This window comes from Triticum aestivum, chromosome 4A (assembly GCF_018294505.1).
Source record: "Triticum aestivum cultivar Chinese Spring chromosome 4A, IWGSC CS RefSeq v2.1, whole genome shotgun sequence".
Taxonomy (NCBI): domain Eukaryota; kingdom Viridiplantae; phylum Streptophyta; class Magnoliopsida; order Poales; family Poaceae; genus Triticum; species Triticum aestivum.
The window spans coordinates 596,442,892-596,499,997 of NC_057803.1; the positions used below are offsets into that span (position 1 = coordinate 596,442,892).

The following is a 57,106-nucleotide window of genomic DNA, read 5'->3' on the forward strand; positions in this document are numbered from 1 at the left end:
CGCTGGCTGGTGGGTTGTAGACACCGGAGAAGCAGCCGCCTGGGTGGGGACGGCCATGTTGTGGGCGGCGCCGCCTTCATGCTCCTGGGATGACGGCTTCTCGCTCGACGGTGGCGGCGGTGGTGCGTCGTCTGCGAGAACCGATCCAGAGCACATATCAGTATGTACACAAGGCTGATCAACATATGGACATGGATAAACAGAGCGAGATGCAGGCGAGAGGGAGAGAGGTTCGTACGCGCTGGCTGCTTGCGGCGAGGTGCGGCGGACGGTGGCGGGGGCGGGGGGTTGCTGACGACGGCGGCGGGGGGAGCGGGTCCTACATCCAAAATCCACAGTAATTAACAACAGCAGCCAAAGTTAATCACCAGCCGATTCATCCGTATTTTTCATCAAAAGTAAACAAAACTGGAAAATAAAGAACAATGTGACGACGTACTTGCGCAACAAAAAAAGAAACAGTGGCAGGCGAGATGATATGAGCGAAACAAATACAGGGAAACGGTGGCAGGCAAAGCTGCGAGATAGGCAGCTTATTTGCTGCTGCTCTGCCAATAGGCGACCCAACCTTTTTTCACCAAAGAGGATTGCTACGCAAACCGCATGCAAAAAAAGCAGTGCCCCAGAGGATCAATTTGAGGCAAAAAGAAGCAGAGGCGATGCACTGCAGAGCCAAAAGCACGGCCAGCTCTTGCCAATCAAAACAAACAGCAAGCGTTCTCAGTTTTGACCAAGCAAGACGTACTCCACAGAACACAAACAAGGCAGCAGATAAAGCAGATACAGCAGATGGGCAAACGGAGCGGGTTAACCAATGCCTTGAAACCTTCCTTCGCTACTTCGTCAACGCTTGCCCTACCAAGTGGTAGGCATGGCTAGCCCTCGCTGAGTTTTGGTACAACACATCACCACACTCGGCGGTGGGGGCGACTCCGTTTGAAGTTCTCTACGAACACGCTCCCCGTTTCTTCAGCATTGTCGACCCGGTGGCGTGCGCGTCACCGGACCTTGAGGAGTGGCTACAAGACAGGGCTCAAATGGAGGCGCTGATCCGCCAACATCTTCTGCGGGCACGACAACAAATGAAGGAGTCTGCTCATGAGCGTCGCTCCGACCGCGTCTTCGCCGTCAATGACTGGGTGTTCCTGAAGCTACAACCGTATGTGCGGCGTTCAGTGACCAGCCGCACCAACCAGAAGTTGGCCTTCAAGTACTTTGGGCCTTATAAGATACTACAGCGCGTGGGAGCCGTGGCCTACAAGCTTCAGCTGCCGGACTCCAGCACCGTGCATCTGGTATTCCACGTCTCCCAACTTCGTCAAGCTCTACCACTTATTAAGCATGCCCTCGAGCAACTTCCAGCAGCAGCGGCGGCAAGCCCAGTCCCAGAGGACATCCTGGAGCACCGAGTCGTTCAGCGCGGAGGCACCAGTGCATCACAGGTCCGTGTGCGTTGGACAGACCAACCACTGGAGCTGGCAACATGGGAAAACGTCACTGAGCTCCAACACCACTTCCCGGATGCACCAGCTTGGGGATAAGCTGTGTCTGGAGGGGGAGGGGATGTTACAGTCCCTGCCACCCTTGCCCCACCTGCAGCTACCACTACGGGCCAGGCTGTTTCTTCAGCGGACGGACGGGAACGACCAAGACGTGAAGCAAAGCCCAACAGCAAGTTTCCGGCCCACACTTGGGTGACAGCGTGTAGGGTTAAGTAGGACATGAGCCCTCTTCTCTCCCGATGGAGAAAGTAAGAGCAACTCCAATGGGGCGACCCATTTCGTCCGCCGCCGTCCGTTTTTCGTTCACAGGCGACCCATTCTCGGCCCATTTTTTAGCCTGATTTGCGTCGGCGCGGACACGCGACGGACGCGCGCGCGCTCGCCTACTCCTGTCCCCGGGCCCGCTCGTCTGTGGCACATTGGCCTTCCCTCCCCCTGGCCAACAAGCAATCCTCGCCCCCGCCTCCTCCGTCACCGACGCAGCCGCCCATTTTGCCGGCGACTCTTCCAGTTGTCGCCGCCTCCACATCCGCCCAGCAACGCCGCCCCTGCCCCCAGTCGTCCGCCGCCGCCGTTTTGCCGCCGGGGAGCAAGCTGGTTCCCGCCGCCACTTCCCCCACCGCCCAGCCACCGCGACCAAGAAGACGCCTCGACGCCCCCGCCTCATACGACCGGCACGCTCGTCAGACGCCGTTACACTCGTCGGACTCCGGCAGGGCAGCTAGCTGGTCTGTGCGTGCCGCGTCTCCCCTCGCCGGCCGTCTCCTTCGACGCCCGCAAGCTGTTCGACAGTTTGCCAAGGTACGAAAATGGACTCCGCCAACGAGTTCTTTTTCCACAATTTCATTTGCGACTCCGACGATTCGTCGTCCGACGACGAGGAGGAGATATTGGCTGCCGTGTTGGTCCATCACCACCTCAACAACCAGCGGCCGTTGTTCTGTGGCTCCATTCCGGGCCACCTTCCGGCGTTGAATCGTAACCGGGAGAGCGGGCATTTTCTTCTCTGGAAGGACTACTTTGATACAACAAACCCGTTGTTCAAACATCACAAATTCCGCCGCCGGTTCCGTATGAGTAGGCATGTTTTCAACCGTATTAGAGAGGGAGTGGTCGGCTATGATGACTACTTCAAGTGCAAACAGGATGCCGTCGGCAAGATTGGTTTCTCCTCTTATCAGAAATGCACTGCCGCCATCCGAATGCTTGCATATGGAGTGCCCGGTGATCTCATTGACGAGTACGTCCGTATGAGCGAGTCTACATGCCTAGAGTCCTTGTATAAGTCCTGCAAGGCTGTGATTGCTGTGTTTGGCCCTGAGTACTTGAGAGAGCCGACAGCTGAAGATACAGCCCGTTTGTTGGCGATGAATGCTAGCAGGGGCTTCCCGGGGATGCTTGGCAACATAGACTACATGCACTGGGAGTGGAAGAACTACCCTTCTGCTTGGCAAGGACAGTATAAGGGACATGTCAGGGCTTGCACTGTCATACTAGAGGTCGCGGCGTCTCAAGATCTCTGGATCTGGCACTCTTTCTTTGGCATGGCTGGATCACATAATGATATCAACGTGCTTCAGCGCTCGCCGGTGCTTGCTAGGCTTGCCGAAGGCAACAGCCCACCGGTAAACTTTACTGTCAACGGCCACAACTACAACAAAGGGTACTATTTGGGTGATGGTATCTATCCTCAGTGGACCACTATTGTAAAGACAATACCCAACCCTGTCGGAGAGAAAAGGAAAAGATTTGCCCAAGAGCAAGAGAGTGCTAGAAAGGATGTCGAGCGTGCCTTTGGTGTTTTGCAATCTCGATGGGGCATCGTTTGGTATCCTGCTAATACTTGGAGCACACAGAAACTATGGGAGGTGATGACTGCTTGTGTGATCATGCACAATATGATCGTAGAAGACGAGCGCCCAGAACGTCTGTACGATCAAGACTTTCAGTTTCAGGGTGAGAATGTTGTGCCTGAGCATGGAGTAGCGGCAACATTTGAGCAGTTCACTCAGTTTCATGAAGACATACGTGATTGGGAACTCACGTGCAACTGCAAAATGATTTGGTTGAGCATATGTGGACTCATGTTGGCAACCAATAGATGTATCTTTTTTTATTCGTTTGCAAAACTATGTGAAACATTTCTATTTTTATTTGGCCTGTAAACTATACTATTTATTTGGGTGGACTATTTTGTTTGTTAAATTTTCATTTCACAATATGTTGAATGCAATGCAAAATTGGGCGGCCAGCCGGCCACGCCTGCACATATGGATCAGCGCGTTGGGCGCGCTGCCGACCCTTATAAAAAACAGGGCGGACGCCGGGCGGGCGGCCGACCCAAACGGATAAAAAGCGGACGAAATCGCCGTCCCTTTGGGTCGGCCCGTTGGAGTTGCTCTAATAGGCTGGCGGCGGCACTCTTCTCTCCCGATCCCCTTTCTTTCTCCTTAGAACCCTAGACCGATCGAGACTTGTATCCACAAATTCCTCTGTGTGCTGTTAAGATTCGAGTGGGAGCATAACACTACCTGAGGACATAGCTGGTATGCACCGGGACGGAGGGCGCTGCCCAGTTGTCTGATTCGGCGTCAGTTCAGGGCGTGGCCGAGGCGGCCGGCGGCGAGGTCTAGCACAAGCCGCACATGTGCGTCTGCCACAATTTCCGCCGTGTTCAGCGCAGCGGCAAGCCAGTGGGATAGCCCAGCGACGCCTGCAGCCTATTGTTGCCCGCACGGCCGTGGAGAGGATGAGATGAAAAAGTAGGTAAGAATTTTCTGTCATGAGAATTGGACTAGAATAGGTCGTGGTGGAGCGTACCTGCGGCTGACGTGTCGGCCCGGGCGGTAAGGTAACACCGCACACACAACGTGTAGAAATGCAAAACTGTACGCCACCACCAGTCATGGGCAGGGCCCAGTTAACAGAGAACACATGCCTGCTTGGCCTTTCTACCATCACTCGGCAACTTGTGCGAGCTAGCCCACACATCAGAGACACGAGCTGGTAGATGTCCTCAGCGTGCGTCTATCTAGCCGGGCATAACAATATTGAAGGAGATGCTAAATGTCAGCTTTAGTGCAAAGATCAACAGAACTGAACAAAGGGAATGCATATTATTATTTTCTTAATCAAGTGAAGAAACCAAAAATAATGGCTACCACTGCTACAATGGTCTCTACGGAATTCTCTCCCCAAATCCAATGCCGATGCACACATTCAGTTTCGATCAAACAAGATGGGAAATGGTAAAAGGAGAAGGAAAAATTGCGGAAGCACAGGTACCATCTGGATCTCATACCAGAGGTGGGAGCAGGCAGACCAACGCTATACACCACCAGTTCGTGTCTCTTGCCGATGCCGACGATGGCTAGTTGTCCTGGCCACGCAGGGCCGGCGGGGACGACAGCTTCGTCGACGGTGTTCGCAGGCCATCGGAGAGGTCTGGCTGGCGTCATGGTCGCCGGAGGCGCCGCAGCTCTCGGGCTTGCGGTATTCCCGCGGCCGAACATTTCCTTGGGCAGCAGGACCTTGGAGACGGCGAAGATCGCCACGGGATTTTGGTTGAACACCGTGCAGGTGATGGACGCTTGTACGACGCCGGTGTCGATCGCGACGGAGCCGTTGAAGCGCGTGATATTGAGCGTGGAGCTGCCGGCCTCATTGCGCTTGGTGGCGAGCGTCGGCTAGACGGGGTTCACGATGAACTGAGGGACCCGAGCGGGTGGTAGGAGTGCAGCACCATGGCCTTACAGTTGGAGGGGAGGGACTGGAGGCGGTCGGTGGCGGGGAGGGCCGCGAGCGCGTCGTCGGTGGGGACGAAGATGGTGATGCCGGCGCCCTGCTCTTCGGCCTCGAAGTCGTCCGCCACGCCAGAGGCCTCGAGCATGGAGGCGGCCACGTTGAACCCGCACGCGTCGGTGATGTTGACCACGGGGGACGGGCGGCTCTCGGAGCCGGACGCGGTGATGTCGAAGCCGGAGGGCACGATGAGGCAGCCCATGGCGAGCACACTGGTATTGTACGGCTCCCTGGTGACGGCGCCGAGCTCGGTGGCGTTCGACCCGGGAGTCGACAGCGCGGGGGAACGGACGAAGATGGCGGAGCCTGCGGCCATGAGGTTGCCGACGCCGAGGTCGAAGGGCGCGCGGCTGGTGGTCTGGAAGAGCGTGGTCACGAGCCTCCTCGAGGCGGGGACGCGGGCGAGGTCGGAATGGGAGAGGTACTCGAGGAGGACGTGGTAGCCACGAGCACGGCCGTCGCATCGACTCCGGCGGCGTCTTTTGGTTCTTGAAGCCCTGCACCTGCGCTGCGCTTTCCTGGTGGAGTAGCAGCAAAATAATTCAGAGGCTTTAATTTAAAGCTAATGCACTTCATGTTTCAGTTTGAAATAACCCCCAGGTCCTGCTGGAGCTCTGTCAGGCAAATAAAACAGAAAACATTTTTATATTCGATTGCTCATCTGTTTATTTTTATTTTTTTGAGAATATTGATTGCTCATCTAACCGCTGTAGTTGGCTTAGGGCATTGCTAACTGATCCCTACTCCCTTACGGATTGTGATTGTTGGTGATCGGTAATGATTGTTGATAGTATTTGCTTTGATATTGTAGTGCGAAGATGAACACGGCCGAGTCCCTCGCATCGTTGGAGTCCTGGGCCGTCATTGGCCTTGATGAGCTCAACTATGACTTGCTTTGGGATCATTCGGCCACCCAAGACATGGAGGAGGAGGCCGAAGAGGTGGTGGCCGAGGAGAAGGAGGTTGTGGAGGTGACCGAAGCAAGCACCATGGTCTCAAGGTGCCGCACCCAAAACTACAACCAAAAGGAGGGCATTACGCTTTGCGACGCTTGGTGCGCCATCTCCATGGGTGCAACGATCGGAAGGGATCAAACCAAGACCATGTTTTGGGAGAGGATTACCAACCACTACAACAACTCCGTGGATGTGCGATCAACCCGTACCCAAGGTTCTCTTGGGCATCATTGGGCACCATTCATTACCAATGCAACCGATTGCGTCGACCAAGTGAATCATGCTCCACCGAGTGGTGTGCAAGTGGCGGAGTATGGCCCCTACATAGAAGAGCTATTCAAGCATCGGAACACCAAGTTCGGCCACAAGCCCGTCACTTTGCATCATTGCTACAAAGAGCTAAGCAAGAACGAGAAGTGGATCCAAATAATTGCGGAGGCCACTCCAAAGAGGTAAAGGTTGAGCATATCCATTGAGGAGGATGACGAAGTTGACGAAGATGTCAACAATAGACCGGAAGAAAACAAAGTTTGCAAAAGAAAGAAAGAAGAGAAATGCATTCGGTGGCACTTAAATTTTAGAGGATCGGTTAGAAATACCATTAATCAAGGACGTGTCTAGCGGGCGGCTGTGTGCCCACTAGCACTCCCGGGCGGACGAACTTTTTAGGAAATTTTCTATCCCCTTCTCTCGGATTAGAAAACACCATAGCGTGTTGTTTCTTTGTGGTGTCTGTAGCCTTCTTTCTCACCAGACGCCACTTTCCCCACCGCACAGCCGCCCGCGACCAAGAAACCGCCTCGCCGCCCCTGCCACATCCGACTGGCACGCTCGTCGGACGCCGTCACACTCGTCGGACGCCGGCAGGGCAGCTAGCTGGTCTGTGGGCGCCACGACTCCCCTCGCCGGCCGTCTCCTTCGTCGATGCCCGCAAGCTGTTCGACAGTTTGCCAGGGTATGAAATGGACTCCGCCGACGAGTTCTTTTTTCAAAATTTCCTTTGCGACTCTGACGATTCGTCGCCCGACGACGACGAGGAGATATTGGCTGTCGTGTTGGTCCATCACCACCTCAACAGCCAGCGGCCGTTGTTCTGTGGCTCCATTCCGGACCACCTTCCGGCATTGAATCGCAACCGAGAGAGCGGGCATTTCCTTCTCTGGAAGGACTACTTTGATACAACAAACCCGTTGTTCAAACATTAGAAATTCCGCCGCCGGTTCCGTATGAGTAGGCATGTTTTCAACCGTATTAGAGAGGGAGTAGTCGGCTATGATGACTACTTCGAGTGCAAAGAGGATACCGTCGGCAAGATTGGTTTCTCCTCTTATCAGAAATGCACTGCCGCCATCCAAATGCTTGCATATGGAGTGCCCGGTGATCTCATTAACGAGTACGTCCATATGAGCGAGTCTACATGCCTACAGTCCCTGCATAAGTTCTGCAAGGCTGTTATTGCTGTGTTTGGCCCTGAGTACTTGAGAGAGCCGACAGCTGAAGATACAACCCGTTTGTTGGCGATGAATGCTAGCAGGGGCGTCCCGGTGATGCTTGGCAGCATAGACTGCATGCACTGGGAGTGGAAGAACTGCCCTTCTGCTTGGCAAGGGCGGTATAAGGGACATGTCAAGGCTTGCACTGTCATACTAGAGGTCGTGGCGTCTCAAGATCTCTGGATCTGACACTCTTTCTTTGGCATGGCTGGATCACACAATGATATCAATGTGCTTCAGCGCTCGCCGGTGTTTGCTAGGCTTGCCGAAGGCAACAGCCCATCGGTGAACTTTACTGTCAGCGGCCACAACTATGACAAAGGGTACTATCTGGGTGACGGTATCTATCCTCAGTGGACCACTATTGTCAAGACAATATTCAACCCTGTCGGAGAGAGAAGGAAAAGATTTGCCCAAGAGCAAGAGAGTGCTAGAAAGGATGTCAAGCGTGCCTTTGGTGTTTTGCAATCTTGATGGGGCATCGTTCGGTATCCTGCTAATACCTGGAGCACGCAGAAACTATGGGAGGTGATGACTGCTTGTGTGATCATGCACAATATGATTGTAGAAGACGAGCGCCCGGAACGTCTGCACGATCAAGGCTTTTAGTTTCAGGGTGAGAATATTGTGCCTAAGCATGGAGTAGCGGCAACATTTGAGCAGTTCACTCAATTTCATGAAGACATGCGTGATTATGAAACTCACGTGCAACTGCAAAATGATTTGGTTGAGCATATGTGGGCTCATGTTGGCAACCAATAGATGTATCTTCTTTTATTCGTTTGCAAAAGTATGTGAAACATTTTTATTTGTATTTGGCTGTAAAACTATACTATTTATTTGGGCTGCCAGACTAAACATCTTCATTTGATAAAATATGTTGAATGCAAATCAATGTATAATTAGGCGGCCAGCCGGCCACGCCGGCACATATGGGTTGGCGCGTTGGGAGCACTGCCGACCCAAATGCAGTGGCGGAGCTAGCCCATCCATGGAGCCTGGGCAAAATACAAAGGGATGTGCTTCATGAGCATTTGGCTACAAAAACTAGTGATTAACTATCAAGCTCTTACTATAAGCTAATGGAAGTATTTGGGCAGAGCCCGGGCAGCTGCCCAGGGTTGCCAGGACGTGGCTCCGCCACTGCCCAAATGCAAAACTGGGCGGACGCCAGGCGGGCGGCCGACACAAACGAACAAAAAGCGGACAAATGCGTCGTCGTTTGGGTCGGCCCATTGGAATTGCTCTAATGTTCGATCAAATAGATGGATCAAACAGACAGATTATTACCATACCATGGTTACATTACAAATATTGTGCGATGCACAGCAAATATTTTTGAAAGCCACGTCTCCCCTTACAAACCAAACAGGCATGCTATGCTAAGCATATCGAGTACACGTTCTTTTTTTTAAGATAGGGGTTTACCCCCCGCCCCATTTTAATTGATGAGGCAAACAGAACACACACACAGCCAGATCCGGGCAACAGCCCTTACAAACTTAAAAACCCATCCTGCTCAAGAAGCAGCACACACCAGATTCAGAAGTTCAACCACTCAACTACTAGAAAGTCTTGTCCTTTTTTCATTACATTGCCCCTACTGAAATAGCAAAACAAACTACTACTCGACAGATTCAGCAAGGGGGAGATTCAGTCCCAGGCGATGCGAAGTAGCTCCCCACGACGTGTGTCCAGCATGAGGGTGAATTGCTTTCGGAGCGTCCTTGTCCTTTGAGTGGCGTCGCAGAGAAACGGAAAAGTGTTGTTTCCAAATAGTGCCTCAACCATGGTAAATGAACCTCACTAAAACCCACACTATTATCTGCATTGCTCCAAAAAAGATACCAAAGTAGCCCGGCACCTGCAGAAAAGAGAATTCAGACTTGGTTTCACACCCAATCACAAAATGAGAATGTAGTGAGTAAAACTTACTATGAAGTATAGGTTGTCAGCCAAGTGACCATACGCCGTCCAGGAGACGCCGTTGAGGAACAAAGCCACGGCCACCAGCAGAGACATGTTCCCTACGTTGTTCTCCCGCCACACGGAGATCTGATTGGGGCAGTACATTAGAAAACTGTGACACATAAGCTATCAAAACGGACTACAAAGATTAGGATCGGGAATAACTACCACTTCGCGGAACGGCCCAAAGTACATAACGATGCTGATGACATCCCCAATGATGCCAAAGACAAGCTGTGGATCCGGTGCAACTGAAAAAACAGGAGGAGCTACTATGGCAGAAGCTCCAGCGATCGCCGCCAGGCAAATAGCAATACTCATTCGGCCCCGGGGTTCGGAGAAGCAAAAGAACAATCCAAGGTACAGAAGCTGAAACACGCATGTAAGTACAGATTAATTCGGTGTACATCAGGAAATCTACTGGTTTTTTTAGGAACTGAAATCTACGGTTGATTTGTTTGCCGTGTTTGTTGCTATTTAATACTACAGATTATAGCCTTTGCATAGACCATTTGACCCTATTGCGCGTGTGACAGTTGATAAAAGTGGCATGAAGGTGGCAATTAAATATGTTTCAAAAATAAACAGGACATATGTGTTTTGCCGATGGACAGGATAAAACAAAGGAAGATGGTGTGATTCACCTCAAATCCAATGCCAACAGCGTTGAGAATCACAAATGGGGGTGTGGGAGGATCGGCTAGCTCATACATCATCCAAACGACGCAGCTAGCAAGTGTAACCACAAACATATCCACCTTGGACTGCCCCACTTGCCGCGCCACCCATATGCCCCAAACAGTTGGACTGCATGGCATGGAACAGAATCAGAATCAGACGACTTAAGTAGAAATCGAGAGGGCAAAAATTACTTTAAAAAAGCCATAAGCCTAGTCGGGATCTTACCCCTGTGAAAAGTAGAGAACTGCTGTAAAAACATAGCCAAGAATCAGAAAAGCATTCTTGGCACGATCCTGCTGAGGAGGAGGGGACGGCTGCGGGGCAGGAGCATCGCCTGCGAAGCCAATCGATTCAAAGGACAGATCAGCCATAGCACAGTGGATGCCTGCCACTACAGAGTAAAAACTTTTGCTATGCGTCCGGCATCGAATAGCAAGCAGGACTGTAACTAAATCGCTACTTACAAAGGAACTGCATGGATTTTTTTTCGTCTAATACTAGCAAATAAGACATCTGCATCATCTAGCCGAGGACCAAAAAACAATTGAACATGATTCTAGTACAGTTGATCTTCTAGCCAAGGACCAAAAATGCTACTGTACGCAATAACTAGCAAAATTAATGTTCGAGATTTGATAGAGTGCAGAAGAGAGAGAGGGGGTGGGGGGCGTACCCGCTGGCTGGTGGGTTGTAGACACCGGAGAAGCAGCCGCCTGGGTGGGGACGGCCATGTTGTGGGCGGCGCCGCCTTCATGCTCCTGGGACGATGGCTTCTCGCTCGACGGCGGCGGCGGTGGTGCGTCGTCTGCGAGAACCGATCCAGAGCACATATCAGTATGTAAACAAGGCTGATCAACATATGGACATGGATAAACAGAGCGAGATGCAGGCGAGAGGGAGAGAGGTTCGTACGCGCTGGCTGCTTGCGGCGAGGTGCGGCGGATGGTGGCGGGGGCGGGGGGCTGCTGACGACGGCGGGGGGGGGAGCGGGTCCTGCATCCAAAATCCACAGTAATTAACAACAGCAGCCAAAGTTAATCACCAGCCGATTCATCCGTATTTTTCATCAAAAGTAAACAAAACTGGAAAATAAAGAACAATGTGACGACATACTTGCGCAACAAAAAAAGAAACAGTGGCAGGCGAGATGATATGAGCGAAACAAATACAGGGAAACGGTGGCAGGCAAAGCTGCGAGACAGCCAGCTTATCTGCTGCTGCTCTGCCAATAGGCGACCCAACCTTTTTTCACCAAAGAGGATTGCTACGCAAACCGCATTTAAAAAAAAGCAGTGCCCCAGAGGATCAATTTGAGGCAAAAAGAAGTAGAGGCGATGCACTGCAGAGCCAAAAGCACGGCCAGCTCTTGCCGATCAAAACAAACAGCGAGCGTTCTCAGTTTTGACCAAGCAAGACGTACTGCACAGAACACAAACAAGGCAGCAGATACAGCAGAAAGCAAAGCTGCGTTGCGGCTTGGTAGCAGGAAACGTTCTCTCGACGATGATCATCTCAAAACAAAACAAGAAGGCGTGGACACGGCTACTGCTACTGCACGATAAACCCGGTCAAAAGGAAGCTAGGCAAGTACCATAGTCGAACGACAGTAGATAAGATAACTCAAGCAACAGTGACCGCAAAGGCCTCTGCATCTGCGTACGTACGCCGCTAGATCCATCCCCTTATTCTGATACAGTAATCATGCATGCATGAACCCAACACTACATAACGAAGGATGGTTCTACGCCGGATCCAGCAGAAGGAGAGACAAAACTGTGCAGTAACTAGCGGAAGCAAGCGCAGATCTAAAATCCATGAAACAATCGCGCGTTCTGCATGCGTTCTACGATGACGAAATACTCAAAGTAGACCCTAAATCGCTTTGTATAACTCAAGCTACAGAGCGATAAGCAGCTAGCTAGGCGGTGCGCACGCGCAGGTCGCTCGCCATGGGAGACGGCGACCGCACGCCGTACCGGCAGATGCAGAGCGTAAGCAAACCCACCCAAATCAATACCGTGCTATCGGGCGCAGTTCAGTTCAACTTGCGCAACCAAACCACAAGAAATCTATCCGTATAATAAACGACGAGGACCAGAGACCAGTCACCGCCGTAACGAAGCTATGCCACGCGGGGCGACGGGAACCCGCGCGCGGCGGACGAAGAAACTACGCTGTGTGCGGCGGTTCCTCGCCACGAGGAACGGCGGCAACCCGCCGACGCCGAAGAACAAGCAAAGACGTACGGGCGCGCGCCGCCTGGTTGCTCGCCACGGGAACGGCCAGAACCCGGCGCCGCGGGCCGTACAGGCAGATCTAGCAGAACAGCAAGGAATCCGCCCCAAACCGGAGCACTAGCGACCCGAGAAGCCATGGAAAACTAGTAAACACGCAAGCGAGCGAGCACATAATCGGAACCTAGAGAGAGAGGGAGGCAGGGAAGGAGGCGGCGTGCGGTGCGTACCTTCGCAGGCGGCGGAGGAGAGGTGGGCGACGCCGGGAAGGAAGCCGCCGCAGGAGCTGTAGGTCTTGAGGAGATGGGTGACGTCGAGGCCCGCCGTGACGAGCTGCGGCTCCGCGGCGACGCGGCAGAGGCATGGGACGCCGAGGTCGACGACGAGGAGGACGGGCTCGCAGCACTGCGCGGTGGCCATGCCGGGCGCGCAGAAGAGCGCGACCTGCGCCGCGAGCAGCGTGGGCTCGCACGGCGCCCCCGGCTGCGGCCCGACGGCGGCGACGACCGCCGGGAGCAGCGCCGCGAGCAGCAGCAGGCGGGGGGATCTCCCCATCGGCGGGGAGGGGCCGAGTGGTCTCTCTCTCCTTCTCTAGGGTTTCTGGCCCGGTGGTGGTGGAGTGGTGCGGTGGACTGGTGGAATGGAAGACGGAGGGGAGTAGGTGGGTGGCGAGTTATATAGCGGGGGGGAGTCGTGTACACTCATCCATGCGCGACGAGCTCGCCGCTCGCTCGATCCTGGCCGTCAGTTCGGGTGGGGAGTGGCCAGCTGTCCGCGCGGACGGCCCAGATGCGGCCGCGGGGGGTGTGAGGGCGGCACGTGAGCTGGCTGGATGGGTGGGGTCCGGGTGGGGTGGCCTCTCTCGTGGGTTGCTCCTCTGGCGCGCGACGTAACCGCCTCACCTCGGGGGTAGAGAAAGTTTTTTTCTGTTTTCGTTCGATTTTGAAATTCAAAATGAAATGCAGTGCAGTGCATCGTCGTCGGGCGAGGCGGAGGCTGGGGAGAGAAAATATCTGCGCGCCAATTTTCGTGCTTCGTGCTGATCTGATCAGACGGCTCTGGGAGCTTGTGGAGGGTTCTGGAAGGCGCCAGAAGTCACCAGACCGGCGTCGGGTTCCCGCGGGGAGCGATTTCGGCGTTGGATTCCCGCGAAAACTACATGGCGTGCTGCCACAGCGAGGCCCGTGTACCGGAAGCAGCCCATGGACTGACCTTCTTTTTCACGCAGAGCGGCCCATGTAGCCCTTGTAAACATTCGCCACGACTTCGGCTGGCCCAGTCCGGGTTCTTTCTTTGCTTTTTCTGTTTCGTTTTTTTTCTGCAGGTTTCTCTATTTTGTTTTGTTTTGTTTCGCTTTGCTTTTCGTTTTTTGGGTTTCTCATTTGTTTTGCTTTGTTTTGTTTTTTTCCTGGAAAAGTCTTCGTGTTTCCAAAAACAATGTTTGGAACTCCAAAAGGGGTCCATCGTTTATTATAAAACCGTTCATCGTATGTTATAAAATGTTCGATACGTGTTTTTAAAATGGTCGTTGTGTATTACAAAAATGCTCATTGTGTATTATAAATATGTTCAGTATACATTTATGAAAATTCAGCGTATGTTACACCAATTTTCACCATATATGAAAAAAATTCAGTATATGAAAAGTGTTCAGCGTATATTGGAAAAATGTTCATGTGCTAAAAAATGTCTGCGGATTTCAAAACTTATGTAGTGGAACTTCAATTTGACCAAGCCATGTATTTAGGTTGAGCAGCAAGTGCAGGCGTAGAGCAATTTCCCATCAAATCAACTTCATAGCACCATGAGCTCCCCTTTAGTTCATATTCCACAACAACTACAAATTATTAGTGGCATCAACAAAAGTCCAATCACAAAACCTGATATTGAGAACAAAGGAAGCCAGTAATAAGAAAATATGTAGGGAGAGGACGACATTGAAGATGCAGTTTATGATGTTCAATTGCCTGAACCTGATTTTCAGCATTGGATTCCCACGAAAACTATGTACCGTGTCGCCCGTCTCTCTCAATAAAACAACGTAGTGTATTACTAAAAAGACGTAGTACAATACATTTGTTCTCTTCATCAATCAGTCAACAAAAATAAAAGCGTATGTTGTTCTTGTTTTTTTTTTGGGGGGGGGGGGGGATTGTATATTGTTCTCAAAAAATAAAAGTGTGTGCTCATTTCTTTCCTATTTTTAAACACAATATTGTTCGATTTTAAGTTCCTACAATCTTCATGCCAGTCAATTCGGCCATAGCTTGCCAACAATGATTTCTTCTTCTTTCTCTTATTCGATTTAATTGTAGAATTGATACACGAACTTCTCTCCTATGTTCACTTTAGTCAACCATCTCACAGACGCAACAAATAATTCCAAATTTTTCAAAATGTTAAAATATGATGATTATTATTACTGATCCCATGGTCTCACTTAAGGGCAGATTCTATTCAAGTCTCCCCAACATATCATCTTCGGTTGCTTCCATGAGGTCACCAATGCTTCCAGACATGCTATGATCATTCGTCAAGATGGAGCTATGAGTACGACAACAACCTTGATGACGCAACTTTGACTTTGGTTCATGAACAAGAACAAGACCTCGATGGCTCCATTTTAGATCATGACATGGGAAGCCCCTGATCAATACACAATTTTAATTTCACAACATGTTTTGAGCAGCCACATTGAGAAAAATAGCACCACGACATGTTCCAAACAAGAGTTGTCAAAGAATGTGATGTTTGAATCATCATTGATGGTGGGATTTGCAACAATCTAATTAGAATGGAGTTGATGGAGAATCTTGCTGTCGACACCGGGCCTCATCCCCACCCGGACTATATCCATCATCCTTCAGAAATCAACTAGACCAACCCACAACCTCGTCTTCATCTCTAGCGTGAACATGCTCCACCCCTTCCATTTCTATCCGTCCTCTTTTCTTTCCTATTTTTAAACACAATATTGTTTGATTTTAAGTTCATTTTGAGCGGTTCCGTCACGTATCGGTAACCAATCCATCGTTCATGCATGCAATCAGATTCGTGCCGCTATGAATATTCTATTCTCACTTTTTTGCTATACTGGAGATATACTTTGTCAAATACGGCTAGTAGCCCCACCTTTGTTAGTGACAGCCAACTCTCTCCCTTCTCTCACACATAAATCCAACCTTTTATTTCACCTTAGCTAAATTAAACCGTCCATATCATTTAAACTAAAAGTTCATTTTTGAAATAATTCATATATTTGAATTCCTAACGCTAAGAACTTTAGAACTAGACCAATCTTGCATACATTTCAAACACGTTCAAATTTCAATGTTTCACATTTCATATATGAAACAAACCCATTTCACTAGAAAATTATGAAAAACTCATATTTCAATAGAAATATGTGAACCAACCTATTTCACAGAAACCTTTCTTACCCAAATATGAAACTGAAATGGGTTTAGAGAAAGTGGTGCTCCCTTTCGGGTGGGGAGTGGCCAGCTGCGCGCGCGGACGGCCCAGATGCGGCCGCGGGGGTGCGACCGCGGCACGTGAGGGCGGGCGGGTGGGTGGCCTCTCTCGTGCTCGGGATTAGAGAAAGGCGAAGAGAAAGTTTTTTTTGTTTTTGAAATTATTTGAAATGAAATCGTGCTGCTATGGTGTTGTGTCGTCGAGCGAGGCGGAGGCTAGGGAAAACATCGCCGTGCTTCAATTTTCGTGTTGATTTGATCCGATGGCTCCGTATGCCCCGTGGAAGCACATAGAACGTTTTGGAAGGCGCCAGAAGGTACCAGGACGACGCGAGGATTACCCCACAGTGAGTGATTTCGACATTGCATTCCCGCGAAAACTACGTGCCGCGTCGGACGCGGCTCGATCTCTCCTCCGGCCCATGTCTAACATTCTTTTTGCATGAGCGAGCCAGGCTCATGTGCTGGTAGCCCGAATGGCAACTAGGCCTGTTAGAGCATCTACATCCGGACACCTCAAATCTGTCTCATACGTCCAGACGGGCCGCTCGGTCACTGTTCAGTCACGTTTTGGAATACGATTCCACTTAAAGGGGCCGGGCCAAGCTGTCGGTCGCACTTACCCCTCTGCCGTGTCCATGACACGCGGGGCCCACCTAGCCTCTCTCTCTCCTCCTGTCTTCTTCTACCTCCGACAACGATGCAGGGGAGGCGCCGGCCACCGGCCTAGCCGTCGCCGCGCCGCTCCAGGGGGGCCGCTGGCGAGCGAGGAGGCCTAGCCGCCCCTCACCGCGCCTAGGGGTGGCCGAGGGGGAGCCCGAGATGGCCCATGGCCCTGGCGCCGATGGGGCTGTGGCGGCCAAAGCTTTCGAAGAGGAGGGCAGCGCCAGCAGGACTCCTCCGCCGGAACTGAGAACGGCGGAGGCTCGCGGTATCCAGGGTAGGGTATCGGAAGCAGAAGTGTGGGAGGGGGAGGGTTGCGGGGCTGGAATCGCCGAGGGGGCCGAGCGGCGGTTATCGGCCATTGGAGAGGGAACGAGGGGCTCCGAGGCTTGGGGAAGGGGTCTGGGAGGGCGGTGGCTTGCGGGAGAGATTGAGGGCGCGCTCAAATAGCCACTGGGAAGGCTCTGGAGCGAGCTAGGTGGTGGCCGAAACTCCAAGAGCCACGGCGACGTGTCGGTGCGCCGGCGAGGGCGCAAGCGAGGACAGGGACTAGGGGACGGGAGCTGGAGGTAACTCAGCGACGTTGGCGACCTTGTGGCACGCCGTGGCGAGCTTGGCGGCCGGGGAGGGGCCTCCCGAGGGGTCCAGTGGCCAGAGCACCGCGTCTGCATGCAACACCCGTGCTCTACGCGTGGTCACCGCCGGAATGTGGCGTTGCAACGCGCTCTGGTCGTCCAAACCATATCTGGGAGGTAGGGTAAAGGTCACAGAAGTGAGGCATGAGATTTCATAGAGATAAGGAAGCAAGCACTGCACTGATTGGAGACGACATTGGTTATAGGTGCTGAGCTTTTGCTTGGTGTGATCACACACTAAGACGATTATCTATGCAAAATATCAGATCAAATGGAACGGTTTAACTAGCACTTTCTGTACAAAGTGCCAATCTGGCTAGAAAATAGAAATGGAAGATGCACTCGCGTGAATGATGTGATCGGGCTGAAATTTGGTAGAGGATTTTCATTTGGGCATACGAAGGCACTGTAAAAATTTCATACCATTTGGACGCACAAAAATAGTACTTCCTTCACAGTGGTCCTCCCTGGACAAAAAATTAGGAAAATCATTGAGGCAAATTTGCTACATGAAATGGGACCAGATTTGGTAGACGGATGTTATATTGGTGGAAGCATGTCCTAGTAAACTTCCAGAAATTATGTAGCAATATAAAATATAGTTGCTTCGCAATCTAAAAATATGACCAGAATCAAAGATTGGATGATGTGCTCACATGGATCATTGGATGAAGCTCAAATTTTTAGGAGAGTGAAGATGTGAGTATACTGATAATATGGAAAAATTTCAACTCATTTTGATATGTCTGGCTAGTACTTTCTTCACAAAGCTCCCCTCTGGTCAAAAACTTTGTAAATTTGCTGAGAAAGATTGACTAGACAAATGAAGGTGAATTTTGTCATATGGAAATGATTTGGGTATGAAAGAGTGCTCGAAAAGTTTGAGATCAATTAAGAAGATATAAATGACATTTCCTTCACAAAGTGACATTCATGATTGAATAGGAAAATGAATATTCCTGAATTATTTCTGAACTAGGCAAGGAAGAGTTTGGACATATCTTTGATCGATATGACCCAAAGGATTTATGAGAATTTTGTGGGAATTAATGGCAAGGCAGAAATATAGGTTGCTTCACATCCTAGGGCAAACATGGTTATTCCTTTAATAGAAAAATGGATATTCCCAATAAATCAAAATTGGGGTTTGGCTAAGATGTAAATGACATGGTCTTGGGAAGAATTTGAGAATGACAAGCCATTTGAGACAGGAAGAAGAGATGATCTTCCTATGCTTCAGGACCACACAGCCACAGAAAAGGAAATCCAAAAGAAAAAAGAAAGGGCGAAAAATCGGAGTGTTACATCCAGTCAGATTTGGAGAGCGGTTGTGGAGGGGTGTGATGTAATTAAGCAGGGCTTAATACACCATATCCTCAACTCACGTTTGGTGTGATAACCTGATCCTAAGGGGTGTTATGATGCGGCCCTTCAGGTGATCCGGCTTGCCTGCTCCCTTTCCGTGCTCCCATCCGTGCTCCCACCTCATCCAACGGGTGTCTTTTTTTTTTTTCTTTCTAATCTAATCATCTCCCCCCCTGATTTTAAGGGGTGGGGCCGGGCCTTATGCGGGAGCACGTATGGGCACACGGGAGGGGAGCAGGCAAGTCTCGTCCCCCTTCAGGTGCCAATCAGCTTACCCACTAGTCCCCACTATCTTATTTCTCTTAACATGCAAGCTATCCACCTCATCAACCTGCCACATCAGCAATTATTCTTGCTTTTAATCATTTTTTAGACAACCTTTTAACCAGTATATGTTAACGTTTACACATGTGGTCGCGGCGTCCCTCTACTTCCGTACTTAAATGACCCACCGAAGCCCAATGGTCTTGTGATTCACAAACAGAACAAAGAATCTGGTCTCACTAAAAAGCCCAACAGTCTCTCTCTCTCTCTCTCTCTCTCTCTCTCTCTCTCTCTCTCTCTCTCTCTCTCTCTCTCTCTCTCTCTCTCTCTCTCTCTAAATAAATAAAGGACCATCGGGGCGGCTATATAGAAAAAAGCGATCTCTCTGCGTAGCACGACCGCCGGTCTTAGGCGCATCTGCCGATTGTAGTTCCGTTCCCGGTGCAGACCACTCTGGTGCCCTGTACTCCTGTAGTGTCGTCGACATGGCGGCGGTGGTGCTGTTTTCCCTCTCTCTGTTCCATTCAGCGGGAATCACTGTGGCACCCTGTAGCATCGTTCAGTTGGCGGCTTTCGTCCTCCTTTCTCTATTCAGGCGAAGCAACTCCAACGTTGGTTGGGAACTGGTGGATCCCGTGTCGGCTTCCTTTCGGACTGGGAGAAAAACAGCTGGGTGGAGACAGCGGCCAGGTATTTCAACACATGATGGTCATGCCTCTGCTACTCATCCTTCTACCTTCAGATTTTCCATTTTTTTCTTAACCCACCAGCTAATTTGATTACAGTCATATTCGTATAGTTGGATTTGATAGTGATTAAGGCATGCTGATTTGATTTGGTTACGTTAGCAGGGAGCCATGCCCCATGGGTGGGATTGAGTAACGGCATGCTGATAAACGTAGATCAATCCGTCCTCGGTGGATTTGATAGTTGTAGCACGCCCGCGGTATGAGTAGCAGCGAGCTCCAGTGCTGATGGATATCTGAAGCGCCATCGCAAGCAACCAGAAGGTGCCCCTTTTCTTATGGCGGTCAGCTACCCTCAGTTATTTGTTGCACCTCCTCTGCACTCAATTATCCCTACTTACAACATTGATGTGATTTACATTCAAATTTTGGTGCCTATTATGCTATTGTTATTACGTGATTTTTGGGGAGAATTGATTTCAGTTTTAGATGTTGCTGAGTACTATTATTGGCAGCTCTATTTTTTGTCCTTCAATATTTTTGCTGGGGTATTTTTGGATCAGGTTCTGGTTGTTCATGACTTTTTCAATCAGGCTCTGTTTGCATGTAATAGTTTTGTAACATTTTCATTTCGGTTTCCATGTTATTACAAGTATATGATATATATTCTTACGCCCTGTATACTTCTATGTAGATTTCCTTTTGTTCGGTACAACCTGAATCAACAACTGAGGAAAGAATTCTACATAAAGGATCGAGAAACATTGATTTGTCATTCATTGGTATGTTTGCATTTACTACTGTTAAATTTATTTTTGTAGGATCACCAAAGTCTTTATCTTTACCACATATTTGTTCTTCCCTTATAGGAATCAGGAATAAATGGTTGTTATGCTGAGATGATTTTTGCTGATAGTTTGAGAAAGAGACACACTTCTTGCTGACGTTTGTTTCCGTCTAGCAGCTCTCTTAGTAAGAGGAACGATGAGAGGGACGACGAGAATAATTTCCATACAAGATTTTAGTGTGCGTGCTCATGAAAAACAAATCGTGCTTTTCCCATACATGTTGACTACTTTATTGCTCTAACATTAGAACACTTCTTTGTGTTACTAGGATGTGTTAAATTAATCGTAGTTTCTGTTTTGTGTGCAGCCACATTTTGATCTATGTACAGTATGTCCATTTGTTGATACCACTTCTTTTCCGACGAAGGACTGTTTATCCATGTATTTAATACAAAATGTAATGGATTGTGATATCTAATTATCTATGGCAGTTTACTTTTTGTATTGTCATGTGGTAAAATGTTTTACTACTAACCATGATTTTAAGAAATATCAATATTTGTGCTTCAAGTTTTGCCTAAACATAGGTTTCCTCAAGAATGTTTTGTTATTTGAACATATATTTGAAGAAATATTATTTTATGATATTGCTATTTTTTAGCATATATTCCCGCAGCAACGCGCAGGGTGTCGTCTAGTTCATCATAACACATCGACTAGATGGGATCCTGAGCGGCTCACTAAAGTCTTCCTGCATATTGATGTCCTGGCCATTCTTAGCATTCCTCTTTGCACGAGGGAGGTGAAGATAGTTGGGTGTGGGGCTTTGAAAAAGCGGCTGCTTCACGGTCGGGTCGGCATACAAGATGATGATTGCAACGAAAATGATGAGACGCGAAGCTTGGTTAGATGTTCATGTGGATCTTCAAGCATCCATGGATATTCATCATCATGGAAATTGTTATGAAACAAACCAATTCCAGGTAAAATACGCATGTTCCTGTGGAGATTAGCTAAGCATTCGATACCAACCGAGAACATTAGGGCGCACAAAAAAATGTAAACGACTAGAGCCTGCGCCGGGTGTGGAGCTGCGGATTCCTAGAGACATGTGTTGCTTGAATACACAATGACAAGGTGTGTATGGGATCTTGTGGATGGTGAACTGGCATAGCACCTTTGCAAAACTATGGAACCAAGCGCCAAAATAGTGGTTATTCTCGATGATGGGACACGCTATCACATGATGCGTTTTTCAAGCTATCGGTGACGTTGTGGGCAGTATGATCACATGTTCACAGTCCTGCAGCTACTCATGAATTCATAAAAGAGGTTCATATCGGAGCTCGATATAACTACGTAGAAAGTTGTCTAAGCACCAACTAAAGCAAAGGGCGATTGTAGCAAGACCCAGGGCACCGCTGCAGGGCTTTACAAAAATACATGTCGATGCTAGCATAGCAAGGTCGGGACCGAGAGGACCGGGCGCAACAGTTTGTCATGATGATGCATGTTTATACCTCGGTATATCTTCCCTAGTTGTTCAAGGGGTCACTGATGTTGTCACTCTTGAAGAAAATGGCATGCCAGGAAGAAACATTGTCTCTAGCTAAGGATGTGCTGCTCCAAAATTTCATAATTGCATCAGACTAAAAACAAATTGTGAGGGATATTAATAGCGGTATAACCAGTAGTTATGGTTGCATCATTCGTGAGATCAACTAAAGGGCAACGTTGTTCAACTGTAACTTCATTTATGAAGGTCGTGCATCAAATATTGATGCAGATAGGTTTACCTAAAATTTCAAGTTCTCTTAATCATGGCAGCATATGCGGTTGATTGATCTCCATGATCCAATCTGTGCCCCACTTCGTGTGGAATATGATTCATAAAATTTAGCTTTACCCTAAAAATAGAGAGAATTCCTTATTTGGCCCTTTCTTCAAATATGGTTCCCTATTTGGCCCTAGAAAACAAAATCTTCCTTATTTGGACCTTCGCTTAAATTTTGTTCCCTATTTGACACTTTCATACATTTTTCCATCCAGTAGTGTTAACTGGCACATGCAAAGACAATTTTGCCCTTGACAATAGTTTGTCAACAAAAATGGAAAGAGAGGTAGCGCCGCTCCTGTGTTGCTGGAGGCAGCCATGGGCTCGTGTACGCTGCTGCCATGAGCTCGTGTACACCAGCGGTGCTGGGCTCTACGTCACAGCGCTCGGGCTCCGCGATGTTTGTGAAGGCTTTGGAGTTTTAGCAGTTAGTATAGGGACGGCATACTGGACAGAGAGCAATTAAAATCCTGCATGGACACGCGTAATGTATACAGAATCGAATACAGCTAGGAGATCCCTGTGATCTGATTGCACACGTGTTTTCATGCATGTCTCATGCACATTGTTCTTTTTTTTCTGACCCGAAAGAGAAATAAAAATGTCACTTCGAACAGTTCGACTTACAAGTTACATCGACCAGTACAGCCACCAGATCTTCGCCATGCTCATGCTCGTCGACACGCTCAGGCAGTACATCGCCACGGCCAGAGCCGCCCACGAGTTGCCGTGACGATGTAACGATGATTTAATCGTGTACACATGGGTAGTAACTATTCTTTTTTCTACAACGAGTACTATTTTTTATATATATAGTACTATTTTTTAATTATTGAACTACAACAAAATATATCACTTTTTTTGGGCGAACAAAAAATATCACATTACCTCTGCGTTTGCATGTAAATAGTCAGGTCACATTCTACACAAGGGGTAAAACGGTCTTTCTAGGTCAAACTTAACACCGTTACTTGTCAAAACTAACGGAAATGGCACATAGGGAACAAAATAAAGTTTGAGTGTCAAAAAAGAAAAAAGGATGTTTTTTAGGCCAAAAAAGGAATCAAAATTTAAGAAAGGACCAACTAAGGAATTCTCTCCTAAAAATATGCTGTTTCACACAAAGTGACATTTTATTTGAGTCCGCATAAAGTGACATAGCTGTGTCTGGTGTTGCTTCGTTTCAACTTCACATTATCATTGCAGGAAACACCATTTACATTTTAAGCTCTTGTTTTTTTTTACTTTATTTAGTTATTTAGTAGACATATTTAAATCCTTTTTACTAGCATTTTTAGTTTATCGTTTACCCAAGACAGTAATAGTATTCGTAGAAGCTCACACAATACTTCACACAACTATGGAACCAAGCAAGCGCCTTGTGTGGAGCTGCGGATTCCTGAAGACATGTGTTACTTGAATGCACAATGGCAAAGTGCATATGGGCTCTTGTGGGTGGTGAAGTGGAAGAGCACCTTTGCAAAAGTATGGAACCAAGCTCCAAACATTGGCAATTCTCGATGATGTGACACGCTATCACATCAGGCGTTTGTCAAGCTATCGGTGGCGTTGTGGGCAAGGAGAACAATGATACATGAGGAGGTCTATCATGGTCCTGCGGCTACTCATGAATACATAAAGAGGTTCATATCAGAGCTCGGTATAACTGCATAGAAAGTTGTGAAAGCACCAACTAAAGCAAGGGTGGTAGTAGCAAGACCAAGGGCACCGCTGTAGAGTTTTGCAAAAATACATGTCGATGCTAACATATCAAGGTCGGGACTGAGAGGGTCGACCGCAGCAGTTTGCCGTGATGATGCGGGTTTATATCTCGGTAGCTCTTCCCTAGTTGTTCAAGGGGTCACTAATGTTGTCACGCTTGAAGCAATGGCATGCCAGGAAGAAGCATCGTCTCTGGCTAAGGATGTGTTGCTCCAAAATTTCATAATTGCATCGGTCTAAAAACTAATTGTGAGGGATATTGATAGAGGTATAACCAATAGTTATGGCACGGCACATGGTTAATAGGGTCATGCACGGCACGTGGCGCCTAGGGCCGTGCCTGTGTCCGGAGGCTTGGCACACGCCGGCATGGCACGACTCATTTTTTTATAAGCCAATAGACCGAATAATATGTGGGTTGATGGCTAAATGTGCCGATAGGCCGGCCCATTTAATTGTAGTGCCGTGACTGGGCCAGGGAGGCCAGCACACGTGCCGGCCCGGGTAGTTAGTGTGCCTAGCCGGGTCGGGCCGGGCCGGGCGGTGCCAGTCCGGCCCATTTGGTCAGGTTTGTGTCCGGGCGACGAAACCGAAGCTCGGCTTTGGAAATCTGGGGAAGCCGACGAACAATCCGAGGAGCTCCGCCTCCTCTTCTTCTCCCCCACCCCCCGCTGGCGACGGCGACGGAGGCGAGGGTGAAAATTTCCCACCAACCGGAGCGCGTGCCTGCCGATGGAGGTCTCAGCCAGGCTCCGCCCGCCGCCCTCGACGACAGCGCCTCTCCACCGCGGCGGAGGGCCCCTGCGACGGCTGCTCCCTTCGGCCCGGCCCGCGTCCCGCGCGGTCTCCGCCAAGGTGCGGCGCCCTCTCCATACCCTCGGTGCTTCCCTCCTCCCCTATCTTGTGGGTTGCGGGGGACGTTAAGCGTGTAGGCCCCAAGCTCCCCTCCCGGTTGCTGCTTCGGGAGGCAGCTGCTTGTGGAGGTGGCTGGAATTCTGACGATTTGGTGCATTCTGTCGAGCTTCTGCTCCCTAATTTTTCACTGATTTCTTAGTGGAAAGGAGGGTGAGGAAGGTAGGCAGGGCTTGTATGTTCCATAGGTTTAGCACTTAGCTAGTAGGGGTATACTCTAAGGAAGGGGGCGATTCTGAATTTGTAGCCTGTGATAATGAGGCCAAGTTACAGAAGTGAGCACGACTGCACGAGTAAGCTTTTACAGTGACCATGGTCGAATTCGAATAGGCTAGGAGTTAGTGCATTCCATCATATGCGCTGCACTTTCCGGAATGGTTAAAATGCCAAGAAAGAACTGCTGCCTTACGTGCTGGCCCTGGTTGCCAAGAAAAATTGGTGCCTATGCAGTTTGCGCCCCTACGAAATGATCTTTGTATGTGTGTGGACAGGATAGAACGAGAATCAATCGAAGCTGTTTTGATACCAAGTTATGAGCATGAGCTATGTGTCTGGTGCTTATTCAAATAACTATGTTTGTTTGTCAATTGGTCGAGCATTGTCAAATCATATTGACGAAAGCAGGAGCAAGCGTCTGTTCCCTTTAATGATAGAATCTTATGCACATATGCACTACTATGAAATATCAGGGCTATTCTGGTCAGAGTGATAAGTAGGTTGTAGCATTGAAAACAGGACAATGTGGGTGAGTTAGTAACAGAGATAGATCTGGAATTATACAGGTGGAAATGGAATCACGTCTGCTTTTGGGTGTGAGGCAAAAACTAGAATGCCTTGTGAGCGTGGCCCATTTCCACCTAGCCAATTTCCTGTTTACGGAAGTTTCTCTTATAGACAAACAAGTGTATCCAGGATGTAAGTATCATTCAGTGGCAACCAACATTAGTTGTTGGTGCGTAAGTATATATAGGACGCAACCTTCTCTTTGAAGGATCTAATATATTATCCGCGGTTTGGAAGTCAATGTGTTGTTATTATGCCAGACTAATCTGTACCCATTTTGTCGTCCTGTACGGTACCGAATACTGCTTAACTTCTTGTCTTCTCCCTACCCAGACCTTGTTACCTGTAATAGTGAGCATTGAAAACACTGGGAGAGCAACAACAACAGCATCCTTTTCTAGATAATTCCACCCAGCTCTGTTGGTTAAATATTCATAGTGAGTGTCCTCCATTCCAGCATCAGTCTATTAACAATCTACTTACTGGAGCCAGGAAGTTGGATTAATAGCTCTCAGCCTCTTACTTCCATATGGGGGTTGATTTTCCTCTTACTTCATTCGTCTCGGTCCTGTTGCATGATGTGGCCTGACTAGCTAAGTGTGTTGATTTCCCACTTACTTCATTCGTCTCTGTTCTGTTGCATGATATGACCTGACTAGCTAAGTGACATCCATTTGATAGTAGCAGTTCATTTGATAGTTGCATTCCTCTTACTTCACTCGTCTTGGTTCTGTTGCATGACGTGGCCTCACTAGCTAAGTGTGTTGATTTTCCTCTACTTCATGCGTATCTGTTCTGTTGCGTGATGTGGCCTGACTAGCTAGTGTGTTGATTTTCCTCTTCATTTGTCCCTGTTCTGTTGTGTGATGCAGCCTGACTAGCTAAGTGACATCCATTTGATAGTAGCAGTTCATGTTAAGATATTTACAAATTTTGTAGCCAATGCAGATCAGGGCAAGTGCAATTAATGACCTGCAAAGAAGCAGGAGTAGCTTGGAAGCACTGTTCTGCTACGACAAAGCTGTTCCAGAGGAGAATATTGGGAAACCAGCTGGTCTAGATTTGGAAAAGAAGGAGGTTGGGAAGAACCCCCCATGCGTGCGCTGCGAAACTAAAGGTGCTGTGCTGTGCGCAACCTGCGCTGGTTCAGGCTTGTACGTCGACTCTATAATGGAGAGCCAAGGAATCATCGTAAAAGTCAGATGCCTAGGTAAACAAGCTTGACATCCATCTCTGATTTCTGCAGTGACCTGTGTGCCGCTATATGGATGATACATGGTTTGTTGCGCGATTGCTGTAGGCTGTGGAGGAACTGGAAGCATTATGTGCTCCACGTGCGGAGGTCGCGGGCACACCTGAATTGTTTGTTGATGTTTTTCACAAACAAGACAATGAAATTCAAGTGTGGAGTAGCATCCTCTTGGTGTGCGTCCATCATCGGCTGGGAACCATCATCTCAGCAGTAATCTGTATGCATTTTTACTGACGATTCATAGTTGAACGATGGTCGGGGTTTCTGACAAGCAAAGATATTCAGAGCATACTGCGAACAATTTCACTGTACTAAAGTTTGATGCTGAGTCGGGTATTGTACCTTGAGTCTACTTGTGGTGAGTCGTGCGACATTGTTTTGCTTTTGTATCAAAAATTGTTTCAGTTGTGACACTTCACTGATCCCAACTGTTTGACATGCGTGCTCGTTGATGCATATGCTGTCTCTTTTTTTTTTGCTGAATCAGATAAAGCGCTTTATGCAACAGTGAAACAAGAGCAGCAGACACACATCACCTGCTTGCTAAGCTGTAGCATCAAGCAAAAACTTTGTGCAAATATGGGTACATTGCCATTGTCTAGGATGAATGATCGCAATTCGACGAGATTCACAAATTAGAATCAACCTCAAGAACCCGACCAAATTGACAAGTTAGAATCTCAAGAACCCAAAGATCACCTGAATAACAGAGAAACCACTCATATGCAAGCAGACATTTGAAAAATCCGCGAATTCGCGGATTCAAAGACAGGCATATCAAAATTTGAAAAGTTCGAATAGCGGATCGAATCGCGCGCATGGTCCTAAATAATACCTACCCTATTATACACTCATGACTCATCAATCAATCAAGAAAGAAAAAGAGCAAAACCCCACCCAATATACTTCCCTTGAGGCTTGGGCCAACCTCTGCTGCAAATCCACATGGACATGGATTTTCTTCCCCCCACACCCCGGCCGAAAACCAAGCAAGGAATAATACTTCACTTTGCTGGGGGTTTGCGTCGCCGTCGCCGACGCCGGGAGAAACACCAGTCGATGGAGAAAAACATCACTTGTCCGCCAAGCCAAGCCATGTCCGATCCTTCTTCCAAGAATCTATTCTTCCCCTCCTCCTCTTCCTCTCATGGCTCCTGACTATATATGCATCTCCACGGCAAAAGGCGACCGGCATCACTCTCCACCACCACCACCATCACCGCAAGCATCCGTTCGTTCATCGGGTTTGTTGTTTGGGAGGTCGAGAAGGAGGTGCCGGCAGCAGCCATGGACCGGGCCATCAACCGCACCTACGAGGAGTACACCCCCGTCGTCGAGTGGAGCCACTCCGCCGACGCCAGCTTCGTCAAGATCATCGTCCCAGGCATGCATGCAACTCACATCGTATGGTTAGTCGAGCAAACAATGGCGGGTGTGTGATGGGTGATGGGTTCTTGGCTGCTGCAGGGTTCAAGAGGGAGGAGATCAGGGTGCTGGTGGACAACCACGGCCACCTGCGCACGCGCGGCGAGCGGCCGGTGGAGGGCGGCAGGTGGAGCCGCTTCCAGAAGGACCTGCAGCTCCCCTCCGACTGCAACGTCGACGGCATCCGCGCCAAGTTCGAGAACGAGGCGCTCACCATCACGCTCCCCAAGAAGCACCCTTCGCCCCCGCAGCAGCAGGCCGCGCCGGTGGCCCCGGTGATGCCGATGCCGGCGCCCGCGCCGGCGACCCCCAAGCCCGAGCCCAGGAGGCCCTACGCGGCGCCGTCCCAGAAGCCGCCGCCGGCGCTCCCCGAGCCCGCCAGGCCGGCCGCCACGGCGCCGCCCCCCGTCGTCCCTTCCCAGAATCCCTTCGCTGACCGCAGGCCCTCGCTGGCCCGGAAGCCAGCGGACATTCCCGCGCCGGTAAGGCCCGCGCCACCCGTGCCGGAGCCGGAGTCCCCGAAGAGGCACAACGGAGCCGCTGCCACCGCGAGGCCCGAGCTGCCCGCCTTCCCGAAGCCGACGGGGGAGTGGGTGAGGGAGGAGGCCAAGAAGCCGCAAGAGGAGGCCATGGCGGCCGAGGAGGAGGAGAAGCGGAGGATGGAGAGGGAGGCGAGAGGGAAGATGGAGGAGGACAGGAAGATGGCGGAGGCGGACAAGGAGACGGAGAGGATGATGGACATGGCGCGGCGGAGGAGGGCCGCGCCCGCCAACCGCGGGCTGCTGCTGAACGTGGCCGTGGCGGCGCTGGTGCTCGTCGGGATCACGGTGTACGTGTGGCGCAACCTCAGCGCCGCTGCCTCCGGCGGCGGGGATGCCGGAGCGGGGAGCTACGGCGACGAGATGTGAACTGTGATCGATCGGGCAGCAGGTGCCAGGTGGTGCGAAGTATCTGAAGCGTGAGAGTGAGTGAAAGTTCATACGTGTGGGAAGGTGGTCGCGAATGGAGGCTCTGAAGAAAAATGGAAGTATATATTCCCGCGAAAAAAATGCAAGTATATATGTGTGTGTATCGTGGTTTGTTACAGATTACAGAGACATGGTTGGTTGATCAAACTTGATGAAATAAAATGTTATGCACAAGCCTTTAACTTTCTAGTATAAGTTCTTGATCGCGTCGAGGTTAATTTGTTCTACAAGCATGTATGTGTATGACTCAATTACTCTTTGCGCATGCAGACTGCAAATTTAAACTTTCAGAATAACAAATATATGTGGTATAGAAGTATATTGAATGATGGTTCTAATGGTATTAATTCGGTAATGCAAATGTCAACAATCTTTTGCATAAACTTGACCAAAGTTTACAAAGTTTAGCTCGATGCAAAGCTAATATGCGAAGTAAATAAAAATGAAGAGAGTACGTTCAATAACACTAGCGTTTATGGGAGAACATTTGCGTACTTGATTAGCTTTTACTGAGAAAGTAGGTGCACATTAGACTTAACATTGAAAATGCTTGTGTAAGTTTGCATCTGTAGAGCAAAAACTAGCAACGAGTAGTGAAGAAAAAAGTGACGTGCATGAAAAAAGAAATCCAGGCGACTAACAAATAGGCAATCCTGTTATTTTCACAAACCTTTGATGATAATCGTAATCCCCATCAATTAGAATGGGATTCACACTAATGTAAAAAGGGAGGAATTCGCATCGCCAAGAAACCTACATGTGCGGGAAGGGGGCCAGGGTCTCGCCGTTGCTCTCATTGATTCCATGCCTGACTGTGGTGAGTGGTGGTTCAATTCGGCAGATTTGGGACAGAAGTTAGAGGAGCAAGGCGAGCATTTCAGCTCTTTGGGACAGAGGTTCCTCCATTCTTTCTTATGTTCATGTGCTTTCCTCCATCATTTTCTACATGTTGCTGCTTTCTTCTCCATAACTAACAATGGAAAGCTCATTTGGGGTTCAGGTCGAGTATTCTAGGATGAAAGGCCTGGACATGACCATGTCGGTGAGTAAGGGTGCCTAGTGGAAGGAGGGTACTTTGCAGTCACCCGACCATATCACCTATTCTCTTCGTTCCTAAACATAAGTATTTTTAGAGATTTCAATAAGAGACTATATACGGAGCAAAATGAGTGAATCTATGCTCTAAAATATGTCTATATACATCCGTATGTAGTCCCTTAGCGGAATATCTTAAAAGAGTTATATTTACGAACGGAGGGAGGCAGTAGATGAGTGCCTAGGGACAGCAGGGTCCCGTGCCCAGGGACAGAGCCAGGAATCTTACAAGGGGGGGGGGGGGGGGGGCAATGAAAGAGAAAAAATGTTGAGGGAGGCTGAACATACAAATTTAGAGCACTTTGAACTAGCAATATATGATTGTTTTCAGGAACAAGTTTGCCATGGCCCTAGCTCGCCCCTCACTGGCTATGCCCCTGCCTGTGCCTCGTTAGCCCGAGTAGGCACTCGAAGGGGATAAGGATTGGTTGTGGGAGATTGATGAGTGCAATGTGTATCAAGTTTTACTTATTGTTTTTGCACCATAGAGCTAGGATTTTCTGAATTTTATCGCGATTGCTTGCCCGCTTTGTCTAAGGACCTCCAGAATTAGGAAATTTGGGGCATTATTTGGGAAAAAATATTTTGGTGGAAAATATGTTGGGATGTCATGGAACCTTCCATAAGGGAAACAACTGAGAAGAAACCTCCCCTTGTTCGGAGGTTCCAAAAGAGAAGATGACCGCCCCAAACCAGTCAACAACTCTACCACCGAAGCTGGCAGAGTTGACATCCTACCACACGATTTGGAGCCGCCGCTTTGGCATACAAACCTAAGAAACAAAAGTTGGCCCCGAGGACATGCACCACACGAGCCAACGAATCTACCATGCACGCAATCAAACCCGACATCAACAACACCGAGGCGCTCTCTGGACTGTCGCTCCGACTCCACATCGGCCCCAAGGCCATGCACATGCCTAGCCAAGATGAAACTACATGATGATACAAGCCACCGATGTCAGATAAAACCGAACCTCCAAGGTGACGCCGCCATGGGGGGGGCGATGGAAATGTTGTCGCCTCCGACCAAAGACAAAAACTTGGGTTTTCACCCAGAGAGTTCAAGATCCAAATGCTGAGGGAGGTGAAGGGGTTCCTTGACGAGGCATCCAAAGAGGGTAACGACAGCCTAGGACGTTGTTGTCGCCTGCATCGACCAGGATTAGTGCTTGGCTTTCGCCTGGAGTTCACCAAGCCCATGTTGTTGCATCATCATGTCTAACCATCCACCCTAGCCATAGTAGGAATGTGTCACATGCAACTCACCACTGCCAATATCCACCGCCATGGCCAGCGGACCACCACAACACCACATTATGCCATGGTTGTCCCCAACCACCCCCAAGCGTGACTGTTGCCACGCCGTCGCCCTGATTCATGACATCCTTCCGCCGCCACGAATCGTCACCTGAAGTCGGTGGATAAAAACTTCAGCATCATAATCTGGGGGCCGCTTCACTGGCATCCTTGATCCCCACCTAACGGAGCACTACCAGCCATCGAGCCACTGTCGGCTGGTCAACACAGGAGCAACCACTCCAAAACAGCACATCAGTGCACCCTATGTCGTAGGACCGCCGCCACCATGGATAATCTACACTTGTGGACTTGACGGAAGGACACTCAGGGCATGTTTGGGACTGCTCCGCACCGTCAAAATCATCTTCATGCCACCAAATCCTCTTCGAAGCAGTTTCATACATGAGTTGCAGCTCCACCAAAAAGGACTTTATCATGTTTGGCTTCCAGCAAGCTTCAACTTCAAAAAATGGGAAATTTGATGAAAAAGATCTATTTGATTGGATGACGTGGGGAGAAACGAAGGGGTATTCACGTACTGGTGTCGGTGGTGGGTAATTTTCCCCAACTCCAGCTTCTAGAGTCTTCGAAGCACCCCCTGAAGAGCTTCACAAAAAACAGGAAGTTGTACCCCATATTATAGTTTCTTCCGAGTGGTATCTCATGGAGCTACCCGTTTGACTTGTGTTTTCTATAGCGGAGCTGTATTTTAGGTAGCGGAGTAGTCCGAAACATGCCCTCATTCTTTATATTGACAAGATTAGAGTAGTTTATAACGGTGTGCTTATCGGTGCGGACCGGCCGAGAATGATTGTGAGAATTTGGTTTAATCTAGAATATATATAACTACATTTCTTCGTAAATAAAGATGTCCATGGATGAAGGTGAAAATGAAACATGCATGCTTTTGGGTTCGTTTGTATTTTCTTTATCGAAAACATCACTTGTCTCAGGAAAGTGAGTAAAGTTTTTTTTTTGCGGGGTGAAAAGTGAGTGAAGTTGGGACTGAAATGTGTGAATGTTGTGACACAATAAATTGTTTCTCTCAACTATCTTATAATCTCTTTAATCTTCAATGTGTGCATGACTCTGAAACTTCTTACAGCACCTTCTTTTATCTACGCTATCAATAAATTTATCAACTCTGCTGCGTGGTAACAACCTGGCTGACTGGTGCTCCTATTAACAAATTTACCTGCATCCTTGCTCTCCCTGCATCGAATGAGTGCATACGCATTGCACCTTGCGACCAAAGCAAAACATCCGAGAGCAGCGCAAGCAAAGGAACCATCAGGGCCGCATAGTTATATCGTGTCATCTTCCCTATAATGCACCCCTAACCAATCCTTGTCGCTGAAAGATCCGAGAGCAGTAGCGTCCCTGTACGTCTATCATCAACAGTTTGGCCATGCAGGCCGCCGCCGCGTCGGCGCCGGCGCCGCGCCACCGCGTGTACACGGCCGTCGAGCCCCGGTGCGAGTGGGCGCGCGCGGCCGACGCCGACACCCTCGTCGTCGACGTCTCAGGTGCGCGTCTCACCGCGTCTTCCTTCACTGCTGCTGCGTTGTGGGCCCGTGACTTGCGTGTCTTCTGAAGATGTCTGTCTTGCCTTGGTCGCAGGGTTCATGAAGGAGGAGCTCAAGGTGCTCTACAACACGAGCCGGAAGCTCAAGGTGGCCGGCGAGCGCCCCGTCGGCGACGGCCGCGGCGCGCGATGGGCGAAGTTTCTCAAGTCGTTCCCGGTGCCTAGGAGCGTCCGTGCCGGCGGCATCAGGGCCGTGATGGACAAGGACCAGGCCGTGCTCTACGTCATCCTGCCCAAGGGATCACCACTATCACCACCCCCAGGTCCGCCACCGCCGCCACCACCGTCGTCCATGGCCACGCAGAAGGAGCAGCAGCCTGGAGGCGCTCTGCCCCCGCCTCACGGAGAGCGGAAAGGCGATGGCTCGTCGGGCAGCAGCAGCAATGGCAGCTTCTGGAGCGCACAAGAGGACGCAGAGAAGAACAAGGCTGAAGAGAAGAATAATATGGTGCCTAAGGAGACCAGGATTCAGATACAGGAGGAGGAGATTGCCACACCAGATGCACCAAGAACCGATGGTGGTGATGATGACAAGAGGTGGTGGGAGAAGCTCACGCCTCTGCATGCTGTTGGCTTCATTGTTATCGTCCTTGCGGTGGTAGGGGTTGGTGCACTGTACGCAACGCTGCTACTCCGAATCATGTGTAAAAGACTACAATTTCTGTACCCTGCCTGCCTAACTGTCATCTGAGAACGGATTCACAAATAAGCAGACAACTGTGGAAATCAAGGAGGAACTGAGAGATGCACAACAATTTTCAACTCCCTTTATAACCGCAACGAGACACAAGCTCAAGACCGCACAGCCACCAAACATAGATACAACATGTCAACACATAACAGTTTACCGTAGCAAGACTAGCCTAGCGAAACACCGGCGGTACGATAAAGAATCGGATTATTCGAAACAAATGTGGATCATTTGGCACTCTGTCCCCACAAAACAATAGGCAGTAGTATCAGGCTGCTCGCTTCCGTGGCTCCTCACTTTGTGCTGGCGAGCTGGGTGCGGATGAGCTTGGCCGCGGCAACCATGTTGGTCAGGGCGGGCTTCACCTCCGTGTACTTGCGGGTCTTGAGGCCGCAGTCAGGGTTCACCCACAGGATGTTGGTGTCGAGGACCGCGAGCATCTTGTTGACGCGGTCGGCAATCTCCTCCGTGGAGGGGATCCTGGGGGAGTGGATGTCATAGACGCCTGGGCCAATGCCGGCTCCGTAGGTCACGCCCTCACGGAAGACCGACAGGAGCTTCTCGTCGGAGCGGGAGTTCTCAATGGTGATGACGTCGGCGTCCATGTTGATGATGGAGTGGATGATATCGTTGAAGTTGGAGTAGCACATGTGAGTGTGAATCTGCCCAGGAAACAAAAAGTCTCGTAAGGGATGGATGATGATGGTAACAAAGATTTTCTGAATACCTTCATGGCATTCCAAGTAGATTACCTGAGTGGTGTCTTGCACACCGCAGTTGGTGATTCTGAATGAGTGGACAGCCCAGTCCAAGTAGAAAGCATGCTCCGACTTGCGAAGTGGCAGACCCTCTCTTAGAGCAGCCTCGTCAATCTGGATCACCTGTAGACGACCGAAGCGTATTTGTTACACATGCCACGCGGACATAGTAATGATATGGTGACAAGACAGCTAAAGCTTATGTACAAACCTGAATACCACCAGCTTCAAGATCCTCAACCTCCTTCTTAATGGCAAGAGCAATCTGGTAGCATGTCTCAAACCTGTATAACAAGAAGTGGCGTACCAATTAGTAGGAGTTAAAACACATCTACGTGAAGGCCGTGAAATCAAAACAGAGCTAGGGAGCGGTATCAACCTTGGCTGGTCGTTCCTGACAAAAGACCAGTTGAGGATTGTGACAGGGCCAGTCAGCATTCCCTTCATTGGGCGAGGGGTCATGTCCTGAGCCATCTTGGACCAGAAGACTGTCATGGGGTTGGGGCGGCTGACATCACCATAGATGATCGGTGGCTTCACGCAACGTGATCCATAGGATTGCACCCATCCATTGGCAGTAAATGCAAAACCAGATAATTGCTCGCCAAAGTACTCAACCATGTCATTTCTCTGAAATGCACATAGAAATTGGTCAAAAAAATGCACATACACTAAGTTACCAGAGAATAAATACGATATGCTTAAGCAAAATCCTATTTCAAAGATCCATAAACAGATATAGCTTCATTTCAAAACGTCCAAACATCTTGCAAATGAGTCTGCAACAAACAATATTAATTAGCATTGCTCACCTCAGGCTCTCCATGGACGAGCACATCGATGTCAAGCTCCTCTTGGATCTTGACAACCTTGCTAATTTCTTCCTTGATAGCACTGACATACTCCTCCTCAGAGATCCTGCAGTGACACAAATATTCAATAAAAATGCAGGAAATATTACAAGAAAGGTCTACTCAGAGATCCTGCAGTGACACAAATTTTCAATTAAAATCACAGGAAATATCACATGAAAGAGTCCATCTAGAGGCACTCACTTCTTCGCCTTGTACTCACGGCGGACCCTCCTGAGGTCCATTGTCTGAGGGAATGAACCGATTGTTGTAGTTGGGAGGATAGGAAGGTTGAGCTTCTTCTGCTGAGCGTCCAGTCTAGCAGAAACAGGGGTAGCACGGCGGTGGTCAGAGCCCTTCAAAGCAGCCGCCTGTAAGAAATGCACTTCCTGTTAATAATTGGCATGTGCGAACTCTTAATGTGTGTGTATATGACCAAACTTCAGTGAACTTACAGCCTTCTGAACCTCCTCATTGTTCACTCTGGGTGACGACCTCCTTGAGGCCTGAGCAGCGGCATTGGCGGCAAAGTAGGCCTGTATTTGACAATATTCAACAATAAATGTCAGTAAAGGTAGTTAGGAGTTGCAATTAAAGTGGTGCAAGGAAGCATCAGGCTATAATGAGAGAGAGAAAAGGAAGAATGGCATACCTCATCCTTGAGACCAGCCAAAGCCTTGCCAAGTGCATTCACCTCAACCACCTTTTGGGCAGCAAATGCGAGCCATGACTTGATCTCACTGTCAAGCTTAGTCTCGTTCACAAGATCAACAGCAGTGTGCATCAGAGAGCAGGAGGTGGACACCACAAGCTTGTCTGCACGAAAGTATTCACAATTGTTTTAATACATAAAGCAATGGCAATGGGTAACAGATACCACCTCTGAGTCACACTGTAGGTCGTTTTAGAATATGTGCTAATGGAACATTTTAAGGTTTGATCACAACTATCAGTATAGAACAAATACCAACATCTGTGACACATTAATACAGTACTATAATATCATGAGATATATGTTTATAATCAATACTTGGTTTTATTTGAGGCAACATATTTTCATAGGAACTGACGGTCAAAGTTTCACCTAAAGAACTGTAAATGTCGAAAACGTCCTAAACTGTGACCTGGAGATAGTAAATAATAAATATATTGTTTACTGCTTACCCTTGCCAACAACAGCCTCAAGAGACTGAAGAGTGCTGAGAGATGCAGCGAGATCATCAGCCCAGATGTTCCTTCCATCTACAACACCAGCAAATAAGTACTTCCCAGATGGGATACCAGCGCTCTTGATAAGTTCAAGTGTCTTAGTTCCACGAACAAGATCAAAACCATAGGCAGTCACGCCACTCAATGATGTGAGGGTCCTGTGGTTACAAAAGAATTAGTTACTGTTTTGCTGTTTTAATAGAACAACTTGAAACACACAAAACGGCTGAGTAGAATTGATTAGCACTGGAGAAACGTACTTGTAAGATTCAGCAGGAACATCGGCAAAGTATGTCTCAATAAGCACATTCAATCCAGAGAGTGCCGATTCGAGTTCAGCATATGCTGAAGAGAACGCGGCCAATTCGTGAACAGCAAGGTCCTTAACAAGGGTGGGCTCATCAAACTGAATCCATGAAGCACCAGCTGCCTTCAGCTCAGCCACAACTTCCCTACAATTTATATAACAAATGACATCATCAACTGAAGATTCAAGTTAAAAGAAAAGGAGTTGGTTGTGTCAGCCGATGCTTACTTGTAGATGGGAAGAATGCTATCAAGAAGTGAAAGAAGAGAGAATGATTTCTCCACACCCTTCGCTGCCTTGGAGAGCAGCAAGTATGAGACTGGTCCAACAAGCACTGGAACAGTGTCAACACCGAGCTGCATGGAAGAACATGTAAGCATGCAGGCATCATTTTGCGAAGACAAATAGCATGGCAAATGAATTTCTATATTCAGGTCCTTGAAATGAATTTCTATATTCAGTTAGGTATGCAAATGGTAATGCATTATTCTGTGGACGACAGAAAAAAAAACATGCTTGTTCCAGAACTATAAATTTCAACTTGAGGTATAGGTTACAAAATCAACTAGTCAGCGTTTTGCAGTATGGGATTGCTAAGATATGGGGTCTCATCCAGATGTGGCTAAAGGCTCTACTTTAACCAAAGAACATGTAACTAGCAAAGCAAGACATAAAAACTAGCACTGTGGGATCAGATTTAGATAGCTAGCACAAAATAGTAGTACAGGTCAGAAGATATTTTTTACTACCAAATCATGTGCAAGGAAACTACTGTGAAAAGGAGGCTGAGACAATGCTGTGGGTGAAGGAACATACCGCCTTTGCCTCCTTGTATTCAGAGACAGCCTTGTGTGAAGCATATGAGAACTTGGTTGCTGGGCTCAATTCAGGCACAATGAAGTGGCTGCAAAAGAGTAACAAAGCCAGTAAGCAAAATTGCATGACCAATGCCCTCAAAAAATTTCACCTCTGATCACCATTAAAGAGATGCAGATTGACTTACTAGTTGGTGTCAAACCACTTGGTCATCTCCATAGCAGGGACAGTGGCATTGCCCCTGGCCATTGAGAAGTAGGTGCTGTGGCCAATCTCTCCGCCAGTCCATGAGTAGCGGTCCGGGACGGCACCAAGCATGGCCGTTGTGTCAAGCACCTGGTCATAGTATGAGAAGGTGTTGCTGGGAATGTACTTAATCCCAGCCTCTGACATCTGCTTCCAGATGCTGGCCCTGAGGTCGGCGGCAACCTTCTCCAAATCCTCAGCGCTGCTCTTCCCATCCCAGAAAGACTCCAAGGCAAACTTGAGCTCCCTCTTGGGGCCCATGCGAGGGTATCCAACAATGTGGGATGCCATCTTTCTACACCATACAAAAATCAAAATCAATTAATCTGCAGGAACATTGGTTGGTAAGGGACTTTCCAAAATACTTTGCACATATAGCAAAGTATATATATCTGCAACCTAACAGGCAAGGGATCCAAAATAAAAATAAAAATCAATTAATTTGCACATACAGCAAAATATATATCTGTGAGCTAATAGCCAAGGGATCCGAAATTATCACAGCATATTCCTCCAAACCAAATCAGTACTTGATCTTATTCGTCCTTTTCATGTAGACAAATTTTTTAATTACTGTGGCATGGGCTCCTTCAGTAAGAATTAATAAGCTTAAGAAATACCTTTGGCTAAGCCAGGATGTTTCTTTATAACACTCGGAATGTTTAGCCACACCATGAAGGCAGGCTACACGCACTAAAGGCCTCCATTTAGGATCCAACAAACTCCCATGGTGTGGGTACAGGGCAGCTAAAATCGGCCGGAAAGAAAGCAGGGTCCCTCTCAGGCATGAAGGCATCATCATATACTACTACAAACAACATAACATTCAGGGGAACGGATGTCTGGGATCAAAACGTCTTAGGACGAGGAGGACATGCAGAGTTCAAGTTAAACACAGGATTTATATGTAAAATAAAATAGTAACAACGCTGATCAGAAAATGTCCTGGTACTACGGATATGCATAATTGGACAGAACTGGAGGCAAATTAAATTGGCCGACGGGTTAGAACGGCCGAGGAAACAAACTGATCATTAGAAATGATAATAAGAATCAGCACATAAAACCAGCAGTCACTCCCTGGCAGTCGCTCTACAGATACAGTACACAGCCAATGCAATCTCAGATCGTAACTAGGAGGCACAGCAGATCTGATGCGAGGAACCTAACCACCGCATCGACCTCAGATCCACCGAGGGCGCGGCCGAGAGGCTCGGATCTGGACACCGAGCGGCCACCGCCATGCAGGTGGCGGATCCGGGTGGCCGGGGCGGCCGCGGCCAGCCAAAATTCAGTTCGGGTTTAAGCCCGAACCTCATCAGAAAACCAAACGCCCGATGCCGCTGGCGGGGCGGGGAGACATCGGGGACGCGACGAGCTTACACTACGGCGCGGCGCGGCGCGGCGGCGTCAGGCGGACTGCGCGGGGGATTTCGCGCCGCGCTTGCGCGCGCGCGCAAGCATTGGGTCGGACGCATGCGGGAGGGGAGGGGAGGGGGGGCGGCGGCGAGGCGGCTTACCCTTGGAGCGGAGGAGTCGCGGAGCGGCGCCGGAGATGGGGAGGAAGACGATAGGGGGGGAGGAGGAGGATGGCGGTGGGCACGGGGAATTGGGGGGTTTGGGGGGGTTTATTTATAATGTGTAAGCAAACGGGGAGGGCGGGGGGTTGGTACGGTGCATACGTTGGGATCTGGTGAGAGTGGTGAGATCCCTCTCAACTAATCTCTGTTAGTGTACTAACGTGTTGTTGTTGAGTGATTCAAAGTTGTTACTACTAGCAAAGGCACTCTCCATCCATCAAAACTTTTAGTATTTTATTTTTTCTAGGGACGCATGTCTGTCGTCGGTCGATTTTTTGGGCCGCGCGATATTCAGATCCGACGGCCTCAGGCTCTAGCTTGTTTCTCATTTTTCATCTTCGACATGCGCCCCCCCCTCCGTCGCGCTGCTCCGCCCCGACCACCCCTCTAAACCCCGACACGATCTCTGCCGCCGGCGACCCCCCTCCTCTCTCGTGCGGCACCGAACCCGTAAACCTCTAACTTCCCTCCATCAATGATGTCGTTGCCGCGTCATCCCCTGATGAATCGACTAACGGAATCGGATTTTCAGACACCCTATGAAGCGATCTCTGTCACATCGAGATTCCTATTGCTCACATTGCCGTCAAAACCTCCTAACTTTAGCAGCTTGCTCTGCTCCAGTTTGAGAAAGAAAAAAAATACGTCGAGAGCACACCTGAAGCACCGCTGCAACACGTGAAGGCCCGTTGCACGACGTGAATCAAACGGAGATGCGTGCGAGCTGCTAACTGGAATATTCGCCACATTTGGTGGGCATGCATGTAAGGAGATTCCTAAGCCAGCGTCAGTGGCAGTGCCACTAGTTTGCCACGTCCTCATTTCTGCGAGGAAATGAAGCAAGCTTTGGTCACATGTGCAACATACGCAAACACAACAATCTTCACAAACATACTTTCGTCACAGGTCAAGTGGATATTTACTATCTAGCATGTACACAAACAATTTTTGGTATTTTTTTAACACAGTACAATCGAAGTCCATCGCTTACACGAGCGTACATTCACCACTATGAACGCACGCACGCACTCACACCCTACCCATATCAGCACCTACGATAGACTAAGCCGACACATCATCTTGAGATTAACAAAGTCACCACATGTATACGTCATCGTAGTCGACGGAACATCTTCTCTCACTGAACGCACATCGCCGGAAGACCTAAAACGAATCCAGAAAAATGCGAGCATCAATGTCAAGTTTAGGACTTGAACTCTGGTGTGCTGGGGATACCGCCGTCCTCCTCACGATATTTGGTATCTTTTGCCTTGTTTGACACTGGCTTAGACTTCCATAAAAAAAACTTCAAACAATACAGCTCAACAATTCAAAGTTTTCCCTTTAAGAAGGGAAAGAGCTAGCAGGACTCAACCGACGGATCGTTCGTCGCCCGTCTATTGCGTCCCCAGAGTGACGTGTGTCCCCCCGTGGGGCGCACCACCATACGTTATCTCCATGCAAGAGCTCTCGTCTAGTCGTTCCGTTCGTTCTTCTTGCCACATTCCCTCTTTTCTCAGATTACATCGATGATGCAAGTTCACGGTTGCGTGCTACCACCGGACACCATGGCTGCAAATCATTACAGCCACCACGTTGCGAGCTCCACCGAAAAACCACCCTTGCAGCAAACACCGATGGTGCAAACTAGGCGAGGCGGGACCGCTTCAGAGCGCGCCTCCCAATCTCAGAAACAAAGGCCGTGTCGCAATGAGTCACCACCGCTTCAGAGCGCGCCTCCCAATCTCAGAAACAAAGGCCGTGTCGCAATGAGTCACCACCGCTTCAGAGCGCGCCTCCCAATCTCAGAAACAAAGGCCGTGTCGCAATGAGTCACCACCGCTTCAGAGCGCGCCTCCCAATCTCAGAAACAAAGGCCGTGTCGCAAATGAGTCGCGACCGCTTCAGAGTGCAGCTGCAACAAGGCTTGTGCTGCAATGAGGGACGGTGAGCAGCGGCAGATCTAGGGCGGGGGGGGGGGGGGGGGGGCATGGCCCCGCAAACAATCTGCTGAACTTTTTTTTGCTAGTGCATTCACATGTAAATTTAATATTTTATTAACCATCTGTAATGTGTTTTGACAATAAAAGCTACTTCTCTTTGTAAAGTTACCCCCACATTGGTCAAATTATAGATCCGCCACTGAATGTGAGCGTCATGGACCGGACAGTTTGCGGCGGGCCATTTCTTTCTTCTTCTTTTTTGAAAAGATAAGCCGGCCGACACGTACAGCACGCCTAACAAAACTAGTATTCAAAGTTACAACAGGTACAAACTGCTTTTTTCTCTTTTTCCGAAGCAGAGTTCTACTGTTCCCTCGCGGGAGCATTTGTGCCCGAGCGGCGGTGAACGAAGTTGAAGTCGAGTGCGAATGAAATCATCCGTGCAACAATTCTAAATAGGAGTAGTAGATTGCATCCGGGCAGGAGTGCGGAATGGTGGTGTGGTGGGTGGATTAAAGTAGCGATTTCCATGGTGATGGAATCCCTGCGTGTGGAATCCTGATTGGAGGACAAGGACATTCCAAGTGGCAACCGGACAGCAACCGAGGTGTGCGTGCGCCCCCAGCTAGAGTAGCAGGTGCTGTAGCGAAACTCATTGCAAAAGAGGGTAAATCGGCAAACTAATAAAACCTTAATCAAAACTATTCAACTAGCCTAAAAATAAAAAAAACCTTCAATGAAAGAGTTTACTTTTTTTTTGCGAAATTTCTGTAAATTTGAAGTTGAACTTAATTAACGACCTGAGCAGTGCTACACACACGATAATGTTGGCACGATTCATGCACGACAACAGATATCTGTCCGTCCATGCATGTAGCAGAGCCCAGCAGACGGTTTGATCCCGCATCGTTCATCTGTCGTGCATACTTTTGTCGTCCGCTCAGCAGTTCCGACACCACCCCCGGGCCCGCTGAGCCAAGTGGAGCAACTCCTTGTGTCCATGCCTCTTCTCCCTCTAAAAAAAAGCTCCTTGTGTGTGGCTCACTCACCAACCATGACGATGACAGCGGCGTTGAGCTATCTACATACTTTCCGTCCGGTTTGGTGGCTTGGTTTGGTTTCCATCACACTCGCTCGAAAACACACACCCATGCAGATGCAGAAAAGGAAGAGTCTCCTCGTTCAGCATGAATCTTTTCTACTCCCTCCGTTTCTAAATATAAGATTTTTTAGAGATTTCAAATGGAGTACACACATACGCATGTATGTAGACATATTTTAGAGGATAGATTCACTCATTTTGCTCCGTATGTATGTAGTCATTTGTTAAAATCTCTAGAAAGACCTATATTTAGGAACGGAGGGAGTAGTATGCAAAATGCATTGGAAGGAAGAGGGTGGTTGGTAGGTGCCCCCACTTGCAGGCTGTGGGGCCCACCGTCTGAGCAGGAAAGGTGGGGGGTTGGTGGTTGGTAGGTGCCCCCGCTGCCGTCTGCGGTTGCAATCACATTCAGGCCAAGTAGTCCCGTGCTTGCAAAGATCACTACCGCCATTCGTACTGTTTGGACCTTTACTGGGCGAAGATAGTTGACTGGTGATGTGATCGGCACAAGCATCAGCGAGACAGCGGCTGGGGGTGAAGGAGGAGACCTCGCTCATGCACCTCATATCAACGACAAGGTGTGGGCGACGGGGGTGTCTATGGCCTCAGAAACCACCCCTAGGACTAGGAGAAGAGACCTCATCTTAGTTTTAGTTAAGATCAGTTTAAATTTAGGTTAAACTTGTTTAATTTCATCCTTTTGGTTTTAATATATATCAAACTTCATTTAATTATTCGCTTCAATTTCGTCCGTGTTTGAGCCGCGGTCCGTTTCAAATAGCCCGGACATCTTGCGTCCACGATTGGATGGCCGGCTAACATGTCCCTTTCCAACTCAAAAAAACAGGGCCCTTCCCAAGATGAAGAAAAAACCCAGCTCCTGGAGCAGTTCACCAGCAAACTGTACTAGTACTCATGCAGCCATGCTGTACTACATACATCATCATAAGTTCATAGCTACCACATGTTGGAGCTGACAACTTGACCAAACCCTAGCAAGAGCCAATGAAAATTAAGCTTAAGGAAGCTTCATGTCTGATTAGGTTAAGCAAAAAACGATCTCTAGATTAATAAGAAAGAAAAAGAAGGCTCCTAGGCTCATGGGGGGTGATGGCTGGCTGCTGGGACATTAAATACAGGCTATAAACATGTATGTATACAGCTATTGCTCTATGAGACTCCATTTCCATTGGTGAAAAATGTTGTCAAGATATCAGCAGGGGCTGTGGGGAAGCCTGGGGAGAGGTTAGTGACTGGAGAGACAGCTCAACAACCGAAAGATCACTCTTGCTCCCCTTCATCGCCGGTTAGCCCCTCGTCGTCGTCATCGTCAGTGTCTTCGTCTTCGTACTCATCGCCATCACTGCCATCTGTGGAGCCGAAAATCGCTTCCTTGGCTGCGGTAGAATCGCCAAAGCTGTTTTGTCCAGGCTGCTGCAGATGCTGCGCCGAGCTGGGTCCGCTAGCTGGTGCTAGTGAGGAGAGTGGCCTGGGGGCTAATGGTTTCAGCTGATTTGGAAGGCTTTCCCCAGGCCTGATGTGGATGGCATCTTTCGACTGTGCTGCTTTTATGATTGAAGCTGCATCAGATGGAGATGCAATGCGCGCCCCCGCCGCGATGGCTGCAGCCCTTATAGAAGAGTTGTCAGCAGTAGTTGCCCGTGAATCGGTGTTTTCTGCCAGTGTTTTTGCCTCTGAGTGTGTGGCAGGCACTTGGGCAGAAGATTGACATTGGCGAAGATCAAATGATGCATTGCCATTATTCATCATGCCGCCGGAGTTTGTAGAATTCATCCCAGCTGCATCAGCAGTAAAATCATATCAAAATGACCGTGTTAAGTAAAACAACCGGCAAAGGAGACAAGGGTTATTCAGGAAACTTGTGCACATAATAGCATATATAAACAGAATTGCAGCCAGATGTCTGGAACAATTTATAGATTTTCATAGCAACGTAAAATCATGGCAATACATACATACCAGTAGACATCTTGTTCTTGTCCATGGAGGGCAGGCAGAATCCAATTGGAACGGTCACAAGCTGTGGTGAAGCAGTAGAATTTACGCTGCTTCCCTTGTTTCCATTAGCTTGGGACAGTTCATGACTCTGCACATGTCATCAAGATTTATTACAGTCAGAGCCTTGAAGCTAGAGTTGAAGAGTTCGAGATAAATGAAATGAAGAGCACTCTGTAATTTAGCAAGAAAATCAAAGCTAAGCATAGGCACTGTTTAAAAAGATCTACCACATGAGCTACAATGCTACACTAATAGATACGCTAATGTTTATGAGACAGTCTAGTGCTGTCTCTCTAACTAGTCACAACCTTAAGCCAATTAGAGATAAGATCTAGGATTTCTCACTTTTGGGTTGTTAAGCCTCTATATAAAGAGGACCCTATATGATGAACAAAGAAAGCACGAAACAACATAGTCCTTATATCTTGCACCTCCCCTACTCTCTCCAAAACCTAGTACACAATAGGAGATGACCAAACATATAACAGCTGTTGCATGGCACAACCAAAATACACACATACAACTGTTGACATAATGGACAACACAATAGGAGATTAGATATCAAGAAAACAAGACTATAGCTAAGTAGGTAACACCCTTTTAAGACATACAAAGGGATAAGCAGCAAGCAGCATTTCTGACAGAGGCCTATTTGAAAATATTATGACTGGAATCTTCGTTCTTGGTTATGGTTCTTAGGCTAACCACATAAGATCTATTTCCTAAATACTACTGTGGCTATGAGTCAAACACTTGGCTAACTTCAACTAGCTTTGATACAGAACAAACATTCCTTGAATTTGTCAGTGCCTTGTTAACGATTCAGTCAGAGCACCTTCGAGAAATAACAGGCTTACAGCATTACAAAACAAAAGGGAATTACTTCCAAGCTTCTAAATAGCGGTCGATATTTTGGTACTGGTAGCCTGCTGATACCAATTCAATATACAAGTAACTGTACCCCCACACATATTGGCCATATAGCCCAATGGTTGATATTGTGGCCACTAGCCAGTACAGCCCCACATGTAGATGATATAGAATTAAACATGTGTGTCTAATTATTTATCAAATTAATGTATCACAAAGAAATGGAACTAATGCAGATTTGTGTAAAGATACATACACAATGCAGTTCCTTCTATTATTATAACAGAAGGTACACCGTATATGTCTAATGATTTCTTATGCCATTCAGTAATTAACTAGTATTTTGCTTCTGAAGCAGAACTATCAGAAACTTATAATTACATGCTTGTTCAATGATGAGTATTCTGCATTGTATTTATTGTAGAAAGGAATGGCATGTACATGAATAATTAAAAGTGAACAGTGTTTCCCCAGTACAACTGATATCGCTCAGTATTCCAGACCCTTGCCAAACCCAGTCTGATATGAACTGGATATCCACTATTTAGAAGCTTAATTACACACTAGCACACTAAACGTGTACTAAGTGATCTAAATTATTGGTTCTCCCCCACAATCAATCGTGCTATTTATCCATGCCACATCAGCGCATATCCTTATTTCACACCATTATGAAATGTTGACCAACAAGTGAGAACATAAGATCATCATTCTAGATAAATCTGAACATGGACAGGCCTCTATTCAAATAATTAAGCAGGAAGCTAATAATACTGAAACCAGCTCATCCTATAAGCAGTCCTGATCAGATAGCCTTACAGGAGCAACAAAACCAGCAATTGTATTTGTATACAAAAGTAAACTGTAATGAATATTTCAACACTGCTTTGCAACTGAACATAATCACTTCATTTTTCTTTAGCTGCCTACTGAAGTGCTGAACAATGGAAGGAAATTAGGTAGGTGTTTCTTCCTGTGGACAGCACTCAAGTACAACCAAAGCAGTTAAGCAGATTTTGAATCATGCCATACTCAAATCAAACTAGCAATATTTATTTTACTTATTTGTATTTCCTAATGCAGTGATAGCATGAAATTAATGATGTGGTTATCTTCTTTAATTATACATGTGAAGTACAAAATTTTGTATTGACTCTTTCAAAGCACCTACACTAGCCAGCTGAGGAAACAATGCAGGAAAATTTATAGTAAAGATTATATGTTTATGAGCCAGATGAAGAATGGATAATAATTGAACTTCACCCCAACTTCACCCCACAAGAACATATGTTTATGTACATACATGTAAATTAAAAAAAACACTGTATGATTATTGCCAAAATTCCTAATATCCAGTCAAGCGGCAAGTTTAGAAGAGGGTAGAAAATAGTGTAAAAAACGCTCTTATATTATGGGACGGAGGGAGTAGCATATATGGTGTTATGTAGGACATGAAAGAAAAAAGATAAACAGAACAGCAACACGAATTATCATAAATCATGCAGCATGCTCAGATGAGATAGACAAAAGAACGGTAACTTAGTGTTCATTCAGAACTCAGAAAAAAAATATAGCAGAAACAGGAGGTGGAGGTGGAGGTGGAGGTTGAGAAACAGGAAAATAGTATTGCTCGCTATGATCTGCTTCTTGCTGGTCTTTCAAAAAATTCAAGTTGATTGATCACAACTATCAGAAAACAAGAAGGGTAATCTGAAAAGAACATTCTTAATGATAGAAAAAAGGCCTCCAAGCAAATAGATAGACAACAATTGTTGTTTGCCTCATTCTCTTATAGTTCATCAAGCATCTATTCTTTAAACTTCCTATACGATGTTCACAATCAAGTGGAGAAGTTTTGCAAGTTTCGTTGCATACATTATACTCCCTCTGTAAACTAATATAAGAGTGTTTAGATCACTATTTGTACTATTCCTTCCATATTTTATAACTGATGATTTAGACACATGTACACATATGAAGAAAATGCACAACATCACTACCATAACCAATTAAATTTGTTCATCTACCAATGACCTGCCCTTTTTAGACCAAATAACCAACAAACAAAGTGGGCACCACCTCACTCAATGGAGCACACAATGAACAATTAAAGGATAGTGCAGGAAGATATGAATATGAAACTTTTGGTAGTCAGTATAGTTAATGACCTCGTTAATTTGTGAAGCAACCCCTGAAGATTTAGTTTCTCCTGCTTGCACAACATTTCCTGAAGAAGGTGCTGTTGTTGATGCATCTCGGTCTGAGAATCCATGAAACTTGTCAACAGCTACAGAAGCAGTTGCCATGTTGCCATCGGTTGAGTTATGTGCACCCGATGTTTGCCCATGTTGTGCACAGGAAGAAACAGGAATTGCAGCAACTAGCTGACTAGGCCCTTGTGAACCACCTGATGTACTGGGACCAACAAAGAGGTAATTACTAGGTTGCTGCATATGCATAAACTGATTCGGTGTGGAGTTCTCTCTTGAGTTGTTTGAATTCCTTTTTCTCTTCTTTTGCTGACCAAAACTATCCTGGATTTTTCCAGAACATTCTGGCAGCTGCGCTGTAATTGGCATCACTGCCAATGGTGCTGCTACTTGTCCAATCCCTCTCTTGGCCATATTGACTTTGTTAGCAGCCTCTTGAAGAGCCTGCATCGCCACAATATAAACCTCTGCAGATGATGCTCCTTCTTCAGCATACCTAAGTGCTTCACGACACAAACTGTTGTAGCGCCATGTCTGAGATTGCTCGCCATCCTCGACAGTACTTCTTTGCTCCTCCTTGAGCTCTTTAACTCTAATAACTTCATCAGGTTTCTTGTCCGAGCTTCTATCTGTGGCATTTTTGGTCCATCTTTTCATGATGTACTGAGAAGGAAGCGCAGATACACCTTGTGCACCAAAGACAGTAAGAATATGCCTACAGACAATACCAAGACATTCGAACATCTGACAGGTACATTTTGCAGAACACTCAGAAGAATTGAATTGAACCATACGAGGCTTCTCACTTCCTTGAGATGTGGTCACTTTATACGTGCAAGCCTTACCATCCTGCTCTGCCACTTCCAGAGTAGAAACAGAGGCACCAATCAATTCCTGTTGGAACCTCAAAAACAGTGTCCTTGTGTACAAGTCTGCTCCTTGCTTCTCAATAGGAGATGGTGTCTTGATATCTGGAAGCGAATACTTTGTTTCGAACTCTTCCTTCACCTCCCTCTCATAACAACTGTCGAGAGCTTTTTCGTAGTGCTGAATGAACGACTGTGAATTGGTTTTAGCAGTGATGTGAGACTCAAAAAACGAGCTCCTGCTCATACACCCCTGCCTTGATGGCTCGTCTCCAAAGAACGTATCCCTCAAGTATACCGGGACCCACTGCTGCCGGCAATTGTACATTGAATCAAGCCACTCGTTATGCCCAGACCCAACCTTGGAAATCAATGCCTCCCAATTTGCTTCAAACTCATCAATTGTGTCAGACATGTTGATGCAGTTGACAAGATCATCATAAAGGGACGGGAATGCATTTAAGAAATCTGATAGCTTACACTGGGCTTCATTCAAGATGTGCCACCTGCAGAATCGGTGCCTGGTGTGAGGAAGAACCTTGTGGACAGCTGATTGTATGGCGCCATCATACTCTATGGTGAGAGAGACAGGGTGCTGACCAGACATTGCCAAGAGAAGTGTTTCAAAGAGCCAAGCAAACGACGCCTCAGAGTTATCCCTGATGACTGCACACCCAAATAGGACTGGCTGGCAATGGTGATTGACTCCGGTGAATGTGACGAGAGGGAGCTCATACTTGCTTCTTTTGCAGTGGTCGTCCAAGAAAACGGCGTCCCCAAAGTCCTTGTACGCCGTCCTCGCTCTGGCATCGGACCAGAAGACATTCCCCACCGGATGGCCCTCGACGAACTGCATTGCGTAGAAGAAGGCCGGGTCCTCAGCTTGCATGCGCTTGACATAATCCAGGATCACTCTAGTGGCATTTCCGATGCCGTCCCCGATGTAATGGGGAACCACTGCTGGTTGAGGGATGATGCCGGTCTGAGGAACAGGCGGTGTGGGGGGCGGTGGTGGCGGCGCAGGCTCAATGGCGAGGAACATACCTCCATTCCGGCGGACCCCGTAGGAGGAGGAGGAGCGCTGCTTGCCGCACTCGGAGAGCGGCTTGTGCGGGCGCAGGCAGTGCGCCTGGTTCTGCGGGACAAGGGGGTGGTTGTGCGCGGTCTCGAGCTTGGTGATGGCCCACTTGCCGCCGTCCTGCTTCTTGACCCGGATCATGGCCTTGCAGCCGACCCTGGTGACGGCGCGGGTGCGGCGGGCGCCCCGGCCGCCGTCGTCGGCGCCGGCGGGGGCGCCGGGGCTGGAGGCGAGGGCGGCGGCCTGCTCGTGCTTGCCGCGGTAGGTGCGGAAGCCCTCCTTGGCGCACACGAACTGGCGCGACATGATGGAGCCGTCGCGGCGGGAGCGGTGCATCACGCTGATCCGGGTGCTGAACCCGACGCGGTGCGCGTAGAGGTTGTAGAAGATCCACGCGTCCTCCTCGTCGTCGAACTCCATGCCCTCGAACGGGTCCACCCCGTCGTGCACGCTGGGGCGCGCCGGGTAGGCGGACGCGGGGGCGGGGGCCGAGGCGTCGAGCTCCATCTCCGTGCCGTAGCCGACGCTGTCGTTGTCCCCGTCGCCCATTTCGCTGTCGGGCGTCCCCTGCTCGCTGCTCCCCGCCGCCACCCTCTCCATGGCCGGCCCGCCCGGGGGTGCCCGGAGGCCGCGGCGGCGAGATCAAGCCGCCCCCTTTTCGCGGGCGGGGAGGCGCGGGCGGGGGCGATCGAGCCGCATACGGCGTGGCGAGTCGGGGGAGGTGGAGGGGAAGGGGGGCGGCGGCGGCGGAGGTCCGGCGAGGTGCGAGTGGGGGGGAGGGGGTGTGGGGGAAGAAGAGGGGACGGGAGTGACCGGCTGGGGCGGTCTGGGGTTTGACCGGGGCGGGGGGAGGGTCCGGCTGGCTAGGGTTTGTTCCTGACCCGTCCTCACAGTCCGCTCGGGCTGTGTGTGCGTGGCCCGCCGCGATTCCCTGTACTTTGACGTGCAACTGAGCTGCTGCTGCTGTGTGGGGATGGATGGATGGAGGGATCATCCGATGGTCAAAAAGCCCCAAAATAGTGCGGCGCCTCTCCTTTTTCTCTCCCCTTTTTGTAAAACAGGCAAAACAGACAGAAATAGTGATGTGCTATTCTCCTTGACTATGTTCTTTCCCTTTTGCAAGACACGCTGAGCCTTGCTGCTTTTCCAAACAGACTTTTATTGGAGGAGGCAAAAGGATTCGGTTGTCATGTGTCTGTCGACGGTACAGAAAACCGACACGATAGGCGGGCACCGATGCAGGGTCTGAAACAGTTGTTTGATCTTCTGTGGCGTGTCATGGGGATTTTAGCGAGCCATGTGGTCGTTCGGGCATTTCTCAGCTATGCCACAAAATGAGAATCAGATGCTTGCCTTTCGGGGTACTTTTCGAGGTATTGTGAACTTATGGATCTTGGTTTTTTTCCTCACCATTTACTTATGATAGTAAGCAGAAAGGACGTAAGAATGTGAGGGTAAGACTTGATAGAGCAGTTCCGGACAACCGTCGGCGTGGCATATTTGCTGAAAGATTTGCCTAGTTCGTTGATTAAGTAGAGGAGAATTGTCAGTTTAATTAACGATAAACTGGGCAAAATACGTGGCAACCCACTAAGTGGTACACACAGGGCACCACACACGCATCTTTCCCAAGACGGCCTCATCGAGTAAGCGCACAGGCGTCATCGTCATCACCTCTCCCTAAACAGGAGTCATCGTCATCTCTAATCTCCAAGCAGACGACTCTGACGAAGACACATGAAGATATGTGCCCGAACTCATCCACCCACGATGGGGACAGCACAACTCCGAATTTGACGGAGAGCTATGATGGCGAACTAGAGCCACTCTAGATTTTTTTTTACCACTATAAATAAATTTCCGAGAGTTGCGAAAGAAGCTCCAGACTCTCATTTCAAATGCTCACTTCTAAAAGAGAGTTCCATAGTCATGTGCTGACTTCAAAAGACATTAGGGCATCTCAAGTGGGCTCATCAAATCGGCCTCAAATGTTTGGACTAGATAGCCCGAACACTTTTAGTCATCTAAGGTGGCTCACCAAATCGGGTTGGGTCGGTCCTGATAACCCACAAGTATAGGGGATCGCAACAGTTTATGAGGGTAGAGTATTCAACCCAAATTTATTGATTCGACAGAAGGGGAGCCAAAGAATATTTGTAAGTATTAGGAGTTGATTTGTCAATTCAACCATACCTGGAAACCGAATATTTGCAGTAGAGCGATCAGTAGCACAGTAATATGGTAATTTGATAGTGATAGCAGCAATAGTAACAACAACGATAACAGTAACAGTAGTAGTTTTGTAGCGATCGTAACAGTAGCGCCAGCAACAGTAGTAACTTAGTAAGAACAATATGTGAAAAGCTCGTAGGCATTGGATCGATGATAACGTTGGATAATATTCATCATATAACAGTCATAACCTAGGGCGACACAGAACTAGCTCCAATTCATCAATATAATGTAGGCATGTATTCCGTAAATAGTCATGCGTGCTTATGAAAAAAAACTTGCATGACATCTTTTGTCCTACCCTCCTGTGGCAGTGGGGTCCATAAGGAAACTAACGGATATTAAGGCCTCCTTTTAATAGAGAACCGAAACAAAGCATTAACACATAGTGAATACATGAACTCCTCAAATTACGGTAATCACCGGAAAGAATCCCAATTATTATCACCTTGGGGGTATGCAGATCATAACACGTAACAGGTGCATATAACTTGCATGGTAGGATCAAGAACACAAATATATTTGTGAAAATATAAACGGTTCATATCTGAAATCATGGCACTCGGGCCCTAGTGAAAAGCATTAGACATAGCAACATCAATCTTAGAACATATAGTGTTGGGGAACGTAGCATGAAATTTCAAAAAAAATCCTACGATCACGCAAGATCTATCTAGAAGATGCATAGCAATGAGAGAGGGAGAGTGTGTCCACGTACCCTCGTTGACAGAAAGTGGAAGTGTTAGCTTAACACGGTTGATGTAGTCGAACGTCTTCTCGATTCAACCGATCAAGCACCGAATGTACGACACCTCCAAGTTCTGCACACGTTCAGCTCGATGACGTTCCTTAAACTCTTGATCCAGCAAAGTGTCGAGGGAGAGTTCTGTCACACGACGGCGTGGTGACAGTGATGGCGAAGTGATCCGCGTAGGGCTTCGCCTAAGCACTACGTGAATATGATCGGAGGAGCAAACTATGGAGGGAGGCGCCGCACACGGCTTGGAACAATTGATGTGTGTTTAGAGGCACCCCTGTCGGTGTCAAAACCGGCGGATCTCGGGTAGGGGGTCCCGAGCTGTGCGTCTAAGATCGATGGTAACAGGAGACAGGGGACATGATATTTTACCCAGGTTCGGGCCCTCTTGATGGAGGTAATACCCTACGTCTTGCTTGATTGATCTTGATGAGTATGAGGATTACAAGAGTTGATCTACCACGAGATCGTTGTGGCTAAACCCTAGAAGTCTAGCCTGTATGATTGTGATTGTTCTCTACAGACTAAACCCTCCAGTTTATATAAACACCAGAGGGGCCTAGGGTTATACAAAGTCGGTTACAGAGAAAGGAAATAATACATCCGGACGCCTAGCTTGCCTTCCACGCAAAGGAGAGTCCCATCCGGACATGGGAGAAAGTCTTCAATCTTGTATCTTCATGGCCCAACAGTCCGGCCCATGTCACACAGGCCGGACGCCCGAGGACCCCATAATCCAGGACTCCCTCAGTAGCTCCTGAACCAGGCTTCAATGACGAGGTGTCCGGCGCGCAGATTGTCTTCGGCATTGCAAGGCGGGTTCCTCCTCCAAATATTTCAAAGTAGTCCTCGAACACAGAGAACGTGTCCGGCTCTGCAAAACAGGCTCCGTAAAGAGTATAATTTTTAACAAGTCCCATCTACTGACATTTTTGTAGTGAGACGCCACGTCTCCGCCCGGTCATTATTTCATACCGTTTTTAGCCTCCCATTCCACATTTCGAGATGCGGTTTTCATTGGCACATATTGTCAAAGCAGAGATCGTGTCCCCTTATTGCAGGATTCTCATCAATACGGGCGTGGGTAGTCCAACCGCGCCGCCTGCACGACCCTTGGGGAATAGGCGAGTTTTAAGGCGAGTGGGGAGGTGCTTGATATTCGCTGCTTTTATTAAGAGATAAGGATTCACCTCTTTCACCCACGGCTTCCTTCTCTCCGCCCATCCATTCTCAAGCTCCAGCGTCCAAGCTCACATCTTTTCCGTCTCAAAAAAGCACTCCAGCCATGTCCGGATCCGAAGCGCAGGGCAAGTGGATGGCCTCCTCTGTCACGGAGAAGGACATTACGAAGCTCTGGGAGGCGGGGTACTTGGCCCCGAAAATCGCCCACCGGCTTCCGCCCAAGGGGCAGATCGTCCCCACCCCAGAACCTCATGAGAGGGTGGTACTCATCCCCCACTTCGTCCGTGGGCTGGGATTTCCTCTCCACCCATTCATCCACGGACTCATGTTTTACTACGGGCTAGATTTCCATGATCTGGCCCCAAATTCTTTTGTCAACATCTCGGTATTCATTGTCGTGTGTGAGGCCTTCCTCCACATCCCACCTCACTTCAGCCTGTGGCTGAAGACCTTCAACGTGAAGCCGAAGGTGGTGGGCGGTCAACAGCAGAGTGCGGAGGCGCAATGGTGAGCAAGATGTCCAACGCCCAAAGGTACCTTTGTGGAGACCATCAAGGGGTGGCAGAAGCAGTGGTTCTATGTCACAGAGCCCCGCGACACCACCTCGGCCGCGACTCCCGAATTCAAATCTGGGGCCCCAATGCGGCTTACCTCCTGGCAAGAGAAGGGCCTAGACTGGGCATCGTCGGACGAGCTGGTTGTGCTGCAAATGCGCATCAAGAGCATGGTGGACAAGAACATCAAGCTCGTCAATGTGATCCAGGCGATGCTTTTTCGCCGGATACTTCCTTGCCAGAGGCGGACTTGCAATTTATGGGAGTTCGATCCGGCCAAGCACCAGACCCTTCAACAGTTCTTCGGTGCTACTCACGAAGACATCCGGAGCTTTTTAAGGCCAATGAAACGTGGCCGAAGACGACCGAGGACCGTGGGTACAACCTGGCCCATCCCGCCAGTCCGGTAAATTTCTGTATTTTGAGATGTATCCTTCACCTGTATATTCAAGGAAGATGTCTAAGCTTCCCTATCTATCTTTCCAGGTCTGGACAAAGAAGGTGGAGCGGATCCAGTGTCCGTCTCCGCTGCCCGAAAACCCAGCAATCCCACTTCTAACGAAGATGCTGGTTCCGGCGCCTTACCAGGTGCCGGAGAAGAAGGGCAAGAAGAAGGCCAAGGAGACCCGAAGTGGCCTCTGCCGCAAAGGCACTTCGGACGTGACGTCCGAAGACGCTGAAACCCATTCCTCCCCCACTGCCGAAGACGACGAGGAAGAGGAGGAAAGCAACTTTCCCCCCAAGGGAGAAGGAAGAAAAGGCTGGCCTCCACAGATCTGGAGGCAGAGGCGCCCAAGAAGGGGAGGGTCCCCCTCGAGGACAACTCCGCGTTGGATACAAACATCAGCTCCGAGTGGCGTCCCAGGGAGAAGCCCCTGTCCAAATCATAAGTAATCAAAAGCACTTATGAACACATATATCCAACTTCTTTATTTCGTGGTTTTAATGCGTCGAATCATGCGCTGCAGCCCGGCTCACGCCCGCCCCCAGCGATCCTCATCTTCGGGGAACTCGCTGGATCCAAAGGTGATGGACAACGGGTCACTTTCGGAGGCCTCCTCTCCCAAGGCCATGGACGACACCGAGGTGTTGTCCCGAAGGACCTTCCCAGGCCAGGGAGAGGAACAGGAGGCCGTCAGGGCGGCGCTAGAAGGTGAGACCTCGGTTGCGAGACACACGGGTGAAAGGATCGATGGCCGTCAGGGCGGCGCTAGAAGGTGAGACCTCGGTTGCCAGACACACGGGTGAAAGGATCGATATGGTTGACTAGAGGGGGGTGAATAGGCAACTACCAAATTTTTACTTTTCTTTACCAAATTAAACTTTGCATCAAAGTAGGTTGTCTAGATGTGCAACTAGGTGAGCAACCTATATGATGCAATGACAACAAGCATACAAGAAAGCAAGGGAAGAAACATTAAAGAGCTTGCACAAGTAAAGGTAAGAGATAACCAAGAGTGGATCCGGTGAAGACGAGGATGTGTTACCGAAGTTCCTTCCTTTTGAGGGGAAGTACGTCTCCGTTGGAGCGGTGTGGAGGCACAATGCTCCCCAAGAAGCCACTAGGGCCACCGTATTCTCCTCACGCCCTCACACAATGCGAGATGCCGTGATTCCACTATTGGTGCCCTTGAAGGCGGCGACCGAACCTTTACAAACAAGGTTGGGGCAATCTCCACAACTTAATCGGAGGCTCCCAACAAGACCACGAAGCTTCACCACAATGGACTATGGCTCCGTGGTGACCTCAACCGTCTAGGGTGCTCAAACACCCAAGAGTAACAAGATCCGCTAGGGATGAGTTGGGGAATCGAAAATCCCTTGGTGGAAGTGTATATCGGGGCCTTCTCAACCACTCCCGAGCAAATCAACAAGTTTGATTGGCTAGAGAGATAGATCGGGCGAAAATGGAGCTTGAAGCATTTAATGGAGCTTGAGCAATAAATGGAGCTTGGGGGAGGAAGAGGTAAGTGAGAGAGAAGAAGGGGACTCCCTTTTATAATGGGGGCAACAATCCCGTTGCCCCCACCAACCAGCCCCGCACAGGGCGGTACTACCGCTGAGAGGGGGCGGTACTACCGCCAGGACAGTGGTACTGCCGCGCTAGCTAGCGGTACTGCCGCGCTGAGGAGACTAGTAGGGAAAGGACCCAAATGCGGTACTACCGCGGTGGTAGGGGCGGTACTACCGCTCCTGGAACGGTACTACCGCCTCTACAACCGTAACTAGTGCCGCAAAATCCGACACGAGAAAAAGACCTTTCGAATCGAGGCGGTAGGAGCCAGACTGCCCAGCGGTACTGCCGCTTGTGACCCTTCGGCCGTACTACCGCAGGCAGTGCGGTACTACCGCTGGGGCACGAGAGAGAGAGAGAGAGAGAGAAAATCTCTCAAAGATGCTGAGGACAAGGCGGAGGTGCGAGGCCCCCAGCGGTACTACTGTTGTGGA

The 57,106-nt window shown here is 48.8% G+C and overlaps 6 protein-coding genes and 1 pseudogene across 7 annotated transcripts; 3 read left to right on the plus strand and 4 right to left on the minus strand.

The window, feature by feature from the left end:
* Positions 1-4,872: 4,872 nt before the first annotated feature.
* On the minus strand, positions 4,873-6,168 carry LOC123083981 (fasciclin-like arabinogalactan protein 4; annotated as a pseudogene).
* Positions 6,169-9,535: 3,367 nt separating this feature from the next.
* LOC123087358 (uncharacterized) lies at positions 9,536-13,190 on the minus strand. The gene is made up of 8 exons (XM_044509352.1): positions 12,866-13,190; positions 11,314-11,394; positions 11,075-11,206; positions 10,627-10,735; positions 10,365-10,527; positions 9,931-10,089; positions 9,688-9,807; positions 9,536-9,616 (listed from the first exon to the last, which is right to left on the minus strand). The coding sequence occupies exons 1-8, from the start codon at positions 13,188-13,190 to the stop codon at positions 9,536-9,538; spliced, it is 1,170 nt and encodes a 389-aa protein (XP_044365287.1).
* Positions 13,191-24,647: 11,457 nt separating this feature from the next.
* LOC123087359 (protein PHOTOSYSTEM I ASSEMBLY 2, chloroplastic) lies at positions 24,648-27,434 on the plus strand. Of its 2 annotated transcripts, none has more exons than XM_044509354.1 (3): positions 24,648-24,920; positions 26,709-26,970; positions 27,061-27,434. In XM_044509354.1, exons 1-3 carry the CDS (start codon positions 24,798-24,800, stop codon positions 27,117-27,119), a joined length of 444 nt encoding a protein of 147 aa, XP_044365289.1. In that variant the 5' UTR covers positions 24,648-24,797; the 3' UTR covers positions 27,120-27,434. The 2 variants fall into 2 exon arrangements, with proteins under 2 accessions (XP_044365289.1, XP_044365288.1); XM_044509353.1 differs by having other exon boundaries at positions 24,654-24,920; positions 26,700-26,970.
* Positions 27,435-28,188: 754 nt separating this feature from the next.
* LOC123087361 (pollen-specific leucine-rich repeat extensin-like protein 1) lies at positions 28,189-29,600 on the plus strand. The gene is made up of 2 exons (XM_044509355.1): positions 28,189-28,396; positions 28,480-29,600. The coding sequence occupies exons 1-2, from the start codon at positions 28,300-28,302 to the stop codon at positions 29,343-29,345; spliced, it is 963 nt and encodes a 320-aa protein (XP_044365290.1). The 5' UTR covers positions 28,189-28,299; the 3' UTR covers positions 29,346-29,600.
* Positions 29,601-33,210: 3,610 nt separating this feature from the next.
* On the plus strand, positions 33,211-34,078 carry LOC123083982 (uncharacterized). The gene is made up of 2 exons (XM_044505814.1): positions 33,211-33,328; positions 33,399-34,078. Exons 1-2 carry the CDS (start codon positions 33,211-33,213, stop codon positions 34,076-34,078), a joined length of 798 nt encoding a protein of 265 aa, XP_044361749.1.
* A 54-nt stretch (positions 34,079-34,132) lies between these two features.
* LOC123087362 (5-methyltetrahydropteroyltriglutamate--homocysteine methyltransferase 1) lies at positions 34,133-39,911 on the minus strand. The gene is made up of 14 exons (XM_044509356.1): positions 39,786-39,911; positions 38,207-38,560; positions 38,020-38,107; positions 37,432-37,559; positions 37,157-37,348; positions 36,852-37,054; positions 36,340-36,503; positions 36,143-36,223; positions 35,892-36,058; positions 35,649-35,754; positions 35,216-35,466; positions 35,048-35,120; positions 34,831-34,959; positions 34,133-34,740 (listed from the first exon to the last, which is right to left on the minus strand). Exons 2-14 carry the CDS (start codon positions 38,554-38,556, stop codon positions 34,372-34,374), a joined length of 2,301 nt encoding a protein of 766 aa, XP_044365291.1. The 5' UTR covers positions 38,557-38,560; positions 39,786-39,911; the 3' UTR covers positions 34,133-34,371.
* A 3,871-nt stretch (positions 39,912-43,782) lies between these two features.
* On the minus strand, positions 43,783-50,726 carry LOC123087363 (protein FAR1-RELATED SEQUENCE 5). Its single transcript, XM_044509357.1, has 3 exons — positions 47,948-50,726; positions 44,871-44,997; positions 43,783-44,689 (listed from the first exon to the last, which is right to left on the minus strand). Exons 1-3 carry the CDS (start codon positions 50,531-50,533, stop codon positions 44,172-44,174), a joined length of 3,231 nt encoding a protein of 1,076 aa, XP_044365292.1. The 5' UTR covers positions 50,534-50,726; the 3' UTR covers positions 43,783-44,171.
* Positions 50,727-57,106: the final 6,380 nt, after the last annotated feature.

What these genes read in the sequence shown, in the direction of transcription:
- LOC123087363 (XM_044509357.1), bottom strand. Translation starts at nt 50,533, where the DNA reads ATGGAGAGGGTGGCGGCGGGGAGCAGCGAGCAGGGGACGCCCGACAGC. An exon ending in TTGCTTCACAAATTAACGAG is followed by an intron (nt 44,998 to 47,947) that starts GTCATTAACTAT and finishes TGACATGTGCAG; the next exon opens with AGTCATGAACTGTCCCAAGC. An exon ending in CAAGAACAAGATGTCTACTG is followed by an intron (nt 44,690 to 44,870) that starts GTATGTATGTAT and finishes CTGCTGATGCAG; the next exon opens with CTGGGATGAATTCTACAAAC.
- LOC123087358 (XM_044509352.1), bottom strand. Translation starts at nt 13,190, where the DNA reads ATGGGGAGATCCCCCCGCCTGCTGCTGCTCGCGGCGCTGCTCCCGGCG. An exon ending in CTGTTGGCATTGGATTTGAG is followed by an intron (nt 10,090 to 10,364) that starts GTGAATCACACC and finishes TGCGTGTTTCAG; the next exon opens with CTTCTGTACCTTGGATTGTT. An exon ending in TCTTTGGCATCATTGGGGAT is followed by an intron (nt 9,808 to 9,930) that starts GTCATCAGCATC and finishes TGCCCCAATCAG; the next exon opens with ATCTCCGTGTGGCGGGAGAA.
- LOC123083982 (XM_044505814.1), top strand. Translation starts at nt 33,211, where the DNA reads ATGCAGGCCGCCGCCGCGTCGGCGCCGGCGCCGCGCCACCGCGTGTAC. An exon ending in CCTCGTCGTCGACGTCTCAG is followed by an intron (nt 33,329 to 33,398) that starts GTGCGCGTCTCA and finishes TGTCTTCTGAAG; the next exon opens with ATGTCTGTCTTGCCTTGGTC.
- LOC123087361 (XM_044509355.1), top strand. Translation starts at nt 28,300, where the DNA reads ATGGACCGGGCCATCAACCGCACCTACGAGGAGTACACCCCCGTCGTC. An exon ending in CGTCAAGATCATCGTCCCAG is followed by an intron (nt 28,397 to 28,479) that starts GCATGCATGCAA and finishes TGGCTGCTGCAG; the next exon opens with GGTTCAAGAGGGAGGAGATC.
- LOC123087359 (XM_044509353.1), top strand. Translation starts at nt 24,798, where the DNA reads ATGGAGGTCTCAGCCAGGCTCCGCCCGCCGCCCTCGACGACAGCGCCT. An exon ending in CCCGCGCGGTCTCCGCCAAG is followed by an intron (nt 24,921 to 26,699) that starts GTGCGGCGCCCT and finishes CAAATTTTGTAG; the next exon opens with CCAATGCAGATCAGGGCAAG. An exon ending in CGTAAAAGTCAGATGCCTAG is followed by an intron (nt 26,971 to 27,060) that starts GTAAACAAGCTT and finishes CGATTGCTGTAG; the next exon opens with GCTGTGGAGGAACTGGAAGC.
- LOC123087362 (XM_044509356.1), bottom strand. Translation starts at nt 38,556, where the DNA reads ATGGCATCCCACATTGTTGGATACCCTCGCATGGGCCCCAAGAGGGAG. An exon ending in AAGTGGTTTGACACCAACTA is followed by an intron (nt 38,108 to 38,206) that starts GTAAGTCAATCT and finishes ACTCTTTTGCAG; the next exon opens with CCACTTCATTGTGCCTGAAT. An exon ending in GTTCCTGCTGAATCTTACAA is followed by an intron (nt 37,055 to 37,156) that starts GTACGTTTCTCC and finishes TTGTAACCACAG; the next exon opens with GACCCTCACATCATTGAGTG.